The following is a 62,329-nucleotide window of genomic DNA, read 5'->3' as shown; positions in this document are numbered from 1 at the left end:
CTTATCCACACATCTTACTGTGGTGCGTGATACTTATATTGACATAAGTAGTAGTGGAAAACAAACAAATGTCAGACATAAAGAAGGCGCAACAACAGAGGAGACCGTGGAAACCTTTTGCAGTGGCGGACATAGTGCAGTGTAGAGAACGGAAAAGTAACGTAGCAGGGGGATCAATGTCGGGAAAGCTGATCCCAAAATGGGAAGGACCGTACGTCCTCACGGAAAGACGTGGCTCGGTCTACGAGATCCGGAGAGAAGACAAGCAGAAGCGCGTAAATGCCAGTCAACTACAGAGATGGTTTCAAGACCATTATGAGTGTGAGTCACAAACAGCACCGAAGAAGACATCTGTACGGCGATCAGAAAGACTACGAAGACACCTTATTAAAGTTGTGGACGAGTGTGGTGTGTCTACTTATATTGACCTAAGTAGTATATAACGCGAGTCAGAAATGTAATTTCTAGCAGCAGAAGATCGGAAAGATCAAGAAAGGAAGAACGGGAATAGAAAGCAACTAGTCTGGAAATGCAAGAACAGTGAAGTCTGAGACAATTATTGAACATTTTGCAAATTGAGTATTATAGTATGGTTTTTCTATTTTGCCAAGTAACTCTGTAATGTGCGAAATATAATTCGGTTGTCGCCACTTGTGTTTTCCTTCACTACGATACTATTGTCATTATTATTATTACTATTATTATAATTACACTTGCTAATCTTTTTGAGAAATTTATTCAGCATCCAACCCTATCTGCTATATCTGACCTGAATAATATTACGTAATTTCTGATATGTAATTACATTATCCTCTCTCTCACCCCTATGTTGACCATATTTATACTGATCATGTATCTCACAATTTCATTTCACGTAGAAACTAATTCAAGTTAACACTTCATATTAGTCATCCCAAAACTAACGATTTTATTTTATTTTATATCACAAACAGTCTTTAATTCATATGTTACAATTTTATATGATGTACTCTGCCTTAAATCTGGCCAATTTTATGGATTATTAATTTGGATTTATAATTATAGAACCTGATGGGAAATTATTGAAAAGAATATTCTTTGTTCATATAATTATGTTTTAACTGAATTGCAATCAAAAAATGTTATTCTGGTTACCTGACATATTTAGGTATTAGTTCGAAGTTAATGTTAATTAACAGTTTTGTTTCAGGTTAAACCAATTATATTAATAATTTTCACTTTTACATGAGGAAAATCGACCTATATTATGTCTTATTTATTTGAGTTCAGTTATCATTTTCTATCTCAACCTTGTTTCCCTCATTTTTTAGACCACCTTGTCCTCCGGAGAAATGTGAACCACGCCCCCCATTGTCGCTGTCCTGGGTCATGTGGATCACGGAAAAACAACTTTGTTAGATGCTTTACGCTCTAGTAGAGTTGTTGACGAAGAAGTTGGAGGTATAACTCAACATCTTGGCGCATTTACAGTATCTTTGTCATCTGTTGAACGCAATGCTGGATTTACAGATCCCAATCCCGTGTCATTTTCCAGAAGCATCACTTTTCTAGATACACCAGGCCATGCAGCATTTTCTGGCATTCGCTTTCGAAGTGCAAAAGCAACTGATATTATGCTTTTGGTAGTCGCTGCTGATGATGGGGTTAAACCTCAAACTGTTGAGGCAATTCGTTACGCAAAAGAAACAAACAGTGAGTTTTCCCATAAGTTTGTTTTATTTTATGGATGGCTCTTCTTAAACACATTGAGTAATGATAACGTAGTTTAAACTCTCTGAATGGGTGTATTCCGTTTACTAGTACAAACGTAATCTGTTTGTTTTGTGTTTAGAAAGAACAGATCGTTTTGCTAGTCCTTGTCGATGAACATGCATTTTAGAAGTAATCTGGAAGAAAGGAATGTTGGAGTGATCCATTATTTGAAATATACTATGTCGTAATTATTTTATATCTCATTTTTTAATGAAAGTTGAAACATTAGGTCAATGTTCAAGTGTCAAACTTATAAAATGACTCGTTGATTTCTGAAACGGTATTGGTAGGCGGTACCACGACATTCTGACGGAGCTCGATATTCTGTAGAACTAGTCTCAAACAGTCGCCAAATGTCTGGAGACCCTGAATCCAGTTAGGGAAATGGCGAAGTCATCGAGTTAGTATACTTCTTTTCTTGTAAAGTATGATATTTCAATCAAGCAGTCAGTCATCCATAAGCGACGTAGAACGTGGCACATTTATGCAACAGTGCAAGTTGTAACACCACATCAGCGCAGCAAAATGAAATTATTAGAAAAAATGCCAAGTTAATAGAAGTAATAACAATATTAGTGATGTTAGAAAAGATAACTCATACACACTATAATTTAAGAAGAAAAACTGAATTTGCACAATTAGAAGTAAACGACAATCCTAAAACTCAGGATCTAAGAGAAGACAAAGAGTGAGTGTATTTCCGCCATTGTGCTCGGTTTTGAGCCGTGTTGCCCATTGTTAGCAGGCTTACCCCAACCAGATAGACTATAATTACCAACATGGTTCATTTTGGCAATCAGTGAATTCATGGACTGATGCCAAGCTTTCCAACCTACCCCACACTAACCAACATTACTTATCAAGGTAGGCGCTGGTTAAGCATGCAAATCATCGGTCCTAACCACTTTATTCAGAAACTCGCCCCCTTAACTGCTGATTTGTCATCTTTACCTAGAACCCTGCGTCTAACCCCAACATTCCTGACTCAGTGGTCCCAACGTGCACTGTCAATGCTTCAAAGAAATCTATAATTAGGCACTAGCAATTTAGAAATGCCGCCTATTTTTAAAGACCACTTTTCACAGCCACGAAGTAAAACAGAACAAACTGCCACTCATTACATTCATTCTTTGATTGGCAGACGTATACCTCTCCTAAGTCACCAGTGACACAAGTAGTGCTAAGCTAGGCGAACATTCTGAATCCCTGTCGACATTTCGTCAGATACCAACCAAGGTTGATAGAACTTTCCAAAAAAGTGAAATGGTCAATGGTCTCAACTACCTCCCTACCATTAGTTTAGACGTTGACGTCGACTACCTCTAGGGCAACATTTTGTGTTTAGGGAGAGAAACGCATCCTGAACACCATTTTATTGTTGCTTAAGTCGATCATCAGACTTCATTTATGCAGCGTTTTCGCTAAATCCAACTGTCTCATGTGCATATTCTGAGTTAACAAGTGAATTTCCTAGTAGTAGGTTAGTCCCCAAGAACCACATACTGAAACCTTTATCTCCCGAAGAATGTCTATGAGAAAGTTAAATAGAAACGGAGCAAAGTGAGCAGCCCCGATAAACACCACTTGATGTCATCAATTGTGAGGGCATTCCGGACGTATGGTATATGGATATGAATGACATTTTTGTTAATACTCAACACAACTGGAGAAAGTGTTCTTCAATTAAACTAAACGTCCTTCAAGCTAAACTATGTAACTAAGGGTAAAAATATGTATTGTTGGGGACGTGTTGCGCATGAAATGTATTGTACACTTATTTCGTACCTTGAAGGAAATTAGTCTAATTATGGCCGAATTAACCGGGTAAAATTACTTCTAATTTTATTCTCTTGTATCTTTCATTATTTCTCACTTATTGAATTTAGAATAACTTACTTAATACTGTTACTCCTCATGGACTATAGGCTCTAGACCAGAAGTCTTTAACTGTCCTGAGCTCTCCTTTCCACTTGTTGCTGTTCATGGCCTTGATGTCTGCTTCCCATTCCCAACGCTATGTGTTATTTGGTCTGTCTCTTTTTCTTCTGACTTGGGTATTTTAAATTAGGGCTTACTGTGTGATGTAGTTTGATAATTTTCTCAAATTCCATTTTATTCACTTTCGGCGTCTGTTCCTAATTTGCACATCAGTCGAAAGTTGGATTGTTCTCTGCGAAAGTAAGCTATTACCGATAAACTCTGACTAATTGATCTAGAGTATCTTGCACAGACAGCTGTTTCAACTTTGAACAACAGAACTTTTAATGTTTGTATTGAAAATCCTGACTTCGGTGTTAGGTGTTAGTTCTTTGTAGTTCTGGATGTCCTTCAATCGTAGGAATGCCACCCTCGTTCTGTCAATACTGACCTCCACATCATCGTCTGATCATCCTTGTTTATCAATGATCCTACCCAGGTATTTAAGGGCTTCTATCTTTTCCAGAGCTTCATCAACAGGTGTGGTTTCGTTGGTGCTTGCGGTATTGTATTTCAATATCTTGATTCTCCCTTGTGAATGTTGAGGCCTACTTCTGTGCAAGCCACTGCTACACGGGCTATCTTATTTCGCATGTGTTGCTATGTATGGGATAGAAGTGCTAAGTCATCTGAAAGATCCAATCGTCCAAGTTGCACAATTGTATTCCAGGCTTATTCAAAGATGTGGAGGTTTTCATAATCCAGTTAACAACCAGGAGAAAAAGATAATCCGAAAGTAATCGGCCTTTTTCACTTGGAATTTTTCTGATGGCTAACATCTATGGGAATTTTGAAATTCAGTCCCTCTTAAAGCTTTCGTATGCCAGTAACAGTCTTTCGAGGCACTCCATAGTGTCAAAAAAATTCCATAAGGTTTTCTTATTGTCGTTGTCGAATGTTTGCTCATAATCAAGGAACTTGGCGTATAGCGATGAGTTCCATTCGATTGGTTGATCAAGAATGATCCGCAGTGTCTCGGTTTGGTCTTGACGTTAGGCGTCTCTCTACTGAATCTTTCATTCGGTTCAGCAACACTTGGAAACTTTGCCTGACACTGACAGTATTGTGATTATTTCGTAGTACTTACACTTACTAGGATCTCTTTTTTTCAATAGCTTGACGACGCATCCCTCCTTTTAGTCTGTTGGTTCCTGCTCGTCCTCTCGAATTTCTATCAAAGAACACGGTGCATCTTTGCAGTTACCCCTAAATCTCACTTCCATATCTCGGCTAGTATGCTATGTCGTCCTGTTGCTTTGTCACTTGATTAATCTAATTTATTCGATTATTGTTGTTGTAACATCTATATGAAGGTCGTTGTGTACGGTATCGATGTTCAGTGGGCCCGGTAAGGCTGGTCTACTCAAGAGCCCTCCAAAGTGTTCTATCCACCTGTTCCGCTGATGTTGAACTTCAGGGATTGAGTTAGCTTCCCCGTTCTTGACTGGTTACTCTGGTTTACCATATCTCCACGATAGCTTCTTATCTGTATCATATAATTTTCTCATATTTCCTTCAATTGCAGCTTCTGCTGTCATTACTAGGTCTTCCACATACTTCCTCTTGTCACATCTAATACTCTTGACTCGTTTGTTTGCTTCTGTATATTCTTCCTGTTCTTTGGGTTTCCATGCTTTTATTTCGTTAGTGTTGTTGGCTACTCTTATTGTTCTTCCTTTCCTGAATTTTGTTCACACTATCATCAGAGGTCCACCCTGTTTTATGATACTGTTGCCGTGGTATGAATACCATAACCGCACGGTCTTTGACACTGAACATATTATTGCTGAAAAGATTTACAAGAAAATCGAAATGTTTATTTTTATGCACAATTAATAAATAATCAACTATCATTCACTCGTTTATTATTGCGACAGAAAACGTTTTAAAAAACTCTGACAAACGAGTAATTGTGGAAAATTGTGATTAATTATATACACATGTGAAAAGAAGAGAAAAGTAGTAGATTTTATTGGGAAATTGAGTGAAGTTAGCAGTGTAATGTATCAATAATTGTTTGTTTTAATTTTTTTATTCAGCAAAATGTACATAACGTCTGGGTTTGTTTACAGTCCTTACTGAACGTGTTAAGCAAGTAGGCTTGATGCTCGGTTTTTCATCCTCCTCTGTTCTTGTAGTGATTAGTGGGAGTGGGCTGATTAACTGCGGTGCTATCATCTTGATCTTGTTGCACTTCATAGAAAGCTGGCTTTATTCTATCAATAGCAGTAGTCTCGTTCTTTACCCACTTGTTGATTATGAAGTGTTTATTTGTCCGTTTAATTACTTGATATGGTCCGTCGTAAGGTTGTTTCAGTGCCTTTTTAACAGAGTCAACTCAAACGAAGACAAATTTACAAGTTTCTAGGCTTTTGTCAAGTTGTATTTGATTATTATGTTCCCGCGGCGGTATTGCTTTGATTCTTTGCATTGTTTGTAGAAGTCGACTAACGAAACGACTTGGATCAGTTGGTACTGATGTGTCTTGATATACTAATTGGCCTAATAATGTGAGAGTTGTACCGTAAATTAGCTCAGTGGCTGTGCAACCTATATCCTTCTGTATGGTTGAACGGATTCCTAGGAGTACGAGTGGTAATGTGTCACTCCACTTTGATGTATCACCCGGTTCCATCAGCGAGCTTTTTAATTGGTGGTGGAACCTTTCGACCAGACCATTAGCTGCCGTTTGATAGGCTGTTGTTTTGATGTGGTTCACACCCAGAAGTTTTGTGAATTCCTGAAATAGGATAGACTGGAACTGGAGACCACGGTCTGTAGTAACTATGGATGGTACTTCATAATTTGATATCCAACTGTCAAGGAATGTGGTTGCTACCGTCTCTGCAGATGTGTCGGTGATAGGTCATGCTATTACCCAACTTGCGCACCTGTCCACCGCGGTGAGGATATGGTGAGTAAATCTGATGGTGGCGGGGGACCGACTATGTCTAAATGAATGTGTTGGAAGCATTTATCTGGTAGTGGGAACCTCTCAACAGGACTAATTGTGTGTTTTTGAATTTCGCTGCGTTGACATCTTCGGGTCCATCGCTTTATATCAGTGTTAATCTTTGGCCAAACGAGACGTTCAGTAATCAATTTTGTGGTAGCTTTAATTGCAGTATGTGAAAGTTCGTGTGGTTATTGAAGAACCTGGTGTCGGTTTGAGGTACGAAGGGGCGGTTACTGCCCGTTGAAACGTCACAGATGATAGATGAGTTTGAGAAAGGAATGAGTGCAGGTTTGAGAATCAAATTGTACTTTTCTTTGCAGCTTTTTAGGTCTGCGTCGTCTACTTGTAATTTTGCAGTTGTTTCAAGTTCAACGTCTTGTTTACTTACCAGAGTATTTATATCCTTTCGTAATGGTGCATCGGCTGCGACGTTAGTATGTCCTTTGATAAATTGGATATCTGTCGTCAGTTGAGAGATGTAATCCAATTGTCGTGCTTCTCGAGGTGAATGTCGATCATAGGAGGTGTTGAATGAATAACACAGAGGTTTGTGATCAGTGATGATGGTGAAAGTACGCCCTTGTAATAAGAAATTAAAGTGTTTGACAGCTAAATAAATGGCGAGTAACTCCCGTTCGAAATTACTATAACGTTCTTGAGTTGGTGACAGTCGCTTGGAGAAGAACGCTATGGGAGTAGCCGTGTTGCTTACTTGCCGTTGTAAAACTGCCCCTGTGGCTTCTTGTGACGCGTCCGTACACAGAATCAGGTGGGTCGTGGGGTCAGTATTTAGATGTAACATAGTGGCGTTAGCAATCATGGACTTCGCTTTTTCGAATGCCGTTTTAGAGTCAGAAGGTAGCTTGAATATTTCGTTCTTTTCTCTCTTCGTACCTTTTTTATCACTTTTCAGCAAGTCTGTAAACGGTTGTAACACGTCTGCACAATTTGGTAGAAATCGTCGGTAAAAATTACACGTTCCGAGGAAACGACGTAATGATTTTACTGAAGTTGGTTCAGGGTAGTTGATGATAGCTTCGACGTTCTTTCGAAGTGGTTTAATGCTTTGAGAGTCGATGTAATGTCCCAGAAACTAAGTCTGAGACACTGAATATACATTTAGAAGGGTTGATTACGACGCCATGCTTTTTAAAACGGTCGAAGAGGATCTGAAGATGCTGGACATGCTCTTCGATTGATTAGCTGGCAATCAAAACATCGTCGATATAGATAAATACAAAATCTAAATCTATGGTAACCACGTCCTTAAATCGTTGGAACGTCTGAGAGGCAGTTTTCAGTCCGAATGGCATACTTTAAAACTCAAACAAACGAAAAGGTGTAATGACGGCTGTTTTTGCGATGTCTTCTGGTGCCATCGGAATTTGATGGTATGTCCGCACAAATTCAAGTCTCGAGAAAATACGTTTTCCATGTAAATTTAATGAAAAATTGTGTATGTGTGGAATTGGGTACCTGTCAGGGACGGCTTGGTTACTTAAACGTCGGTAATCACCACTAGAACACCAGTGTTGATATTTTTTAAGAACCATATGCAGTGGCGAGGCTCAAGGACTGTTAGATTGTCTAATAATTCCAAGTTGCTTCATGTGTTCGAATTCCCTCTTAGCCGTCTGCAACTTGTCTGGTGGTAATCTCGGCGCCCTGGCGCAAATGGGTGGACCGGTAGTGCTAATGTGGTGTTGCACATGATGTACAGTGTATTCTTTTTGGTAATCCGCCTTAGTGATGCACTCGTATTTAATCCGGATGTCAGTGAAAAGGTTGTTCATAGGTTTCATTATTCGTACACCATATATTTCATAGTCGGTGGTAAGTGTACCGTCCACCTGCAAACCTGTATTCTTGTCAGTCAGCTTCTTTTTGTTCATGTCTACTAATAGACTATAGGGGCTACGAAAGTCCACCCAGAGAATGTGTTGTTTTTGACTATAAAAACCAATGTGAATCTTCTCCGGAGTCCGAGGTCTAAAATGAGTGATTGCTCTCCATAAGTTTTGATAACCGTATCGTTAGCCGCGATGAGTGACAACTTGGTACTTGTCGTTTGTCGTCGCCGCGAGAGGTGGAATGGGCGATGCTGATTTCTGCTCCTGTATCGACTGAGAAGTCTGAGCCGGAAATACGATCCCTGATGTGGAAGAGGCGGCTAGCGTGTCGGCCAGTAACAGATGCCGCTATTACTATCTGGCCGGCCCGTTTCCCTGGTTCTCACGATTGTTTGTTGTGAAGTTGCACGGTTATGTACAACGCCGTGCTTTTCCTTCCTACTTCAAATGGTACCAACAAATTCCAGCTGCTCGTTTAGGTGATCTGGGCGCTGTTTGGAAACTGATCTTTTTCTAGTCGTGGATCTAGCTGGTCGATAATGGATAGTCACGATAGTAGCTTGTAATGATGCTAACTGCGTTAACTGTTGCTGGATGTTAAATGTGGTGTTCGTATGTTCTTTACCGGAGGTCTGTATCGCATTAACATAATGACTATCAGTGTAGATCTCCATCATCTTGTCCGCCATATCTGCTAGGTCTTCCAGATTGATGGAATTTCTCGGCACACTAAGAATCTGTCTCGCGTTATATGGTAATCATTGGAACTACATTTGTTTAAGTAATGCTTCATCTAATTTAAATGAACCCGCTAGCTGTTTCATGTGTCGTAGCGACTGTGACAGTCTCTTGTCCCCTAGTTCACATGATGTTAGCAGTTGCTGTAGTCTTTTTTCATTAGAGAGTGATGTACGTTGTATTATGGTTGCCTTAATTTTGTCGTAAGGATCAGTCTCTGGTACATGGTCGATCAAATCTCCGACTTCCGTAGCGATTTCGATGGGAAGTGCGCCGACAACATAGGCATATATGGTCACCTGGGAGCGTATGCCTCTCGCTAAGTATAAGGTTTCTGTTTGCGCGAACCAGATCCTGGGGTTGTTGGCACCGTATGCCAGTAGTCTGAACTCGGAAATGGCATTAACTGAGCTTAAAATACTATCATATGAATGCGATGAGTTGACGGTGTTCACTGGGGGACAATCCATGTCGATAAGATTATTTGGAGAGTACATGATGTGAAAAATAAACTAGTGTGTCAAGTAAATATGTAGGCAATATAACGACTATAACACACTCGAGGCTCACCAGATAATAGTGGTGGACCAAATAACATACGAACTCAAAAATGATAACAGAGTTATCAAGCACAAATAGTGTTATTAATATATATCAGTTATATGTTAGAAACACAACAGAAATGAGGGACGTTACTTAATTCAGCAGGTTTGTGCATGTTCCAATTGATTCTAGTACCAAAATCCACAATTATAGATTACTGAATATTCCAGTGAAATTGATGTCTTCCCAGCTGTATAACCAAACGTAGAATATGATATATTTCGATTATAATCTATGAATGTAGACGGTATTTGATTTAGAGTTCAGTTAACACAATCATGAGCGAGTGGAGAACAAGAGGTACGTGTGTAACAGTGTATTTGTTAGTGAGTGACAGCGTGTTTCATGATATGAATGTAACACGACGGAAGAAAGTATGTTCAAGGTCACACACTTAATCAACACATACAATCATGTAATAATAAATGTACATGCAGTGAAAATTTGACAGACTAAATACAAATAACATCATAAAGATGGCACAGGTATTCAGTGTTTGACAACTCTTTAACCAGTAACACCTAATATAACTCGTACCCACCAAGCGAAATCAAAAGACAGAATCGAGAAGATTGGAAGATATATTTGATGTGATATCAATATATCGAGAATCGTCTGATCTAATCTGGCTAGCGACTGCAGTAGATGTTGAGCATGGCGTTCCCACTCGTGATCTGAAGCGGATGCATGACCGAGCGCCTTCAGCCAGGTGAGTTCAATAAAACATGTAGTCAGCATCCAATGTCGAAAGCTTACAGAGCTATTTATTTTAGGGATTTATTTACCACAATCAAAAACTATTTACAAAATAACCATTTTGTCAGGTTAATCAGCAGTCACAAAGCGAATTATTATTTTATTTCCGATAAAACTGATACATTTTGGAAATATTCAATATGTTACGACATGCCGTGATTTTCATTGCAAATTTTTAGAATTTTACTATGTAAGACATGATAATCAGTTATCTAGAAGCTATTTTTATCATTTTCTTACTTATTTATTACTAATGTAATGTACGTATTTTATACGAGCGGGTTTACTGGTTTTAGCGTTACTTAGTTTTTTGCTACGTTTGTACTATCTCAGTTGTGGGATTTTCTGTTTGGATCGGTAAAGAACCAGTGTTTTTGTGATAAACAGACCAAAGTACCTACCTTTTTTTCAAGCTGTTTTTAATCGCCTCTAGTGATCCGTACATTTCTTATTGCAAGCATATGCTTAAATATTATTTTTGAGGTTTAATTGTTTCCGTCTTAGTTGCTTATCGATATATAACTATTTTGTATACTGTCGTCGTCAACTACCAATATGATAGGCAAACTCTTGGGTTAGAAAGAAATTTAAGCAACTTTTGTGCCATTGTCGTCTAGCCCCTATAGGGAAGATATATCTTCCGATTTTGGTGAGTTTTGAGTAAAGTTTGGGGTTCTTAAAATTAATGAGAGTCCATAGTTTTGCCAAAGTTTGGGGAAATATTGGGGAAAGTCCAAAATCCTTCCAGCAGTTATTGAGATTTTCCCGGAGTTTGAGATGTTTTGTGTTATTGTGTGGCATTTCTTCAAAATGGACGAAATTTTCTCCAAAATACGAAGATTAGGATCTGATGAAGCCTTAGTCTTGCGGTTCGTACAATAAATAGGCTATGGTCGGTCTGCTAGAAAGCGTAGTCAGTAATTTTTGAGACTAATAATGTCGATATATTTTGAACGCATTCGATTTGGTTACTTATTAAAGTGAGTATAGAAATCTGTAAATGTTTGTTCAAACAGTTAATATCTGAACCAAACTTAATAAAAATAAGGGGTTTAAAGTTAATGTTGGGGTGAAAATGAATACTTGAAGTTGATTACGATGAGTAGTTGCCGTTTCGGCCTACACAATTTGATGAGTTTTGTTCCAGAAATGGACACTTAAGGACACTTCGTTAGACGATTAAAAACACTATTGCTTATTTAAAATTGCAGGTTTAATTTCACTTCTCAAAATTTCCTAAACATGGTTCACAGCCGATCATTTATCTATAAAATTCATTTCATTATTGACAGTTTAAGTGAATTTAGCTGTGCTTTATATTCTAATTCTAATTTACTAAGGAATCGATTGTATTTTGTTTTGTCGTGATAAAAAGCTGGTTGTGTTTTTTGGTATGATGAAAATTTAGATGTGTACGTTTAGTATTTAAACAGTATATGGTTTTATGCGATTGCGTAAATCTAGTATAATTAATGATCTTTTACACTCTGTTTCAGTTTGTTAACAGATTATGAATAATTTCTAAATAATGGGAGAATTCGAGACAAATGTATCTAATCCGGATAAATTTGAAACCCTCTCCTTAAATGATCCACCTGATTCAAATGAAATCCGTAAAACCTCTGTTCGCATAAAAGAAGGATTTTGCGATGATCAAGGAGATTTAGGTCAGAAAAAGTAATGGCGCATTTTCATTTTTGTATTAGCGTTTTAGGATTGAAATTAAATCGGCTCTAGTGCAGCAAACTAAAGATCTATATGAACAATATGCTCGGGAACAGTTTCCTAAAGATTTAGAAAAAGTAAATGCATCCTATTTTCAGTCTCATTATTATTTTTAGCAAAAGGCATTGGTAACCGAAATGCAGGACCAATATTTTGAACACTACCTCTCCGAAGTGTATAGGTTCCAACTTGTTCATCAACAGCAGCAACTTGAACAAGTTAGTTTTTAATTAGTTTATATTTTGTTGACTTGTTTGGAAATGTAACACTGCGATTACTGACTAAAGTACAAGAGAATGATCAGACAAACGTTAACGCTATCAATTGATTTTTGAACTGCCGAATATAGAATTAAACCAAGAGAGTTTTAAAAAGTATTGAAGCATAACGGCTACTGTCCTTGAGTGATTCATTGCAATACGATTTCTGACTAATTACTTCAAATATAATTCATCTGTTAATGTCAATTAACCTAGAGTCTTTTTTATCTACTTGACAGTTGTCATCCATAAAACTAAGAATTAATCCCTTGTGGGTTACATACGTACCGTCTTGTATGTAGATATAAAGGTTAAAAACTACTTTTTGTAACTGGAAATGGAAGGGGTTTTGCTTCTTGACTTACGTTGAGTTACTGTCAACATTTGCTTTTGAAAATGTGAAATCACCTGGAAAGGTAAATTTTTATATCACATTAGTTTCTTGTACCTGGATCTTATTATTTCCATAGAATTGTAATGGATCATTAAATTACAAGTTACTTCTAGCAAAAACAAACATTTCAAATGGAAAAAGACTTGATAACGCATACTCGGTCACTTAATTTACGACATTTTTATGAGTCATAGTTTTGAAAATCTTGGTCAGCTATGACTAAAAGCTTCGCTGCTACAGCCAACTAGTTATTTCAACCGCAGTATATAGGTTAACGATACGTCAGGAACTATAGTAAATTCTGCAAGTAGTGCACATTTACATGTGCAAATATCGATGTTGTCAAGCGTCAAATGATTTCCGAACTGGATTATGTCAAACTACTGAAGTTGGATTAAACGGAAAGTTTATTAACCTTACTAACCTAAAATCCTGTAGGTTTATCTCTGAGATGCATCCCATTTTACCTGTACAGTTTTTCAATATCATTAGAAAATTTGTTTATCCCATTTATGTATGAGGCTTCTAAAGTGGCATACTTAGTTATTTAATGCGTTACCAAAAATTGGTTCAAAGCAACCATTAAGTCGTTTGAAATGTTAGAGAAATACTGAACATCTTTATACTTGTATAGTATTAGAAGTAGCAACATAGACTATATGAGAACAAAACAAATCAATGATTAGGATAGGACTTTTTTGGTACTTCAATAAACATGACCAAGTATCTCAAACATTTCGTACCATTTTGTTGTCTACTGTTAAATCTTTTATAGGGGTAAAATATTGTACAAATGAAAATATATGTGCTAGATCGCGATATATTCACTTTCGGTTAAAGGTTTTAGTACTGTTATATTTATATTTATAACCGGTGGAAACTATGCTAATGGCCACTTTTTGCATTCGCTGTACTTATAATCTAATCTAGTTTGTCTTTTATGGTGTTCCGATGTTTAGTGTTTAGTCTATTTGGCTGTAGTTACTCCATATTATGTTTTACTATCATTTCCTTGAGTCATGTAAATTAATTTCCATAAAATATGCGTAGAAGTTTGTTCTCAGTTGTAAACTTCGCTTGATCATATAGAAAGTAAACTACTTGTTATTATTGTTATCTGATAACACGTTATTATTCAAATAATGGGATTTTATGACTGTATGGATTATTTAACTACGTCTTAATGCTTAAATTTATACTTAAACCAGTCATATCTGACTTTTAGTTACGAGCGGTAAGATCGGCCGTGAAAGATTCTAACGATGGGAATTCTGAATCTGAGAGAGGTTAGTTTCTTGCTGTGAAATTTCCACACAACTTAATGGTTTTCTGCCTGATTGCAAAATGCTTTTAATATTTGGGCTTACATAAACTTTAAATTTTATTTACAAAGTTATTTTTGCAAATAGTGTTTAGATAAAAAAAATGTTGAATTGTTTTCTTTCACATATTTTCCTACTTCGTTAATGTAATGAGGGGTTTATTATTACTAAGTTGTATTAATAGTTAGGCTGATGACTATATATATACAACTAACAGATACTTAGTTACGTCTGTTACCCCCAATGGAGCATAGGCCACCGACCAGCACCATCCAACTCACTCTGTCCTGTACCTTCCTTTCTAGTTCCATCCAATTCTTGTTCATTTTTCTCATGTCTATTTCCATTTCCCGGCGTAATGTGTCCTTTGGTCTTCCTCTTTTCCTTTGGCCTTGAGGATCCCATGTGAGGGCGTCTTGTGACGCAGTTGGGTGCTTTCCTCAATGTGTGTCCTATCCACTTCCAGCGCTTCTTCATGATTTCTTCCTCCTCTGGGATCTGGTTTGTTCTCTCCCACAGTACGTTGTTGCTAATAGTGTCTGGCCAATGGATCTGAAGTATTTTGCGTAGACAATTGTTAATAAACACCTGTATTTTCTGGATGATGGCTTTTGTAGTTCTCCAGGTTTCTGCCCCATACAGTAGAACTGTCTTGACATTTGTATTGAAAATCCTGACCTTGGTGTTGGTTGACAGTTGCTTTGAGTTCCAGATGTTCCTCAGTTGTAAATATGCTGCTCTTGCTTTGCCGATCCGCGCCTTCACATCTGCATCAGATCCACCCTGTTCATCAATGATGCTGCCCAAATATGTAAAGGTTTTTACATCTTCCAAAGCTTCTCCGTCAAGTGTGATTCGATTGTTGCATGCTGTGTTGTATCGGAGAATCTTGCTTTTCCCTTTGTGTATGTTGAGACCTACTGCTGTTGCACTGGTCGTGTCCTCCTGTTTTTTTTGTTGAGTGTGCGATATAAGAGCCAGACCATCTTCGAAGTCTAAACAGTCCAGCTGTATCCTAGTTGTTCACTATATCCCATGCTTCCCCTACATGTTGACGTCTTCATAATCCAGTCGATCACCAGGAGAAAGAGGAAGGGTGAGAGTAAGCAACCTTGCCTGACTCAACGATGATCAGTAGTGTCACGATTTGGTCTGTGCACGATCGATCCGTACGAAATCCAGCCTGTCGATCTCGAAGTTGGGTGTCTACTGAGTCTTTCATTTGGTTTAGCAACACCCTGTTAGAAACCTTTCCTGGTACTGACAGTAGTGTGATGCCTCTGTAGTTTTCACACTTGTACAGATTTCCTTCCGTTGGCATCTTGATAAGGTGCCCTTCTTTCCAGTCCATCGACACTTGTTCTTCCTCCCAAATCTTGTTGAACAGAACGTGAAGCATACTTGCAGTTACTGCCACGTCTGTCTGGTACCGCTACTTTTCCGTTCTCGATTTGTCTGATCGTCATGTTGGTTTCAATTGTTGGTGGGGCAACATTGATTGGGGAGTCCGTAGGTGTTGCATCGATGTTGGGCGGGTTCAGTGGGGCTGGTCGACTCAAGTGTTCCTTAAAGTGCTCTACTCACGTGTTTCACTGTTCTTCAATGTTGGTGATTATATTACCTTCCCTGCTTTTCACTGGTCGTTCTGGTTTACGATAATTTCCAGCGAGTTTCATTGTTGTGTCATACAATCGTCTCATGTTTCCTTCTCTTGCACCCTTTTCCGCCGTCATTGCTAAATCCTCCATATATTTACGTTTGTCGGCTCTGATGCTTCTCTTTACTTGCTTGTTTCCTTTTGTGTATTCAGCTTGTGACTTGGCTTTCTCTGCTCTTGTTCGGCTGATATTGATTGCTGCTTTCTTGTTCCTCCTTTCTTGAATCTTATCCAGTGTATTAACTGTGATCCATTACCTGTGATGGTGCTTCTTGTGGCCCAGAACCTCATGACATTTTGAAGTGGCTGCCTCCTTGACCCCCTTCCAGCTGTTCGCTATGGTAGTTCCCTCTCCATTAATTAGACCGTGAAAGGCTTGGAACCTATTGCTGAGGGACATCTTGGATTTGTTGAGTCTGTCGGTATCCCGAAGAAACGTCGTATTAAACTTTTGTAGTGTTGTCCACTCCGCTGTCCAGTGCTTCTTGAGTTTCGGTTTCATCTTGGCGGCCAGCAAATGATGGTCTGGTGATATATCAGCTCCTTTCTTGGTTCTCACGTCCTTCGTCGTCCTTCTTAACTTTTTATTGGTGCAGATATGGTCGATTTGGTTCTGTGTAGTGTGACCCGGTGAAATCCGTGTGGCTTTGTGCATGCGTTTTTGCGAGAACCTTGTGCCACCAATGACCAATTTGTTGAATGCACATAGGTTTGCAAATCTCTCACCATTCTCGTTTCTCTCTCTCAGTCCATGTCGTCCCATGATATTTCCGTACCTGGTGTTGTCCATTCCAACTTTGGCGTTTAGGCCTTCCGTCAGTATGGTCAGGTCCTTTTCTGAGCCCTTCACTATGATCGATTGAAGCCTCTCGTAGAACTGATCTTTATCGTCGTCATTGTTATCATTGGCGGGTGTATAACATTTGATAACATTCATCGTGATTCTTTCGTTCTTTGTTTTGAAGAAGGTTTTGAGGATCCTGGGTCCATGAGATTCCCATCCTATAAGTGCATTCTGTGTTTGTTTGGATAGCATCAATGCAACTCCTTGTGTATATGAAGCAAAAAGGCTAACTAGAAAAATAGTTTAAACCATTAACAGATGCACTGCATTTATCGTATTTTGATTAGTGCTCGTTAAGTTATCAATAACCTTATTTTTAGTAGTTTTAACAATACATAATCGTTTCCTAGTAAAGGTGTATTATTTATAGTCACTATTGTCCGTTTCAACAGTATAACAAATGACCCATTCAACTGCTTTTACATCTTTTACCTTCAATTTTCCTATTTCTATATTATTGTTTTTTATTGATACTTTTTGTATGAACATTAATAAAGTGTCCACATACCGTTTTTCGAAAAATTGATATCGATGTTTTAGACTTCAAACTTTTAAAAAGAATCCACATAATGAACAAATTCCTACTATTTCATTTATACTGTTCTTGTTTTATTGGAAAAAAATGAAAGGTATGAAATTTGTTGACATTTTAGCTGTAAGTAAAGTTGGTGTTTTGAATATCCATCCCATGAATCCCATCTGCCCCAATATTAAAGAAGGGGTCAAAATCATCCTGTGGTAATCATAGAGGGATTAGTTTGACTAAAATAGCACCTAAAATACTAGCCTCAACAATCATCGAGAACAACGAGGCTGACCCAGATGCCGCTTGGAAAGATTTACAAACAGCTGTGGAAACAACAGTGACATCTATCAGTGGTTTAAACCACAGGGTTACAAAGAACCAATGGATTTCCTCAAGGTCTATTGCACTGATGGATTCTCGTAAACTCATCCCATCAGGCTCTGAACACGATGAAGAGCAACAACAAATTAGATCTAGGTTAACCAAAAGTCTAAGGAACGACCGTGAGCAGTGGTGGGCAACGAAAGCAAAAGAGATGGAAAAGGCGGCGACTATAGGGAACACAAGACAGCTCTACAGACTAATAAAAGAAACTGGAATTAATAAGTCAAGTGTAAGTCAGACTATTTCGGAAAAAGACGATACTCATCTGCTCCCAGTCCAGACGTTTAGAACGATGGGCGGAACATTTCAGAGAACAGTTCAACTGGCCTTCAGCTACTCTACAACTACCCTCCATTCCCAGACAGTGTGAATGGAGCATTGAAGTAGGTTCCCCAACTCTAGCAGAAGTTCAAAAGGCTATAGTTAATCTGAAACGAGGAAGGGCAGATGGATTGTCTCCAGAGGTCTTTAAAGATGGTGGTCCAAGTTTAGCGACTAGGTTGACGAATATTTTAACTAAGATCTGGGAGTTAGACGTTATCCCATCTGACTGGTCACAATCACTTATCGTCCCAATATATAAGAGAGGGTCAAAATCATCCTGTGACAACCATAGAGGGATTAGTTTAACTAATATAGTATCTAAAATACTAGCCTCGATAATTATCAGACGCTTAACTAGGACTCGTGAACTGCAAACACGAGAGAATCAAGCTGGCTTCAGACCTGGTCGTGGCTGCATCGACCACATATTCACCATTCGTCAGGTTCTAGAACACAGACATACTTATCGGCGTCCGACAATGGTGGTCTTTCTTGATTTAAAAGCAGCATTTGACTCGGTAGACCGCGAGATTCTGTGGCAGTGTCTGTCATCGAAAAGTGCACCACAGAAGTACATAAACCTTGTGAAGGCTCTTTACTCGAACACTACTAGTCGAGTCAGAGCTTATGGCGAACTTTCATCTGCTTTTGCAACCTCAAGTGGTGTCCGTCAAGGCTGTCCACTTTCTCCATTTTGTTTAACTTCATCATAGACTTATTGATGGAAATAACATTCTCGTCTACTGAATTCTCGGGTGTTGATCTTCTTCCAGGAGGTCCACTTATCGACTTAGAATACGCGGATGACATAGTCCTGTTTGGTGAAGACGCTGATAAAATGCTGAGTCTTTCGGTAGCACTGAGCAACAATGCCAGAATGTTTGGAATGCACTTCTCTCACTCTAAATGCAAGTTGTTGCTTCAGGACTGGTCTGAGTCAACACCCGAACTAAGGATAGGGAGTGAAGTAGTCGAACGCGTTGACAACTTTACTTAACTTGGAAGTCTGATCAGCCCTAATGGGTTGGTATCGGACGAAATCTCAGCACGGATTCGAAAAGCTCGATTGGCTTTTGCCAACTTACGTCACCTTTGGCGAAGGCGAGATATCAGTCTATCAATAAAAGGACGAGTATACTGCGCGGCAGTCCGTTCTATTCTACTTTACGGCTGGCAAACATGGCCACTAAGAGCAGAAGATATTCGTAAGCTACAGGTATTTGATTACAGATGCCTTAGAAATATTACTTGGGTCTGTTGGGATCACTGGGTAAGTAATAGTCAGATTAGACGCAGGGTATTAGGGAATGATGGTAAATCAGTTGATGAGGTTATGAATCTTCATCGACTGAGATGGTTGGGTGACGTATTGCACATGTCCAACCACCAATTACCACGGCGCACAATGCTGACTAATGTTGGAGACGGCTAGAAGAAAGTTAGGGGCAGCCAAACCAAAACGTGGCATCAGAGCTTGAAGTCACCAACTCCTCGTCTTAGCCATGTTGGTAGATGCAGACTACTTGGTTGGGGTCCGCGTGACTATCGTAACGAATGTTTGGAGACTCTGGGTGACATGGTTCAGGATCGATCACAATGGCGTAGGTGTATACACTCTGTCTTCCCTTAAACCATAAGATTAAAGTTGCTTCATACCTTTCTTTGTACCAATTAATTCTTTCATCCTGTACCATATCTTTACATGCAATTTTTTATATTTGTCACTACCATTGAAGCAACTACTTCTATGAATTCGGCGTACATTTTGTTGTGCTAATGAGGTATGGCAACTTGGACTGATGCATATGTGTGCCTGGTCCTACGTTGTAGCTGACTGATATCCACTAAAATTTATGGATTTATGTATGAACAACCGGAATCGTAATAATATCTATTCACTACTGACTTTTATTTTAAGATGTCATTCTTTCAAGACTACCTTTATACATAACGCTTCACAATCCAGTTCGATAAAAAAATGCTTTCGTGATCGTATTTCTATGAAGATTATTTGTCGACATTAACATCATGTGTCCTTAGTTATTTTTATTAGAATTATTTTACATTCAGTGAATAATAAAATGATTTTTGAAAACATGCAATTTTTCATTAATGCTTAATTACTAAGGGAGTTAACTAGAAACGAAAAAATGTAAACAAACATTTTCTCAGCTGGTACGTGATTGGTTGTTCAGTTTAACTGTTTTTCCATCTACTTATTCCTGTTTTCACTTATTGTCTGAATTTACACTAATTCATCAAGTATTTAGCAATCAACGATAATATTGAATTAAGTTGATTATTTTTGATTGAATTTTTTTCACTTCGTTATGGATATTCAGTCAATCATCTTGTCGGGTAGTTTTATCAGCAATAATAACTCACTGTTTTCTCGTGGTAGAGGTGTTGTTTACGAAATTGAGAGGACGAAAAGCGAATGTCCGGCGCTTTAACCGGATCCCAAACCAAACCAATGGTGCACATGGGCTCCAGTATCCTGCAGGAACAAACGGCGTATGAAACAATTGTTGGTCACCGGCTACCATGGGAATGCATGTCCTTACGATGTTCCACTGCCTTGTGGGTTAGACCTTTAGGTCAAAGGCTCGGGGTGTGCCCCCCTAAGAAAACCACCTGCTTCGGTCTGGGCACCCGGGCAGTATCACAGCCCACACACAATTGATGAACTGTCTATACTTATGGAAACTACTTTTCTGTCTTCAACTAATAATTAAATGATTTAAATTATTATTATTATTATTATTACTATTATTGTTATTACTATTGCTATTATTATTATTATTATTATTATTATTATTATTATTATTATTATTATTATTATTATTATTATTATTATTATTATTATTATTATTTACTACATCATTATCCACCCTCTTTTCTTCCTACTCTGTCTATACTTATTTTTTCGACTTATAGAGCAACTCGTCTATGGTGGAAATTCGACTCTATATAAACGTTCTTGAGTCACTTTACGGTTGAAAATTGTATGTTCCCACCGAATATAAGTACTAAAGCAGTTTTTCTGAAACCACGTGCACCATTCAAACTGGCTGCCTTCAACGTTCGCACACTTATGCAGGTTGGACAACGGATAGGGCTGGCTATGTCTTTAGAAAGTCTTAATATCGATGTTTGCTGTCTAGCCGAGACCCGTATTCAAGATTCTGGTGAAGTACCACAAATTCGCTCTCCATCTGTCGCTTCGAAAAGCTTGTTTTACGTGCGATTATCCGGGGACACAGTGGCATCTTCGTCTGGTCTTGCTGGCGTTGGTGTCGCACTAAGCGCCAGAGCTGAGGCAGCACTAATCGATTGGATCCCCATTAACAGTCGGTTATGTGCTGTTAGATTAGAAAGTTCCATCAAAGTGAGAAGAAATCGGCGTGAGAAACGATGTCTTTTCGTCATCTCCGCCTATGCGCCGACAGATTGCAGCCCGGATGCAATCAAGGATGAGTTTTACCACCAGTTATCTGTTATTCTCCAGAAAGTGCGTTTGACAGATGTTGTAGTACTAGACGGAGACTTGAATGCCCAGGTCGGGCGTCTAGGCACAGAAGATAGTCGTCTAGGTGGCCGGTGGGGACTCGTTGGTCGCAGGTCAGATAATGGGGACCGTCTACTGCAACTGTGCACAGACCACAACCTGTTTCTGGCTAGCACTAACTTTCGGCACAGTCATCGCCGATGTGCCACCTGGCGTCCTCCCTCTGCATCCCAAGTCTGGACTTAGATTGATCACATCGCGGTCAGCTACCGCTGGCGTGGTTGTGCACAAGACTGCCGCTCCTTTTGGAGTACCTATCTGGACTCTGACCATGCCTTGGTCTGTGCCAATCTTACCTTACTTTTCAGTGGCCAACGAAGTGACCGCCACGAACGGATTGATGTTAGCAAGCTGGTTGCAACTTCTGTTGCAATTAAGTATCGAACCCAGATGGCTTCTAGGCTAGCTAGCTACCATTCGACCAAAAAGTATAGATGAGCATTGGTTGCAACTTCATGACGCCATGAAAATGGCGAGTAAAGCCGCCTGCGGCTTCGCGAAACGTCCCGCTTATAAACACCGAGTTTCTCCAAGCTCCTTACAACTCATCGAAGCCCGTCGGTCTACTGTGGGTGACCGTGAGATTGACCACAAGCTACGACTGTTACGTAAGGAAATGGGGCAAAGCTTGCGTAAGGACCGAGAAGCCTAGTGGTCGAAGCGTGCTAATGAGCTGGAAGCGGCAGCTGAATCTGGTAATTACCAGAAGCTCTTCCAACTCATCCGAGCCAGTGGCAGCGAGAAGTCTGATGTGAGCGAAACAATCTGCGAGGATGACGGGATGTCAATCACTAACATCCGTCGACGTCTTGGACGATGGTCAGAATTTTTCGAAGGGCAGTTCAACTGGCCTGGTGCTCCGGCAACATCGGTCAGACTGTCCTGTCCTCCATGGCCGATGATGACTGATCCACCAAATGAGGCGGAAGTCCGCAAGGAACTCCAACTCTTGAAGAGTTACAAATCACCTGGCCCAGATGACTTACCTCCGGCTCTTTTTATATATGGTGGTGACTTTCTGGCTAAGGAACTGACGACGTTGTTTACAAAGTTCTGGGAGCTAGAGAGTGTACCAACGTGATGGAATGAGTCGATAGTTGTCCCTATCTTTAGAAAGGGTTCACGTTGTTCCTGTAACAACTATCGGGGGATAAGTCTACTTCCGATTGCGTCCAAGCTATTGGCTTCCGTCATACTTCGTAGGTTGTTCAAAACCTGAGAAACATTGACTCGCGAGGAGCAGGCTGGGTTTCGTTCTGGTCGGGGATGTATTGATCATATATTCACCCTTAGCCAAATGTTAGAACACCGTCATACTTATCAAAGGCCAACAATCGTAGTGTTTCTTGACATCAGGGCTGCCTTCGATTCGTTGGATAGGACTGTTCTCTGGGATTGTCTATTGAAGAAGGGTGTGCCTGAGAAGTTTATTAACATCCTAAAAGCCCTATATACAAACACCTTAGGCAGAGTGAGGGCATACAACCACCTCTCTCCATTGTTCTATTCGAACAGTGGGGTTAGGCAGGGTTGCCCAATCTCACCATTCCTCTTCAACTTTGCCATCGATGACATTCTGGAAACAGCTCTGATGGATGTAAGTAACGGCGATGTGGATCTGTTGCCTGGAGAAAGACTTCTCGACCTTGAGTATGCGGACGATATTGTCTTACTGTGCGATAATGCCCAAGGCATGCAATCCGCACTTAATCAGTTGGCAACCAGTGTCCGTAGGTATGGTATGTGCTTTGCACCTTCGAAGTGCAAAGTACTTCTACAGGACTGGCAGGATTCCAATCCTGTACTCACCCTGGATGGTGAGCAGATAGACGTAGTTGAGAAGTTCGTGTATCTGGGTAGCTGCATAAGTGCTGGTGGGGGTGTGAGTGATGAGAACAACGCACGTATAATGAAAGCCAGAGCGGCTTATGCCAATCTGGGCCATCTTTGGCGCCTTCGTGATGTCAGTCTGGCTGTAAAATGTCGGATTTACAACGCGTCGGTGAGAGCAGTTCTGCTCTATGCTTGTGAAACCTGGCCTCTCCGAGTTGAGGACGTTAGACGACCCTCTGTGTTCGATCATCGTTGTTTCTGAAGGATTGCTGACATCCAGTGGCAACACCATATTAGTAATGCAGAGGTTCGGCATCGTGTGTTCGGGCTCAGAGATGATAATGCAATTGGTGTCACCATCTTGAAACACCGACTTCGCTGGCTTGGACATGTTCTACGAATGTCGTCCCAGAGAATTCCACGTCGTGCATTATTTGCCGACTCTGGGACTGGTTGGAAAAAGCGGAGAGGTGGTCAGTGTATGACATGGTGTCGTGGTATGAAAGAAAGCCGCAAAGGACTGGCTTGTGTCGGTCCTTCACGGCTCCCCGGCTGGAGTCCGAGAGATGGTGCGACACAGTGGCTAGAGACGTTATCAGATATGGCTCAGAATAGAAGCCAGTGGCGATCCTGATGTAACCTTTTACTTTATTCGTAAAAGGCGGTTGTATCTTCCTTAACTGAAAGATTTCTTCTGATTGTACCTTTCCGTTCCCCCATTATTACTATTATTATTATTACACTACCTTACACCAATCTCTTCGTTATTGTTCTCTTTTTTTACGCTCCTTAATTTTTTCCTTTTTTCTTCTCTTTAAGTTCTCATTGTTTTCTGTGGCGCATATATATTGGCGCTCTCTTGTACCAATATTTATGTGTTCAAATATATAAATAAATAACATAGGATCTAAAGTACTAGCCTCAATAATTATCGAGTGCCCAACAAAGACTTGTGAACTACAAACACGGGAAAATCAGTCTGACTTCAGGCCTGGTCGTGGTTACATTGACCAAATATTTACCATTCGTTTGATTTCAGAACACAGTGCGTGCTTTTATGTACCTGGTCCTACGTTGTATACGACTGATGATCATATTCAGTTTTGTTCACTCATTAATTAAGTATATTACTCGTTCGTTAAAATTGAAAAGTTCACTGTTCTTTTTTCAACACTTTTCAAATGTAGTTTACAATATTTTCTGTATAAATCTACTCTCCCATTTTTAGTTATGACTTTCACCTAAGCTGTCCTACTTATTGCTTTGCTGGTTTTCCCGTGTAACGATGATCATGGTGTTATGACGGGGAACATTGAATGACCACTTTTATTTTAATAATTAGGTTGTTGACTGACAAGTAACTCAGTTCTACTACTTTATTTAGATGTTTAGTGTATAAATAAAAACTCTCATTTCCTATTGTAAATGTTTGCACTCACCCGGTTAAGTCATATAAACGGATTATCAGTTTGAAAATTCATTTTATGTAATTCTATTATTATCAGAAGTGTCTTTTGTGAAGATTTTAGTAATTTAATAGCTGAGTTCATGATTTAATTAATGCTAGACCACCATGGAAAACCTGGAAGCACTGGACGACCGTTTCATCCTAGTAAGGGACTCCTCAGCAGTGCGCATCCACGATCTCGCCCGCGCGATTCCAACCCAGGAACTATCGATATCGCACCCTGTTAAAAACCTTTCCTGGTACTGACAGTAGTGTGATGCCTCTGTAGTTCTCACCGTTGCACCGATTCATGCATTGCGTTTAATCTTTCGCAGTAGATGCATATAACATTTCGTGTATGAAGGCGACTATACTGATGACAATTTATTTCGTTAATGCAGATAAGTTAACTACAAGATTATTGGGTGCGATATTTTTGATTCATATCTGGGTTTATGATACTTTCAATTTGTGCACTGCTATTCTCACACATTCCAATAACCTAGTTATTAACTTGCGTTTATTATATGTTAATATACCTCAAAGTCCCATACTAGGATGAAGCGGTCGTCCAGTGCTTCCAGATTTTCCATGGTGGTCTAGCTTTAGTTGATTCATGAATTCAACTATTAAATAATTCTATTGGTTCACTAGGCCACCATAACTTATGTACCAACGTTATTTTAAGTGATACTGAATAGCACCGACTACTGGGGACTATTTCATCACATTTCTTGACATTGAAACATTTCTACTTATAAATATTTATATGATTTCTTATTTTGGAGGCGTCGAGCGGAAACTTCTGAGTCAACTTTCTAAATTAGTTTATTACCATCATATCTGAGTCATCATCTAGTGTTATCTTGAAGCTTTCATTGATGTTTGTAGGGAAAACCAACATAAAACTGGAACGAAGCCGATTCTCAATCCTAATCAACTTTCAACAACTTCTTTACTTAATGTAAATAGTATATCCAGGATAATTTCATTTTCAAATTTATTCGTTGGATTGATGTTTTTGTAATCCATCATTTCTTAATTGCACTAGATTAATTTAACGTAACAGAAGACTATAAGAGCGGTATGGCAACCTGGACCGATGCATATATGTGCCTGGTCCTACGTTGTATCTGACTGACTGACTGACTAACTGAAGACTATAAGAACTTTCGTCTAAATTTGATCGAATTGTTTCACAGTATTTGGGTGCCGAGTTGGTGTGAGACAGTAAAGAACACTATTGCTTCGTAAAATGGTTATATTTTAGTTTGTTATTGATCTTACTTTACTTACTTACTTACGCCTGCTACTCGCAATGGAGCATAGGCCGCTGACCAGCATTCTCCAACCCACTCTATCCTGGGCCTTCTTTTCTAGTTCCTTCCAATTCTTGTTCATTTTTCTCATGTCTATTTCCATTTCCCGGCGTAATGTGTTCTTTGGTCTTCCTCTTTTCCTTTGGCCTTGAGGATTCCATGTGAGGGCTTGTCTTGTGACGCAGTTGGGTGCTTTCCTCAATGTGTGTCCTATCCACTTCCAGCGCTTCTTCATGATTTCTTCCTCCTCTGGGATCTGGTTTGTTCTCTCCCACAGTACGTTGTTGCTAATAGTGTCTGGCCAATGGATCTGAAGTATTTTGCGTAGACAATTGTTAATAAACACCTGTATTTTCTGGATGATGGCTTTTGTAGTTCTCCAGGTTTCTGCCCCATACAGTAGAACTGTCTTGACATTTGTATTGAAAATCCTGACCTTGGTGTTGGTTGACAGTTGCTTTGAGTTCCAGATGTTCCTCAGTTGTAAATATGCTGCTCTTGCTTTGCCGATCCGCGCCTTCACATCTGCATCAGATCCACCCTGTTCATCAATGATGCTGCCCAAATATGTAAAGGTTTTTACATCTTCCAAATCTTCTCCGTCAATTGTGATTGGATTGGTGCATTCTGTGTTGTATCGGAGAATGCTGCTTTTCCCTTTGTGTATATTGAGACCTATTGCTGCTGAGGCTGCTGCCACACTGTTTGTCTTCTCCTGCATCTGTTGTTGCGTTTGGGATAGAAGGGCCAGATCATCTGCGAAGTCTAGATCATCCAACTGCATCTTAGATGTCCATTGTATCCCGCGCTTTCCTTCAGACGTTGACGTCTTCATGATCCAGTCGATCACCAGGAGAAAGAGAAAGGGTGAGAGTAAGCAACCTTGCCTAACACCGGTCTTCACTTTGAACGACTTTGTCAACTGTCCTCCATGCACGATTTTGCAGTGTAATCCATCATATGAGTTCTGTATGATATTGACTATCTTCTGAGGCACGCCGTAGTGTCGAAGAAGTTTCCATAGTGTTGTTCTGTCCACGCTATCAAATGCCTTTTCGTAGTCAATGAAGTTGATGTAGAGTGATGAATTCCATTCAATTGATTGTTCCACAATGATCCGTAGAGTTGCGATTTGGTCTGTACACGATCTATCCTTACGGAATCCTGCCTGTTGGTCACGAAGTTGGACGTCTACGCAGTCCTTCATCCTGTTTAACAATACTCTGTTGAAGACTTTTCCCGGTATTGAGAGAAGAGTGATGCCCCTGTAGTTATCACAGTTGCTGAGATCGCCTTTCTTCGGTATTTTGATCAGGAGTCCTTCTTTCCAGTCTGTTGGTACTTGTTCCCCATCCCAAATCTTATTGAAGAGAATGTGGAGTATCCTTGCAGTTGCCGCTACGTCTGCTTTTAGTGCCTCTGCTGGGATGTTGTCCGGTCCTGCTGCTTTGACACTCTTGATTTGTCTGATGGCCATGCTGATTTCTTCAATTGTTGGTGGGCCAACATTGATTGGGAGGTCCGTGGGTGCTGCTTCGATGTTGGGTGGGTTCAGTGGAGCTGGTCGATTCAACAGTTCTTTGAAGTGTTCTACCCACCTGTTTTGTTGCTCTTCAATGTTGATGATTACCTCGCCTTCCTTGCTTTTCACTGATCGTTCTGGTTTGCGGCGATTTCCAGAGAGTTTCTTTGTCGTGTCATACAATTGTCTCATGTTTCCTTCGCTTGCAGCCTTTTCCGCCGTCGTTGATAAATCTTCCACATATTTACCTTTGTCGGTTCTGATGCTCCTCTTCACTTGTTTGTTTATTTCCGTGTATTCAGCTTGTGCCTTGGCTTTTTCTGCTCTTGTTCGACTGGTATTGATCGCTGCCTTCTTATTCCTCCTTTCTAGAATCTTATCCAGTGTATTAACTGTGATCCATTCCTTGTGATGGTGCTTCTTGTGACCCAGGACCTCATGACATGTTGAAGTGATTGCCTCTTTGATCCTCTTCCAGTTGCTCTCCGCAGTAGTTCCTTCTCCATTGAGTAGATCATGAAAGGCCTGGAACTTATTGCTGAGGACTATCTTGAATTCGTTGAGTTTGTTAGTATCCTGAAGAAAGGCCGTATTGAACTTTTGTGATACTGTCTGCCCCGTTGTCCAGTGCTTCTTGAGTTTCAATTTCATCTTGGCGACCAGTAAGTGATGATCTGATGCTATATCAGCTCCTCTCTTGGTTCTCACGTCCTCTATAGTCCTCCTGAACGTTTTGTTGATGCAAATATGGTCGATTTGGTTTTGTGTAGAGTGATCCGGTGAAGTCCATGTGGTTTTGTGTATGCGTTTATGTGGGAATATGGTGCCGCCTATGACCAGCTTATTGAAGGCACATAGATTTGCAAATCTCTCACCATTTTCGTTTCTTTCTCCCAGTCCGTGTCGTCCCATGATGTCTTCATATCCAGTGTTGTCCGTTCCAACCTTGGCGTTGAAATCTCCCATCAGAATGGTCAGGTCCTTTGTTGGGCACTTCTCGACTATTGACTGCAGCCTATTGTAGAATTGATCTTTAGCGTCTTCATTGTAGTCGTTGGTAGGCGCATAGCATTGGATGATGTTCATTGAAATGCCCTCTTTCTTTGTTTTAAACGAGGCTTTGATGATCCTTGGTCCATGAGATTCCCATCCTATAAGTGCATTTTGCGCTTGTTTGGACAGCATCAATGCAACTCCTTGTGTATGTGGTGCATTTTCTTCTTCATGGCCGGAGTATAACAGGAACTCTCCTGTAATTAGTCGTTGTTGTCCAACTTGCGTCCAATGTGTTTCACTGATCCCAAGTACCTCTAGGTTGTATCTTCTCATTTCTGCAGCAATCTGGAAGGCTCTTCCGGTGTCCCACATTGTACGAACATTCCATGTACCTAAACAAATGGTCGCTCTGGTTGTCAGAAGGGGCATCGGCCTCGTAACTTCCGAAGGGATTCGGCTTTCATCATGAGGCGTCATAATTCTTCTAAATGAAGATCTTCTGACTCCCAGGGCAGAGTTTAAAAGGTTTGAATAATTTTTTCTGGTTAGCGTTTTTTTAGCGAGTTAGTTTTCTACGGGATGGGGACGCTAACCTCATGCCCAACCCTCCTCCTTTATCCGGGCTTGGGACCGGCAGTAGCCCCCGGAGGGACTCCAGGCGGAGTTTTGTTATTGATCACTAGTCATATATTTCCGAATTAGATGGTGACAAAGCAATTCCTCAACTCATAACCGAGTGAACATTGAAAAGGCCTATTCCTTGACCGAATAAAGCAAAACACTGATATTTCTTTACAAAAAAAGTAAACTACTAACATGATTGTGAGTAATTCAATGAGTAATGATTAAATAGTTAAGTATAAAGGCAAAGACTAATAATAATAAATCTAGATCACTGATTATCGCCCTGCAACTTTCAGTCTATGGAAATAATTATCGATCCAGACTTTAAACCTGTTTGCTATACTGCTTAATTTCTTCTCATTCTACGATAAGGGTTCACATAGACTTTTTGGATAGGTGTATGGTAGCTAAAAGTTTGTTGTTCAAAATGACGAATTAATATCGGTAAACACAAAAGTAAATCAGTGCATCAGGGTGACTAAACGCCAGTTTTTGTAAAAAAAATCCTTTTGTTTATATATCTGAAGATTTTCTAGAACCATTGCCTCTCATTCCTGCAACAATATGGACTCGTAAAGATATTGCAGAGTTCAAACGAGAAATTCTCGATGTACAGAAGGAATGTTGTATAAAGATAAATTCTTTAGCAACTGCAACAGTAAGTCTCACAGTATATTTTCTTATTGATTTCATTACTTAGCTGGTCATTCTATGATGATTTGAGCTCGATACTTTGTGATACGTAAATGTTATACTTAATAATTTGTTAGAGAAATAAACTTGATTGTTTAATATATAAATTCTATGAATAAACTAGGCGCTAATCTTCTAGTCGAATTTTTCGTATAGCTATTACGGATTTCACTCGATTTTTAAAACTGAACCACTTCACTTTATGACCTGAATGAATATTTTAAAACATCAAGGCATCTATCCACCCTTTATACCAACAGTTATCGTTGGGTAAATTGAAAAAAGGAGACTTTAACTTGGACTTTTAAACTCAGAAATGAAGAAAAAAGATTATCTTAGTTTAAGCTCTATATGTTTACCATACCGGACATCCATATGTTTGTATGTGTTGTCATCAGTGACTTGAGGCTTCTGAAATTATGAAAAAGTAACTATATTAACAGTGATATGAATAATGCATATTGACAACTCCGCCAAATTCTAGGATCTCATATAAATATGGAGAATAGTCTTAGGTATTCCATTAGCGGTTTTAGGACATGCTGTTAAAATGGAATTAACGAATATAGAATATATCTTGGTTGATTTTTTCACTATTGATTTTTGGTACACCGGTTTTCTTTAATTTATCTCACAATATGAGCCAAAAGTATTCAGCCCGGATACAGATTGATGTTACATGACTATCTTTTCAGAGCGTATTTTCGTTAACGAGATTCTATCATATTACATCCAAAGACAACAAATTTATCTTCAAGATTGATATTCTACACCTGGAATGTCTTAACTACTAGTATTTATATGGTGGTCCTAATGGCAACAAAATGACATTTATCTTGAGTATAACTAAGTAGTAATTGTATCAAATAATCTATGGCGGTCATGTTCACTTTTGCACAAAGGCACTTGAATGTTGGATCGTTTTCTTAAATTGTTAATAAAGTAGTATAGACGAATTACGTTACGATTAAACCACATTGATCTAAATGTATGCAATACGCATTATATTTCTGAGGTCACCTGTGGTCACATCAATGAATTAATGAACCAATATTTCAGCGGTTTAAGAATCCCAATAGAATATTCAAAAATGAAGAATATTTGAGCGAACAAGTATTTTCAATAACTTCACCATCAGGCTCTACAGTTATAAGTCCACAATTATCGTGATATTTTAGAAACGTCAAAATAAGACATGTATTAATGAATTTGACATTATATACTAAAAATAGTGAACGTTTGCATCTGTTACGACATATACACCTCAAAATTGTGTTATTTATAAATTAGAAGGGTCATTTAATAAAAGGCAAATGATTCATAATAGTGTCAAGTCCCAATCAGTATAACAGTAATATAGCAAAAATGAAACGAAAATCGTGTAAATAAAATGCCTAGTAAGAGAATTTCATCTTGTTAATTGAGGTAATGATAAGAATATCAATCGTAGTGATAATAATATCGTAAACATGTACCAGCATGATTACTTACTTACTTACGCCTGTTACTCCTCGTGAAGGAGAATAAGCCGCTCACCAACACTCTCCATCCAACCCTGTCCTGGGCAATCCTTTCCAGCTCCTTCCAGTTCCTATTGATCCTTTTCATATCTGCTTCTATTTCTCGACCTAATGTGTTTTTTGGCCTTCCTCTTTTCCGTTTCCCTTCAGGATTCCAAGCTAGGGCTTGCCTCGTGATGCAGTTTGACAATTCGCGTAATGTATATCCTATCCATTTCCATCGTCTTTTCCTAATTTGCTCTTCAGCTGGAAGCTGGTTTGTTCTCTCCCACAAAAGGCTGTTACTGGTATCCGGCCAATGGATGTTGAGTATCGTGCGTAGACAGCTAGTTATAAATACCTGAACCTTCTTGGTAACAATTGTGGTAGTTCTCGAAGTTTCAGCTCCGTACATTAGAACTTTATTGATGTTCGTATTGAAGATTTTGATATTGGTTGACAGTTGTTTTGGGTTCCATATGTTCTTCAATTGTAGGAATGCGGCCCTTGCTTTGCCAATCCTTGCCTTTACGTCTGCATCTGAACCTCCTTGTTCATCGATGATGCTTCCCAGTTATGTGAAGGATTCTACATCTTCCAGAGTTTCGCCATCAAGAGTGATTGGATTGCTGTTCTTTGTTTTGAATTTGAAGACCTTGGTTTTCCCCTTGTGTATATTGAATCCTACTGATGCAGAGACTGCTGCTTCACTACTTGTCTTCATCTGCATTTGTTATTGTGTATGGGATAAAAAAGCCAGATCATCTGCGAAGTAAACATTTTCTCATTGATTCCAATCTGTCCATTGTATCCCATGTTCCCTCTCAGGTGTCGTGGTCTTCATAATCCAGTCGACCACCAGAAGAAAGAGAAAGGGAGAGAGTAGACAGTCTTATCTGACTCCGGTCCTTACTTGGAATGCATCTGTCAGCTGTCTTCCATGGACTAATTTGCACTGTAGTCCGTCGTATGAGTTCCGGATCATGCTGACAATCTCATAAACTCCGTAGTGTCGAAGAAGTTTCCATAACGTCCTATCTACACTGTCAAATGTCTTTTTATAATCAATGAAGTTGATGTACAGTGACGAGTTCCACTCAACTGATTGTTCGACGGTGATCCGTAGTGTCGTGATTTGGCCTGTGCACAATCGATCCTTAAGGAATCCAGCTTGTTGATCTCGAAGTTGGGTGTCTACTGAGTCTTTCATTTGGTTTAGCAACACCCTGTTAGAAACCTTTCCTGGTACTGACAGCAGTGTGATGCCTCTGTAGTTTTCACATTTGCTTAGATCTCTTTTCTTTGCAATCTTGATGAGGTATCCTTCTTTCCAGTCCGTCGGCATTTGTTCTTCCTCCCAAATCTTTTCGAATAGAATGTGAAGCATGTTTGTAGTTACTTCGATGTCTGACTTCAGTGCTTCAGCTGGTATATTGTCTGGTCCTGTTGCTTTCCCGCTCTTGATTTGTCTGATGGCCATTCTGATTTTCCCCGTCATTGGTGGAGAGAAATCTATAGGAAGATCTAAGTGTGCTGCTTCAATGTCCAGTGGATTCAATGAGGAAGGTTTATTCAAGAGTTCCTCGATGTATTCTACCCGTCTGTTCCTTTGTTCTTAAGTCTCGGTGAATGTCTTGCCTTCTTTGTCCTTGACTGGTCCCTCTGGTTTACAATATTTCCCTGCTGGTTTCTTCGGTGTATCACACATTTTTCTCATATTTCCTTCTCTTGAAGCTTTTTCCGCCGTCGTTGCTAGTTCTTCCACGTATTTCTGCTTGTCGGCTCTAACGCTCCTCTTCACTCGCTTGATTGCTTCAGTGTATTCAACTCGTGCTTTGAATTTCTGTGCTCTTGTTCGACTGTTGTTAATTGATGTCTTCTTGTTCTACCTGTCTTGAATCCTGTCCAGTGTTCCTATAGAGGTCCATTCCTTATAATGATGCTTCTTGAGGCTAAGAACCTCTTGACACGTTGACGTTAGTGCTTCTTTGATACCTTTCCAGTTGTCCTCCATAGTAGTTTCTTCTTCCTTCAGTAGATCCTGTAAGGCTTGGAACCTGTTGTTGAGAGCTATCTTGAATTCATTGAGTTTGTCAGTATCTCGAAGGAAGGCCGTATTGAACCTTTGTAGTGCTGTTTGTCCAGTTTTTCTTTAGCTTCAGTTTTAAATTAGCCACAACTAGGTGGTGATCTGAAGCTATGTCAGCTCCTCTACTGCTTCTCACATCTTCCATTGTCCTTCGGAACTTTTTATTGATGCAAATATGATCTTTCTGGTTCTCTGTGGTGTGGTCTGGTGAGATCCATGTAGCTTTGTGTATACGTTTGTGTGGAAATATTGTGCCTCCTATGACCAATTTGCTGAATGCACACAGATTTGCAAATCTGTTCCCATTTTCGTTTCTCTCTCACAGTCAACCCATGTCGTCCCATGATATCTTCATATCCGGTGTTGTCTACTCCGACTTTGGCATTTAGATCTCCCATCAGAATGGTGAGATCCTTTCTTGGGCACTTCTCTATGGTTGACTGCAGCCGCTCGTAGGATTGATCTTTAATGTCGTCGTTGCTATCATTGGTGGGTGCATAACATTGGATAATATTTATTGTGATCCCCTCCTTCTTTGTTTTGAATGATGCTTTGATGATTCTGGATCCGTGAGATTCCCATCCTACAAGTGAATTTCGTGCTACTTTGGACAGCATTAGAGCAACTCTCTGAGTGTGTGGAGCATTTACCTCTTCGTGGCAGGAGTATAACAGAATCTCTCCCATATTTAGCCTTTGATTTTCAGCTTGGGTCCAATGGGTTTCGCTGATTCCCAGTACTGCCAAGTTGTATCTCCTCATTTCAGTTGCTATTTGACTGGTCTTCCCGATCTTCCACATTGTTCGGACGTTCCATGTACCTATAAAAATTGTTGCTCTGGTTGTTAGAAGGGGCATCGGCCTCGTGGCTTCCGAAGGAACTCGCTTTCACCATGAGGCGTCATAGTTCTTCTAAATGAAGACCTAACTCCCAGAGCAGAGTTGAAATGGTTTGGATTATTTTTTCTGGTTAGCGTTTTTTTAGCGAGTTAGTTTTCTACGGATGGGTTCGCTAACCCTATGCCCAACCCTCCTCCTTTACCCGTGCTTGGGACCGGCAGTAACTCTAGAAGAGCTACAGGCGGAGTCACCAGTATGATTGGAGTTACTAAATCGATCAACATTTAACATCTTATTGTCACTATATGGATAATACTTTCATAGTATAGAAAAAAGAGCATGAAAAGGAGAATTTATTTAATATATTTAATAACATTCATTCATCAATTAATTTTACACTGGAGAAAGAAAAGAACAATAGCATGTCGTTTCTAGATTTCCAACTAACTAGACAAACAGATGGAACATTAAGAAGAGGGTTACACAGAAAGTCTACAGCTGGACAATACACACATTTCTATAGTGCAGTACCAATCTAATACAAAAAAAATTGATAAAGTTCCTGACTCATCGTGCTAGAATGATTTGCTCGGATGACATTCTTGTAGATGAATTGGTTAATATTCGTAACTTGCTTAGTAGGAATGGGTACCCAACGAAATTTATTTACCGTTTCGAAGAAAGTATTGTTCTTAAAATTACAATTCTCAAATGATACTACTGAAGAAATCGTGACTCATAGGTTACGAAATGCAGTACAAAAAAATTTAATGCAGCCAGACTGAGCGTCGTCTTCTACAACCTTTATTAAATGACCTTTCTAATTTATAAATAACACAATTTTGAGGTGTATATGTCGTAACAGATGCAAACGTTCACTATTTTTAATATATAATGTCAAATTCATTAATACATGTCTTATTTTGACGTTTCTAAAATATCACGATAATTGTGGACTTATAACTGTAGAGCCTGATGGTGAAGTTATTGAAAATACTTGTTCGCTCAAATATTCTTCATTTTTGAACTAATATTTCTTCTGTATTACGAATCCTTACTAACTGTAACTATCCAAGTTTTTGTATATGTTATAGTTCACATTGATAGCGGTTCGATAATGTTGTATTATAATTATTTATATTCTCGTTTCTAGGTACGTGTTCCAACTCATCCTAATGGGAAAGCAATATGTTGGGAATTTGCTACAGACAATTATGACTTAGGTTTTGGATTGTATTTTGAATGGGATTTGGAACCGCCTGAAAATATTTCTGTTAATATTTCGGAGTCAAGTGATGAAGAAGGCGGTGAAGATGAGGATGAAGAAGGACTTAGTAATGGGAATTCTATGGAACAAACGTCGCCTGAAAACGAAAATAAGGGTAGGAAATTAGCTTTGATTGTGAGAATACCAGCGTCCATATTTAGATTATGTTTCTATGCATAACGTTGAATTCCGTAATTGGATTATCATACATGTTTATATTGATTTTTTCAGTGTATAATTAATCGGTATTTATTAAGCGAATAAGTCGTTTTGTTAATTTTTCTTCAGGTAACGGCCCATATTTAGTCATATAGCAAATGTAATATCGTTTGATTGTGCAAATAATAAACAGCACGAGGTTGTTAAAAGATATGTTGTGTACTTACTGTAACTTATGAACCGTTTCATTTGCTTCTTATCAACTATGATTCATCATATACTAATAAAATGTAAGCTGCTTTACAAATACAATCCATTTGTAATTCAAATACTATCATTCAAGATGGAATGGACAACACCAGCTACGGAGATATCAATGAAAGCTTCAAGATAACACTAAATGATGACTCAGATATGATGGTAATAAACTAATTTAGAAAGTTGACTCAGAAGTTTCCGCTCGACGCCTCCAAAATAAGAAATCATATAAATATTTATAAGTAGAAATGTTTCAATGTCAAGAAATGTGATGAAATAGTCCCCAGTAGTCGGTGCTATTCAGTATCACTTAAAATAACGTTGGTACATAAGTTATGGTGGCCTAGTGAACCAATAGAATTATTTAATAGTTGAATTCATGAATCAACTAAAGCTAGACCACCATGGAAAATCTGGAAGCACTGGACGACCGCTTCATCCTAGTATGGGACTTTGAGGTATATTAACATATAATAAACGCAAGTTAATAACTAGGTTATTGGAATGTGTGAGAATAGCAGTGCACAAATTGAAAGTATCATAAACCCAGATATGAATCAAAAATATCGCACCCAATAATCTTGTAGTTAACTTATCTGCATTAACGAAATAAATTGTCATCAGTATAGTCGCCTTCATACACGAAATGTTATATGCATCTACTGCGAAAGATTAAACGCAATGCATGAATCGGTGCAACGGTGAGAACTACAGAGACATCACACTACTGTTAGTACCAGGAAAGGTTTCTAACAGGGTGTTGCTGAACCAAATGAAAGACTCAGTAGACACCCAACTTCGAGATCGACAGGCTGGATTCCGTACGGATCAGTCGTGCAGAAACCGAATCGCAACACTACTGATCATCGTTGAACAATCAATCGAATGGAATCCGTCACTTTACGTCAACTTCATTGATTATAAGAAGGCGTTTGACAGGGTGGACAGGAGAACATAATGGAAACGTTTTCGACACTATGGAGTTCATGAGAAGATTGTCAACATGATCCGGAATTCATACGACGGACTATAGTGCAAATTAGTCCATGGAAGACAGCTGACAGATACATTCCAAGTGAAGACCAGAGTCAGACAAGACTGCTTACTCCCTCCCTTTCTGTTTCTTCTGGTGGTTGGCTGGATTATGAAGACCTTGTCGTCTGAGAGGGAACACGGAATACAATGGACAGATCGGAATCAATTAGAAGATTTGGATTTCGCAGATAATCTGGCCCTTCTATTCCATACACAATAACAAACGCAGATGAAGACAAGTAGTGTGGCAGCAGTTTCTGCATCAGTGTACACAAAGGAAAAAGCAAGATTCTCAAATACAACACAGAGAACACCAACCCAATCACACTTGATTGGAAGATGTGGCATCTTTCACGTACACCGGAAGCACCATCGATAAACGTGGAGTATCTGATGCAGATGTAAAGGCAAGGATTGGCAAAGTAAGGACAGTATTCCTACAGTGGAAGAACATATGGAACCCAAAACAACTGTCAACCAATATCAAAATCTTCAATACGAACATCAAGAAAGTTCTAATGTACAGAGCTGAAACTTCGAGAACTCCCACAATTGTTACCAAGAAGGTGTAAGTGTTTACAAACAGTTGTCTACGCAAGAGACTCAATGTCCGTTGGCCGGATACCAGCAGCAGCAGCCTACTGTGGGAGAGGACAAACCAAGTTCCTGATGAAGAGGAAATCAGGAGAAGTTTTAAGTGGATAGGACATACATTACGCGAATTGTCAAACTGCATCACGAGGCAAGCCCTAACTCGGAATACTGGAGGGAAACGGAAAAGAGGAAGACCAAAGAACACTCTAATTCCGGAATTGTAGACAGACATCGAAAAGATGAATAGCAACTGATAATGTTTGCTCAGGATGGAGTTAAATAGAGAATGCTTGTGGGTGGCCTATGCTCCTCCACGCGAGTAATTCGACGCCGTTCCTCTTCTGTATCTAAAAATCATTGGTACTACATGCCATGTCACTAATATTTCAGTAGTAATATGTGAATTATGACAAGTGCGTGAACATACTTTTTTCGGATGCATATCTCGTTCGTCGTTTTTGAGCGACCAGTAATCAGACGAAGCCACTATTTTAAAGCGTAGTTTTGACCACTTAGAATATGAAGTGATAGCTGAACAAAAAATTCGATAGTTTTTTTGATAGGTTTTGAAATAGTTAGATTTAATACTGCAGAGCTTCCATGTAAGTTACTAATCATTTCACTAATAACCTCTACTAATATTATAGGTATCCATACAAAGGTTTGACTTGTTCATTTCAAATAAATCGAGGATTGGATAGGAGGTTAATCATAATGATATATTTGTGACGTAGAAATTTGGATTTCTGACCTTTCGTGAATTAATGTAGGCCACTTCTTCAGAGTACGTAGATGAATAATCGATTTAACATAAGTTTATATATTATAAAGGAACAAGGCAGAGTATTTAGTCTAATCAAAATTAGATTAGGTTTGATTATTTCAGTGTCATGTGAACTTTCTGGTCAATGTGATTCTGTATGAGACATCATTGTGTGTTTGATGATGGGTATGAGAAACGTATGATTTGTTGTATGAAGAAGCGTAGTTAGAATTTGAGCGTATGTATGAGGAACGAATAGAGGTAAATGTGGTTGTTTGGATAAACAGTCCAAGTTGGATATATAGTTCGGCTTTTTTAGCTTTACATGAAACGCTTTAGCTAATCGCTTTTCTTTATAGTTGGAAAAACCGTTGAATTATTTTGATATTTTTAATATCGACTTGGTTACTGAACATAACATGTGCTACTATTTCCGATTTAATTTGTAAACTTTCCAGCTCTACAGGATTATTAGGTGTTTTTGTGTTCCTTGGTTTGTGTCGAAATTTGACAATGAGACTCTAAAGTACAGAACACATTGGAGGTTAGGTAAAACAGCAGTGCCAGTCAAAGTACTCCAATTAAAATTGTTATTCATAGGTGAATAGTTCCGTCTTAGTATTCTCTTCTGAACAGATGCGGGGCCAGAAAATGTTTTGCACTGAATGAATGTGCAGAGTTGAAATCGATGTACTACCACTATTTGTTCGGAAAATATAGTTCGTAGTGTAATTCTTAATTTCTGTAATTAGTGTAGTCTACAAATCTCAGTAAGTCTGATGTATAATCTAAAAGATGATACTACTCTGGGACCTGACTTAAGTCGATGAAGTCCAGAATAAGTGTGCAAGGTATATGTTAAACGTAAATGAGAAAAAACATTCTTACACATTTTTCACTGCCTGTAATAATTTACTTTTTACTTGTATTCAGAATCTCATGATTTGGAATTAGGCAAAAAGTCATTACAACAGCGTTTACCTACTGACGAACTTATACCAATCTATAGAAGGGATTGTCATACAGAAGTTTATTGTGGTAGCCATCAGTATCCAGGTGTTGGTGTGTATGTATTCAAATTCGACAATTCATTTTCTCTCTGGCGTTCTAAGTGGCTGTATTACCGTATTTTCTATACTCACTGAGTAGCTTCACACAGCCACCGTTCGAAACATTGAAATTATGTTGTTCACATTCTCTACGTTACTTCCGATTCAAATTTACTGTGAACCAATTTGGTTCTCCTTCCCATTGTTTTATTTTGACATGTTGCAAATTGCTTCTGATCTCAGCAAATATATATATATATATATATATATATATATATATATATATATATATAGCATTTATCGCATTTCATAATCATGCATCAAAATCCTGCATAATTGATTCTCTTCTCTTTAAAGTATCCTTCATATTTTGGTTTGTTCTGTTTTTCAACCCTAAAGTATTTTGTGTTGGAATGAATTAATTTGCTTCATTTTTTCAACATTTATTTCAATTATAGTATTTTCTAATAGTGATTTCTTTTCTGCGCAACACTTCATGAAAAGTAAATGTCTGTATTTGAAATATTGTGTTGAGTCCATGATTGACAAAGTGATAAGCAACTGTACTCAGAGTTTGTTGTAATTTTAAAGTCTGTGTATTGTTTATATATCACTTTTACTTGATAAGTAGTATAGCATTAAAAATTTGGATAATTAAATTAACCGGTACCAGAATTTATGTTGATTATTGCGTTAATGCTTTATAACCTCGGTGGAATTCGACTCACCAATTAACGTTTTAATCATATTAGTGATAAACGATCAGATTAAAAGTTCAGTTTGTGACCACATAATTTATGTTCTAACCGAATTTCATCATAGATCTACTAATTTCATCATAGACTTATTAATGGAAATAACATTCTCGTCTACTGAATTATCGGGTATTGATCTCCTACCAGGAGGTCCACTTATCGACTTAGAATACGCAGATGACATAGTCCTGTTTGGTGAAGACGCTGACAAAATGCTGAGTCTTCTGGTAGCACTGAGCAACAATGCCAGGATGTTTGGAATGCGCTTCTCTCCCTCGAAATGCAAGTTGTTGCTTCAGGACTGGTCTGCGTTAACACCTGAACTAAGGATAGGGAGTGAAGTAGTCGAACGCGTTGACAACTTTACTTATCTTGGAAGTCTGATCAGCCCTAATGGGTTGGTATCGGACGAAATCTCAGCACGGATTCGAAAAGCTCGATTGGCTTTTGCCAACTTACGTCACCTTTGGCGAAGGCGAGATATCCGTCTATCAATAAAAGGACGAGTATACTGCGCGGCAGTTCGTTCTATTCTACTTTACGGCTGCAAAACATGGTCACTAAGAGCAGAAGATATTCGTAAGCTACAGGTATTTGATTACAGATGCCTTAGAAATATTACTTGGGTCTGTTGGGATCACTGGGTAAGTAATAGTCAGATTAGACGCAGGGTATTAGGGAATGATGGTAAATCAGTTGATGAGGTTATGAATCTTCATCGACTGAGATGGTTGGGTGACGTATTGCACATGTCCAACCACCAATTACCACGGCGCACAATGCTGACTAATGTTGGAGACGGCTAGAAGAAAGTTAGGGGCAGCCAAACCAAAACGTGGCATCAGAGCTTGAAGTCACCAACTCCTCGTCTTAGCCATGTTGGTAGATGCAGACTACTTGGTTGGAGTCCGCGTGACTATCGTAACGAATGTTTGGAGACTCTGGGTGACATGGTTCAGAATCGATCACAATCGCGTCGGTGTATACACTCCCTGTCTTCCCTTAAACTAAGAGATTAAAATCGCTTCATACCTTTCTTTCTACGAACCAATTTTTTCTTGTACTATATCTCTATATGCAATCTTTCTTTTATACATTACCACCTTTGACCTAACCACTGCTATGAATCCGGTGTTCATCTTTTTGTGCTGATGCGGTATGGCAACCTGGACCGATGCATATATGTGCCTGGTCCTACGTTGTAGTTGACTGATGTTCTAACCGGTAGTCATATACTTACAAAACAAAAGCGATAAACTTAACCATATATGAATAATTAGTTATTTTCTACTGGTACGATTAATGCATCTGGCTAAGGAATAGATACGTATCCATATTACAATCGGGTCGCTGATTACGTGTGAGCATTAATAATTACAAATCTTTTGTGCTCGACCGTAGCTGCTACCTTGACGCGGTGGTCGGGCTTGCCTATCGTGATGACGCAAACGAGCTATATTGGCTGGAATATATCTTCCTGTAGGTTCTACCATGCCAGGCAGGTCGATTGGAGAATGGTAAGACTAAAAGCAGCAACTCATGGTCTGAGGGCGAAGTCGTACTGCTGACTGTAGAGGGGTGTGACAACCGTAAGGTGTTTCCCTCGGACAACCAGCATGACAGCGATGCTGCCTTCCCACAAGGAGGGGTGGGGTTAGAAAAGGTCGACCCTAAAAATGCACACCTCACCTTACCTCACGGATTTCTGTCTCCGGCGGTAAAGCCCTTTCAAGAATGGAGCTAACATATTGAAAACCTCCCACGAAAAGGCCGTGCGCGACCGGTCTCAAGCAGTTGTCCCTTAGGCACTGCGGTCACGCCCTCAGGTCGTTACGACCAACACTAATCCAATTTCCTTTTCAGGTTCCTCAAGAAATACCCTTCCACGGTATGGGCAGCCGGGAAGTGATATCAGCCCTCATACCCGTAACAGCGCACGAGACCAAGTCGGTCACATTCAAATCCTTCCTACACCTCCTAATACCTCTCTTATCTCCATGACTAACCCTTCTCACGTCTCTTTATCATCTCGCACCGCTAGGGAAAACGATTCGAGTACGCGGAACGCTATTCCTGATCTCCTGAAACCACGCTCTTAATTACACGTAGGAGCTTTTAACGTCCGAACACTGTGCCAAATAGGACAGTAGGCTTCCTTGGCTAGGACTTTACAATCCCGCGCCATCGATGTGTGCTGCGTCTCCGAAACGCGCATACAGGATCCGAGTAGCGTCATTCACTTGACCTCACCATACCAAAATAAAGAACCGACTCGATTCACACTTCGTGTATCTGGAAGCCCAGATTCTGCTTCCCGTGGCCTCGCCGGCGTAGGTATAGCATTGAGTTCTAGGGCAGAACTAGTTCTCTTAGACTGGATCCCAGTAGGCAGTCGTTTGTGCGCTATCCGACTGAACGGAACAGTAAGGATCCGAAAAGATAGGGATACTCGTCGTTGCCTCTTCGTCGTCTCTGCCTATTCTCCCACTGACTGCAGCTCAGATGATGTAAAAGGTGAGTTTTACAGAAAACTTTCCGACCTTCAGGAAAAGCTAGGCGCTCTGATGTAGTAATAGTGGCCGGTGACTTTAATGCTCAAGTAGGCAAACTAAACGAAACGGAAAGACACCGAGGTGGATCTTATGGTGTCGTGGCTCAAAGAACAGATAATGGCGACCGTCTGTTGCAGCTATGCTCAGATAACCGCCTCTTTCTTGCAAATACTAACTTTAAGCATAAGGAAAAACATCTTTTAACATGGAGACCCCCTAATTCGTCCCAACGTTGGACCCAAATAGATCACGTCGCTATCAGCCACCGATGGAGGGGCTCGATAGAAGACTGTCGCTCATTCTGGAGCACATGCTTAGATTCAGATCATGCTCTAGTACGAGCGCGTATCTGTCTGCGTCTTACTGGACGTAGGAAAGACGCTGCAAGTAAACCTCTTAGGGCCCTACTTAATGATAGTCAAGCTAAGAGTATATTTCAGGAACAACTAGGAAAACAGTTAGGCAGCCATGTATGTGATGCCCACCCCGATGCAGCATGGAATGATATCCGAAAAGCTGTGGAAACAGCAGTGATATTTGCTAGTAAGGTAAACCAGAAGGTTAGGGAGCAACACTGGATCTCAGCAGCATCTATCGCACTGATAGATGCTCGGAAACTCATTCCACCTGGCTCTGAACATAATGAAGAGCGGAGTCAGCTTAAGCGCAAGCTGACAAGAAGTCTACGCAATGATCGTGAACAGTGGTGGGTAGCGAAAGCAAGAGAGATGGAAAAGGCAGCGGCAATAGGTAATAGCAGACAATTGTTCAGACTTGTTAAGGAAACCGGTATTAGGAAACCGACTGTTAGCGAAACAATTGCAGAGAAAGATGGACATATTATTCATTCTCAATCCAGGAGATTGGATCAATGGGCAGAACACTTTAGGGATCAGTTCAACTGTCCTTCAGCCACACTTCGGTTTCTCACGATCTCCAGTCAACCTGAATGGCAAGTTAATGTAGGCCCTCCGACTCTTTACAAAGTTGAAAAAGCAATAGGAAATCTGAAGCGACGGAGAGCGGCAGGCCCTGACAGGTTTACTCCTGAGATTTTTAAGGATGGTGGTCCAGTATTAGCAGCGAGATTAACTGAGGTCTTAGGTAGAATTTGGGAACTGGACTTAGTCCTATATGACTGGTCCCAATCACTGATTGTGCCAGTCTATAAGGAAGGACAAAAGTCCTCTTGTGACAATCACAGAGGAATCAGTTTGACTAATATAGTGTCAAAAATATTAGCCACAATAATACTTCAACGCCTAACTTAAGCTCGTGAATAGCAGACTAGAGGAAACCAGTCTGGTATTCGACCTGGAAGTGGTTGTATAGACCAGATATTCACACTACGTCAGGTCCTAGAACATAGACACACATTCAGACGCCCCACAATCTTTGTATTTTTCGACCTTAAGGCGGCATTCGACTCTGTTGATCGTAAGGTTCTATGGCCGTGTTTGTCACTGAAAGGAATACCAAAGAAGTACATTAACCTTGTAAAGGCTCTCTACTCCAACACAACTGGTAGAGTGAGAGCCTATGGCGAACTGTCATCAGAATTGATTACCTCAAGTGGTGTTCGTCAGGGCTGTCCACTCTCTCTATTCTTGTTCAACTTTGTCGTCGATGTACTTTTAGAGATAACACTTTCCTCATCTAAATTTACAGGGGTTGAACTTCTACCGGGAGGTTCACTTGTTGACTTAGAATATGCTGATGACATAGTTTTATGTGGTGAAGACGCTGACAAAATGCAGTCTTCTGACCACTCTAAGCAACAGTGCTAGCATATTCGGGATGCGATTCTCCCCCTCGAAATGCAAAATGTTGCTTCAGGATTGGGTTGCATTGACACCCGAACTAATGATAGGGAGTGACGTAATTGAGCGTGTCGATCACTTCACTTATCTTGGAAGTCTCACCAGCCCTTGTCGTCTGGTGTGTGACGAAATGTCAGCACGGATACAGAAGGCTCGACTAGCTTTTACCAACTTGCGTCATTTGTGGCGTAGGCGAGATATCCGTCTATCAACCAAAGGACGGATTTACTGCGCAGCAGTTCGTTCCGTCCTACTTTATGGCAGTGAAACATGGCCGGTAAGAGTAGATGATATCCGTAGGTTACTAGTATTTGATCATAGGTGTCTTCGAAATATTGCTGGTATATCCTGGGACTATCGAGTAAGTAACGCAGTTGTTAGGAAACGGGTACTAGGTAAGGATGGCAAATCAATTGATCGTCAGTTGAGATGGCTGGGACACGTGTTACGTATGCCCGACGACCGACTGCCTCGACGTGCGATGTTCCCCGACCGTTGTTGCTACCTTGACCTGGTGGTCAGGCTTGCCTATCGTGATGAAGCAACCGAGCTATACTGGCTGGAACAACCGTTCCTCAAGGTCCTGCCATGTCAGACAGGTCGGTTGAAGAGCGGTAAGACTAAAAGCAACAAACCCAAGGTCCGAAGGCGAAGTCGTACTGCTGACTGTACAGAGGTGTGACAGCAGTAAGGTGTTTCCTTCAGACAACCAGCATGACAGCGATGCTGCCTTCCCACAAGGAGGGGTGGGGTTAGAAAAGGTCGACCCTAAAAATGCACACCTCACCTTACCTCACGGATTTCTGTCTCCGGCGGTAAAGCCCTTTCAAGAATGGAGCTAACATATTGAAAACCTCCCACGAAAAGGCCGTGCGCGACCGGTCTCAAGCAGTTGTCCCTTAGGCACTGCGGTCACGCCCTCAGGTCGTTACGACCAACACTAATCCAATTTCCTTTTCAGGTTCCTCAAGAAATACCCTTCCACGGTATGGGCAGCCGGGAAGTGATAACCGCCCTCATACCTCTAACAGCACCCAAGACCACTGTATTCATAATCAACCTTCTTCTTCAATTCTTATTATTCCTCCTACATCGACTTTCAACACTAAACTTCCTCCTTCGGCTTCCTCCTCAAGTGTCACCATAGCCAACGATTCTAGTGCTCAAAACACTGTCCCAGGTCTACTAAAACCTCGCTCCAAACTACACATTGGAGCTTTCAACGTACGCACTCTATGTCAAATCGGTCAGCAGGCTTCCTTGGCTAAAACCCTAGAGTCTCTTTCCATTGATGTATGCTGTGTCTCTGAAACACGTATACAGGATTCCAGTGTGGTCATCCAATTGACCTCACCTCGGCAAAACGGAGAGCCAACGAGATACACCCTCCGTGTATCTCGTGACCCGACGGCCAGCTCTCGTGGACTGGCAGGAGTAGGCATAGCACTAAGCATGAGGGCGGAACAAGCACTGCTAGAGTGGATCCCCGTTAACAGTCGTTTATGTGCTGTTCGGCTAAACGGCTCCGTAAGAACTCGGAAGGATAGGGACACACGTCGTTGCCTTTTCGTCGTTTCTGCCTACGCTCCCACTGACTGCAGCTCAGATGATGTAAAAGATGCATTTTACAGAAAGCTGTCCGAACTTCAGAAAGCTAAACGCTCAGACATAGTCCTCGTAGGGGGTGACTTTAATGCTCAGATAGGTAGCTTAAACCAAAGAGAAAGGCATTTAGGTGGATATTTTAGCATTCCGGCACAGCGAACAGATAATGGTGATCGTCTGCTGCAACTGTGCTCAGACAATCGTTTATTTTTAGCAAACACAAATTTTAAGCATAAGGAGAGACATCGTCTAACGTGGCGACCGCCTGCACCAAGCCAACGATGTACTCAAATAGACCATATTGCCATCAGTCATCGTTGGAGAGGGTCGGTACAAGATTGTCGCTCATTCTGGAGTACCTGCTTGGACTCCGATCACGCCCTAATACGGGCACGCATCTGCTTGCGCCTCACTGGACGCAAAAAAGCCACAGTAAAAAGACCCATTAGAACCGAACTGAGTAGCGAGGAAACCAAAAGTAGGTTCCAGGAACAACTGAGGTCACGATTAGGTAGTTCTGAAGACGAGACTGACCCAGATGTTGCTTGGAAAGATATACAAGCAGCTGTGGAAGCAGCAGTTACATCTATTAGCGGCTTAAACAACAGAGTTTCAAAGAACCAGTGGATTTCTTCAAAGTCTATCACACTGATGGATTCTCGCAAACTCGTCCCATCAGGTTCCGAACATGAGGAAGAGCGACAACAAATCAGATCTAGGTTAAGAAAAAGTCTAAGAAACGACCGTGAGCAGTGGTGGGCATCGAAAGCAAAAGAGATGGAAAAGGCGGCGACTATAGGGAACACAAGACAGCTCTACAGACTAATAAAAGAAACTGGAATTAATAAGTCAAGTGTAAGTGAGATTATATCGGAAAAAGACGATACACATCTGCTCCCAATCCAGGCGTTTAGAACGATGGGCGGAACATTTCAGAGAACAGTTCAGCTGGCCTTCAGCTACTCTACAACTACCCTCCATTCCCAGACAGTGTGAATGGAGCATTGAAGTAGGTTCCCCAACTCTAGCAGAAGTTCAAAAGGCTATAGTTAATCTGAAACGAGGAAGGGCAGATGGATTGTCTCCAGAGGTCTTTAAGGATGGTGGTCCAAGTTTAGCGACTAGGTTGACGAATATTTTAACTAAGATCTGGGAGTTAGACGTTATCCCATCTGACTGGTCACAATCACTTATCGTCCCAATATATAAGAGAGGGTCAAAATCATCCTGTGACAACCATAGAGGGATTAGTTTAACTAATATAGTATCTAAAATACTAGCCTCGATAATTATCAGACGCCTAGCTAAGACTAGTGAACTGCAAACACGAGAGACTCAAGCTGGCTTTAGACCTGGTCGTGGCTGCATCGACCACATATTCACCATTCGTCAGATTCTAGAACACAGACATACTTATCGGCGTCCGACAATGGTGGTCTTTCTCGACTTAAAAGCAGCATTTGACTCGGTAGACCGCGAGATTCTGTGGCAGTGTCTGTCATTGAAAAGTGCACCACAGAAGTACATAAACCTTGTGAAGGCTCTTTGCTCGAACACTACTAGTCGAGTCAGAGCTTATGGCGAACTTTCATCTGCTTTTGCAACCTCAAGTGGTGTCCGTCAAGGCTGTCCACTTTCTCCATTTTTGTTTAACTTCATCATAGACTTATTGATGGAAATAACATTCTCGTCTACTGAATTCTCGGGTGTTGATCTTCTTCCAGGAGGTCCACTTATCGACTTAGAATACGCGGATGACATAGTCCTGTTTGGTGAAGACGCTGATAAAATGCTGAGTCTTTCGGTAGCACTGAGCAACAATGCCAGAATGTTTGGAATGCACTTCTCTCACTCTAAATGCAAGTTGTTGCTTCAGGACTGGTCTGCGTTAACACCTGAACTAAGGATAGGGAGTGAAGTAGTCGAACGCGTTGACAACTTTACTTATCTTGGAAGTCTGATCAGCCCTAATGGGTTGGTATCGGACGAAATCTCAGCACGGATTCGAAAAGCTCGATTGGCTTTTGCCAACTTACGTCACCTTTGGCGAAGGCGAGATATCCGTCTATCAATAAAAGGACGAGTATACTGCGCGGCAGTTCGTTCTATTCTACTTTACGGCTGCAAAACATGGTCACTAAGAGCAGAAGATATTCGTAAGCTACAGGTATTTGATTACAGATGCCTTAGAAATATTACTTGGGTCTGTTGGGATCACTGGGTAAGTAATAGTCAGATTAGACGCAGGGTATTAGGGAATGATGGTAAATCAGTTGATGAGGTTATGAATCTTCATCGACTGAGATGGTTGGGTGACGTATTGCACATGTCCAACCACCAATTACCACGGCGCACAATGCTGACTAATGTTGGAGACGGCTAGAAGAAAGTTAGGGGCAGCCAAACCAAAACGTGGCATCAGAGCTTGAAGTCACCAACTCCTCGTCTTAGCCATGTTGGTAGATGCAGACTACTTGGTTGGAGTCCGCGTGACTATCGTAACGAATGTTTGGAGACTCTGGGTGACATGGTTCAGAATCGATCACAATCGCGTCGGTGTATACACTCCCTGTCTTCCCTTAAACTAAGAGATTAAAATCGCTTCATACCTTTCTTTCTACGAACCAATTTTTTCTTGTACTATATCTCTATATGCAATCTTTCTTTTATACATTACCACCTTTGACCTAACCACTGCTATGAATCCGGTGTTCATCTTTTTGTGCTGATGCGGTATGGCAACCTGGACCGATGCATATATGTGCCTGGTCCTACGTTGTAGCTGACTCACTGACGTGCGATGTTCAGTGATATAGGAGTAGGTTGGAAGACAGCTAGGGGCGGCCAGACCAAAACATGGCACAAGTTCATGAGTCACTGACAAGTGGACTGAGTCATGTTGGTAGGTGTAGACTACCTGGTTGGGGACCGCGAGATGATACCAACCGATGGTTAGAGACCCTGTATGACATGGCTGAAAATCGTTTGCGATGGCGCAGGTGCATCCACTCTTTGTGTTCTCCCAAATTCTAATCTTCTGAATTCTTCATGTCCCTTTCTTTCTTCTCTTTCCAAATTTATTTCACTGTATTATACTCCGTGAATAACATCTTCAAGCTCTAATGTTTCAGATTACTGCTTATACTATTACTACCTCTACCATGACGGAATTTGAGTCGACAACTGCATCTCTGTGCTAATGTGGTGTGGCGACTCGAACTGATGTACGTACGTACGAAGTTTTACGTTGTTACTGACTAACTGACTGATTGTATTCCGTGTTCCCTCTCAGACGACAAGGTCTTCATAATCCAGCCAACCACCAGAAGAAACAGAAAGGGAGGGAGTAAGCAGTCTTGTCTGACTCTGGTCTTCACTTGGAATGTATCTGTCAGCTGTCTTCCATGGACTAATTTGCACTATAGTCCGTCGTATGAATTCCGGATCATGTTGACAATCTTCTCATGAACTCCATAGTGTCGAAAACGTTTCCATTATGTTCTCCTGTCCACCCTGTCAAACGCCTTCTTATAATCAATGAAGTTGACGTAAAGTGACGGATTCCATTCGATTGATTGTTCAACGATGATCAGTAGTGTTGCGATTCGGTTTCTGCACGACTGATCCGTACGGAATCCAGCCTGTCGATCTCGAAGTTGGGTGTCTACTGAGTCTTTCATTTGGTTGAGCAACACCTTGTACAGCATTAGAACAAATCTGTGTCAGCACTTTCCTCTTCGTGACCGGAGTACGAAGCATCTCTCTCGCACCTAGTTTTTTGCTGTCCAGCTTCGGTCCCATAGGTTTCACTGATTCCGAGAATCGCCAGGTTGTATGTCCTTATTTTCACAACTATTATATTGCTTCTCCCGGTCTCCCACATTATCCTGAAAGTCCATCTACCTACTGACATTCCAAAACATTTGAGATTTACTACACATATAAAGTCTGCCACATTACTTCACCTTCGGAAATTCAACATGTAACTCATTTACCATACAGAGGTTAACGTATCAAATTATATATGTGGCAAATTTAGAATCCATGACTTATTAGTTAGGAGCCAGGTGTTTTAAACAAAGCTTCATAGTTAACACCCGGAAAACACTCAGGAAAGGCTCTCAAACACGTAACTGCTTTGAAACCTAAAAAAGCATATTTTTGTTTGAAGCTCAGTAACGATAACGTAATCAGTGTGTCAATCTAGGTTCACTTGTTTTGTATATTGGGCATGTTTTATGGATGCGGTCCTAGATGCTTTTACGTCGCGCATTATTTGCTAGCCCTGGACTAAGTGGAAAACGTAGAGAGTTGACAATTTTATGACAGCTATAGATGACTGGATTGTAGCTGGTCATCAAGACCCAGTGATTCAGAATCTTACAGAATATAGGAGTTAGCAAATTAATACACCTTCAGACGTGGAGTAAAATAAAAGCTAATATCGGTCTCTTTGTAGCTTTTGTGGAACGTCGCGTAAAAGATGGAATCGCAGTTTTTAAACATAACAATTGTTTTTCATATTTATTTATTTGTTATACGACGATTTGCTTTTTCACTTCACAACAATTTACATTCTGTTCAGGGTATTTTTATGAACCTGTGCTGTACCAAAATATTTTTCTTAGAAATAAAGGAAAATGACACTGACAGTCGCGAGGGAGAAAAACTGCAACTACTTAAAGAAAGTATACTGTGGGCAGATCACCAAAGAAAATAATTAAACTATGAACTAACTTATTTAACGAATATAAGTTTGTGAATCTAGTTTTCTTCATATGTACCAGTTTTACGTACATTTAATATTCATAACAAACCTATGTTAAAACATAAGTGAAGCTGTGAATCAACAACTCAAAGTATAATAGAATATATGCAATAATTAATTGTCTGTACATAATATCTTAGGTAAAATGGATTAATCGTGTTGGTCTTCATCCTCTCCAGGGCATTGTTCTAAAAGTTCAGATTGATTTTGGTACTGCAGGCTACACCAAAAGCAATAATTATGTCGACTTCGTAAATAATTCAAAAGTTGTATGAAATTTCTTTGGACCTATAAAATCAAAATAATAGTTAATTTTGAATGATGCAGAGTGCGATAGTATAACTGTTCTGACTTGTGACTAATATCTGCTCTGCATTATTATTCAAGGAAATTTTTTTCTTACAGCAATAAACTTGAGTTTCCACGCAAGAAAAATGCACTTCAGTTATCCTTTGATTCAGTATTCAGTGAATGAGTTGTACAACACAAATGTACAGTATGGTTATCATGGGTAAATAAAATAGAGAAAGAAACTACATATACTTACAGAAGTGTAGTCACAATTCGCATGTTTCGAGTCCAGTTTGGCTAAATCATTATCTGCAAAATCTTCGTTCACATAATCTTCCTGAGGCAATACATTACTTACAGGAATTCTGTCTTTAACAGACTTAAAACCATTCGAAGTGACTGATCCATATTTACCATTATCAGCGACCTCAGTTGGAACAAGATCAATAGGTGGCCAGAATGATTCGTGAACTGGAGTTTCAATAAGTTCTTTTAAATCCAGATCTTGACATATCCGACGGGCAACATCCAGTTGTCGGTTCAAACGGTTCTGTCGAAATCTCACGGCCATAGTGCTTCGGAATTCATCTTTGTAAGCTATTTGTATTTTTTGTTTGAGGTTTTCCCTAAATATCATACGTTCGTTTTTTTCAGACGCGAAACCGAGGCCTTCACGACCCTGAGGGATTTCAATAGAAACAGGATCAGCTATCCCAGTAGCTAAAATTTACAAAAATGTATAGGAACAGAGAGTGAAAAAGATGTTTCTACTTGTAGACGTAAAGCACCATTTACTTTCCCATTAGCTTAGTTCCTGCATTGTTGAATACAGTAACAAGATATTCAAAAATTAATCTTTAATGGTCAAAAAAACTAAATGTGTAAGCGAATAAGGCTTAATGAATTTGTATAATCCCGTGAACTAGTTTTATTTGCACGTAGCATTGTACATCCTTCAAACTCAAAGATATAGATTTGTGCTATCACGTTTCTACATTTCTACCCGTTTATTTAAAATTACCTTTTAATTTACACTGATACGTACATAAAGAATATAAAAAATAAGATTCGATATTTATTAATTCCCTATGACAAAAGTATTGTTTTGGATGAAAGTGGAGGAAGCGATTTAGAGGGTATAATGAAATGTAATTAGTATTCCATAAAAATAAAATGAACCACTTTTATGATTATGAATCGCTCTTGTTTACGGCTGACTACGTAGTTTTGAAGATATTTATCAGAAACAAAGTAGATACTTTTGAATTTGTTATTTTTTGACAAAAACTTTACTGCCAAAAGCCAATTCATCGCACATGGGTGCTTGTGGTCTGGTCTACCAAAATCCTATATTCCATACTCTGTAAGACAAAGTATCTTTAGCAAAACTTTCATAAGTTAATTTTATCAGGACATTACCACTCGTTGTTACTTGCTTACGACTGATTGACTAGAAATTTTCAGTAATATCTCACGTTATAACTTAGCGCAAAATGTGTTACTGCGATGATCCAAGTAATTTCAAGTTATGAAAACAAGGGAGTGTGAAACTGTTGTATGTTACATACCATTTTTTCCCAAACCTTTACCCGGAACGTATCCCATTTTTGAAAGTAGACTGAAACCTTTATTTTCAGGCCCAACCTTTTTCTTTAAACCTTCCTTGAGGTGATGGATTTCCCTTTCCGACTTGGAAAGACATTTGTTTTTCCGTCGATTCGCCTCCACTGTACGCTGTCGTTGGACATCTCGTGATATAAATAATCCCGGTTTTACATCTTCTCTAAAAATTTATGAAGTGAGAGTAAAACCTTACATTTCATTCAAAATGGCATCAGACATGTAGTCAACTTCATCATCCATCTCGACACTTCCAAATTATATTTATATTTGACAAACCGAAGTCATCACCATCTAGAATTGAGGCCGAAAATAAAATTCTATCATGGACAAGAAAAAAAAGTGATTATATATAGATACTTGAAAGTCACAATTAGTGGAAATCATATCTTGAAGGAATTTATTAAAAATGTGACATTTATACAGTATAAAAAGTTCCAAGGCCTTTACCGTATGCTTCACTTAGGTGGTTTTTATTAGAGCTGCGTGAACTAATCGCTTAGTAAGTTCTTATAACAATATTCGAATATTAATTGGTCCTTATCAATGGTGTACAAAAATGATCAGGGAATGAAAGAATTTAAATTTATTACAAATCTCCATCGAATACCCACATTTAAGCCATTAGTGAACACGCTTATAAAACCGCAGTACCATGGATGTTGAGAAAATACTTTGTCGTGTTTTTCGACAACAATCCAACATATCAAAACGAAAAATGCATCGTAGTTGTTACATTCAATAATAGCATAGAGAAGAGATGAAATGATGGTGTACAGTAGAAAGTGGCCAATATTTATGTAAGTTATATAGTTGACCTCTCCGAGTTGAGGATGTTAAGCGACTCTGTGTTTGATCACTGCTGTCCCAAAACGATTGCTGACGCTGAATGGCAACGCCGCTAGTAATGGGTAGGTTTGACGTGTGTTCAGGCACAATTACAAGGATTCGAGTGGTTTCACGATCGTGACACACTCCACATCGTTATTATTTGCCGACACAAACTGATTGAAAAAGCGCAAAAGTGATCAACGTATGACATGATGTTGTGGCATGAAAGCTGCGCAAAACTGGCATCCATCGTGCCTTGACAACTACGTAATGGCTTAAGATGTTATTAGACGCGACTTATAATAGAAGCCGATGGAATCCATGATACAGTTTTTTGACTATCTTCGTATAAATGGGGACTCAAACTCGAAGAATCCCTCCGGATATTTTTGTGTGAACTGGTTCTCCTATCTTTTCTTACTCACACTCCCAAGTTTTTATATATTTTTGTGCTGTTTTTATTGTATGGCGTATATATATACTAGTGCTCCATTACAAAAACATTCCTTCAAACAAGTAAATGACGTGGTTGGTGCCGCATTTTCGTAACTCATATTGTTACAAATCAAATACAATGCCTTGGTGATCATGCGTTACATTATTCATCACAGTTTCGCCAAGGCAAATTAAGAACAATTGACTCCGAATACATAAACCTAGGGTAAGTAACTACTACAGTATGAATTTCCTTATATAATTTACTAAATTTGGTCCATACTGGTTACAGTTGTAGCTCTATAGAAATGTTCGAACATTGATTGGAGGTATCGGGACTTAGAGTATAGACATCGGGGATGTCACCCTATCCGAAAGCTTAACCATTGAGTAGGGGTCAAACTGTAACACGAAGCAGCGCCTTTTATTTTAATCAATTTATCGACTCTGCTTTTCAAAGTGAAACCTTGTTCCCACTCTCTCAGGTTTAACTACTGCTCAAATGGTTGTGGACGAAATAGAAGCTTATGCTTAACTGACTTGCGTATCTAGCAGTAGTGGATCACCATCGAACTGGAGTACATTTAAATGTCAGAAAAGATTTGCAGATTATAACGAAACATCAATAAGTCATTAGAAATATATCAAACTCTTCTCTCGAAAGACTCATGGAATGTTGTTTCGACCACAACAGATGGCACACAAGACAGCATGTAACTAAATCTCAGTTAGCTGTGTTGTGTCAAACCTCTAAAAGGCGCTACTAAAGTTCGTATTAAGATTGCGAAAGAGCAAGCCCACGAAGTTCTCGAAAACCAGTGGAGAATTCCAGGATTAGCGACAAAAGTCGAAAACTTTGATATGCTTCGTGGAGATCATTTCTACTTTTAAAAAATATAAACCACAAGACAACTAGATATCGCTAGCAATACCAAACGTTAATGGTTTTGTCCCTGAGTTTCAACTTATTGTAATCAGACATAGAAACGTGAAAACCCTAGATTTTATTAAGACCCAAGCAACCAAGGAGTAATAAAGAGGAAGTGGACGAAAGCATAGAGGTAAGGAAAAGTCTATTTTTCTTCTTTCAACAGTTATTTAGGTGAAGGCCGATATCCTCCCCTGACGTCATGTATTTTAAGGAAATTCGCAGACAAATACATGCAACGCACTGCACTTGAATATGCCGCTTCCCGTACTTAAATTTTCATTGAACTATACAAAATAACGTGCTGTTTAATAAAACACCAAACCAACTATCATTAAGACATGTACGAAAATGCGGACACAGGGATTTTTCTTAGATGCATATATCCGATCTTTGTTGTTTGATTATCTAAATTGTTATGACATGCTTGGATGTCATCACATATAGTTTACGAGATGCGGGTGACTGGCATGCCCTCTGTTTTTATGTTCATCATCATCTATTATCCAGTTTGTCCAGTAAGATGAATTCATTTGAAGTCAGCGAGAGAGCTCGTAGATGTAAGGCAGCTGTGGACCTGTCAAGCGTCCTTGGTTGTTATGCCTCTACTTATAACAAACTTTAGAATGAAATAAGAACAGCTTTCGTGGAAAGAAAATGGTGAGGCTCTAGTTTTTGAGCAACTTCAAAGTGACCTCGAGTGTGTCCACTTAATAACCAGGACCAAATGAGTGTTATGAACGTGTGTGAGGATTTAGAATTATAATTTACATTTGATGACTAATCTTAGGAATTAGGTTTCAATTTTTCATCACGAACTGACATCAGCTGCAATGCTAAGACTCTCTGTCACAAAAGGGATGAATGAGTTTTGCGTCAAAGTCAAAGACCTGTTGTCTAAGATCTGATTGGTTCGTCCATAAATTATAGTCTCACCCTTCTAGATGATTATGGTGCCTGTAAGAAGTGAATTCGTTTATACATTTCTTTCAGAATAACATGACGTTAATTTGTGCCCTTGGAAGTTTGTAAAACTTAAAGAGCAGATCAAGAAGATATTTATGAATTTAATGACAAAAACCTGTCTGAGCATCAGATATGCTGATTGGGTTCTGAATGATTTCCGAATTTCTGTTCCGGACTTACCGAGTACCATCATAAGTGTTCTGTAGATGTACACTAGTGTCCAACTGAATTTCATAAGCCGTGGTGTTTTCTACTATCTTGGATCTAAAACCAATCTGCTAAGATATGTTAAACTTTGGTAATGTACTTGTAATCTTTATGCCTTCGATTTGTATATTAGTGTGGATGAACTTTCTATTTAAAGCATTTCGAGTCATTTTTTATGGCCTGTATTTGGTAGCATCGTCGCCCCAATATTTAGTGACCTGTTCACGATAGGTATTTATGGAGTAATACTACACCGGTAGAATTCAACAAAATATCCTATAGTATTCTAATTATAGTATGAATTAGGAATTCCAGGATTAACGCAATTGAATTAAGAAGACACAGGCACCAATGAATGTATTGTATTTAGAATTCGAAATCAAACATTCAACCAGTACAAAGGTATCATTAGTCCATTCAAACACCACATCCGCCACAGCTTAAATAGAAGTATAAGTGTTTGTAATCGGTTGTACGTCTTCTTGTTAAGTTCATCCTGAGTCTGTCCGACATTGTATAAGATAAAAACTTTGTAGTATCTAGAATTGTATGCAATTAGCATATCGGTTTTGTACTGAAATCATTAATATCTAGAATTTGAACCATAGATTTTTCAACCCTATCCTCCCCCACGAAATAATGTTGGATCTTTATATCCCCAAGTTATGAATAATGTGGCTTCATGTAAAACATATTTCTCACATTGTTTAGAGTAAACATTAGAACTGTTTTTGTGATAAGGGTAAACAGCTGTTGATATGAAATAATCCAGAATGTAATCAAACTCGAGGTCATTTAGTACTCGTGCTTTGCATTGAGCAGGCTTTTCACAAGGATCAAATGCATTATGAGGATAGGTAACATATGATATGACATCAGGATTTGATTCTTCTGAAATATTCTCATGAAATTCATTAGGACTGTCATTGCAGAGCGTAGGATCGTTAGAAAAATCAGCATCTATCCAAACCACATCAGGTTTTCGATCATGATTAGGTTCATTTAACATATTTTCCTCAGAATTGCAAGTAATTTCATTAGAAATATGTGAATCATTAGGAAAAGTCATACCTGGTACAATAGCATGAGAATTCTGATAAATCGGTTGATTAGGAACTGTTGTCTCACAAGAATTCTGGATTTCATCTAACTCTGAACTGTCATATGACTCTGCACTGTCTTTTGAAATCGTTGATAAAGATAAATGATCATTAGAAACATCCGAATTATTTAAATTTAAATTACAAGATTTAGTGCAGCTTGAAGCAAAATGGACAATAGCTTTGCATACTGACTGAATGTGTCCTACCTTACCACATTTAAAACATTTATCATTACGAAATACACATGGATTGCGAGCATGAAACTTTCCACATGATAAACATTTACCAAACTTCATCTCACCTTTGTGATTTGCTTTGTAATTCCTCGTTGAAACACCTTTCATATTTACACGAGAATAGGAATCACTGTTAAATGAACGCAAGTTTGATTGACCGTGAGATTGTAGTTCATCATGACGACTAAGCAAAGTATCAGAAATCTTCATCGACTGGATATCAAGTTCATTGACTGCTTCGTAGTTAATACACGCAGTTCTAGCATCTTGAAAGGAACAGTTTGGCATTTTTAACAGCTCTCTTTCCAAACTCGGTATGTTAATTCCTGCAATTAATCGATCTCTCAGTTGCACATGAAGTTGATCACCGAAATTACACTTGGCAGCTTGTTTCTGTAATTCAAGGATGAATTCCCGAGCCTTTTGGTCATTTTGACGAACCATCTTATGAAACTTCGCCCTTTCACTGCATTCCAAACTGGTGCATTTTACATGACTTAACAATAGCTCTTTAAGAGTTGCATAAGGGAGTGAGGTAGGTTTTTCTGGATATGCCAAAGTTTTTAATAAGCTGTACGCTTCTCTCCCAATGAATGTCAGAAAATGTGCCACAATTTTATCACCTTTAACATCTTTCTTGGTCATGCTCCAGATTTCGAACCTTTCCAAATAATCCTCAAAAGCTTCAGGAGTTGAATGAATATCTAACTTTTCCATTGCAGGCTCCATCGCGACGCCAATATAGTATTCTAATTATAGTATAAATTAGGAATTCCAGGATTAACGCAATTGAATTAAGAAGACACAGGCACCAACGAATGTATTGTATTTAGAATTCGAAATCAAACATTCAACCAGTACAAAGGTATCATTAGTCCATTCAAACACCACATATCCACAGACACCCTTTCTGAAATAAAAGGAATGTCCGACTTGGTTCTGCTTAGTGTTAAGTTCAATAAATACATAGCTACTACATTGGCCGCTGTAGCATGTGACGCACCTACCCGTTCCGATGTTAGATGCACAATAGAAAGACAGGTTGCTACAGATGTATTATAATCGGTGGACGGCTTAACAGAAAGATGATTTTTCTAAATGGTGAATATACGTCGCAAACTGATAACAGCTTTCATCATCAAATTCAATCAATTCAACATCAAGACTATTTCATTTTAGAAGTGCGTTCAACCAATCTGATTTTAACTATTACATTTCACTCGAGTGAAGTAGTATGTGGAACAGTTGGGCTGTATTTATGGGAAAATATTCAAACCTATCCATAGAAATCACGGTACATGCTAACCTTTGCACATGCTTTTGTTGATGATTGCTTGATTGCACATCCTGACAGAGAATCTCATCTCCAGCATCTGGACCTTGTCTTCGAACGACTACAAAAGAACGGCATTATTGTAAACGTTAAAAATGTCAAACTGGAACCGACTTCCTGGATTTCCTCGGACACACCATTGTTGCTCAAGGCATCCGACCACTGATAAGCAAAGTAGCGGCAATTCTGAATTACCCCAGACCGACCACAATCAAGCAAATACACACGTTTAACGGAGATGTAAGTTTCCATAGATGGTTCATGAATGCTCTATCCGAATAACTTCGTGGAGAAGCAATATCTATCAATTCGGACGACATCGCGAGAAAAGCGTTCTACACGATTAAGGAACTTATCTCTAAAGCAGCCATGCTTGCATACTAGGACGCCGAAGCAACCATTAGTATTTCAGTAGACGCATCCGACTTGGCAGTTAGAGGAGTTATACAACAACGGGTTAACCCCATCTGGCAAGCTTCGGCGTTGTTCTCGAGACACTTGCTACACATCGGGTCTATGTATAGCACTTCCGGTGGGGAATTCTTAGTTGTGTTGTGCTGCATGGCACTTTAAACACTCTGTTAAAGGTTGACAATTCAGTCTTTTCACTGATCGCAAAGCTCTTAACTTCTCTTTATGCTAATCTTCAAACAAAATATCCTTTCGATAGTCCCAACAACTGGGTCATAGTTCGCAGTTTAATTCAGACATACAACACATTTCTGGAGCAAACAATATAGTTGCAGACGCTTTGTCTCGCATGAATATTTTGAACACGTCCCAAGGAATCGACTTTCTGAAACTCATGCAGCTTCATAAAGAAGACAATAACCTTCAGCACGAGTTATCTTCAACAACCTTAAAACTGCGCATCAAAGAGATGGGGACAAGTAAGAAAACCTTATTATACGACACGTTCACAGGTAGGGATCGTCAATTTCTGCCGAAACATTGTCCACGCAACGTCTTCAATGAGTTGCGCAAACTTCCTCATACAGGTGTTCGTGCAGCCATCAAGCTTATAGCAGAACGGTTTTGCTGGCCTAGTATGAATAAAGATATGAGGGAATGGGCACGCTACTGTGTAAGCTGCCAACAATTTAAGGTTATTAGATACAACAAATGTCCCTCAGACTCTTTCCAAACTCCAGAGGCTCGTTTCGACCATGTTCATCTGGATTTGGTAGGAGCTTTACCAGATTCAAATGGATATTCTTATCTTTTTAACCTGCGTAGACCGTTTCACTCAATGGACAGAAGCAGTACTTATCAAGGACGTTACTGCTGAAACAGTGGCTCGCGCCTTCGTCGAAAGATGAGTAGCAAACGTCCGCCACCCTTCAACCATCACTACAGATCGTGGACGTTAGTTCGAATCCGAACTTTTCCGTTGTCTGACCGCACTTTCAGGACTCACCCACTTCCGAGCGACTGCCTACCACCCACAAGCACATGCGTTAGTTGACCGCTGTCACCAACAACTGAAAGCTTCACTATCAGCTGCAAACGTTTCCTAGTGGACTGACGCTATTCCACTCGTCTCACTAGGTATTCACAATGCAGTGAAAGCTGACATTGGGTACACAGCGATTCAAGTCGTTCATGGAACGATTTTCAAGCTCAATAACAATTAGATTAGTGTGATGATTAACACAATTATGGTCATTAAGTTAAACTCGCAAACATGCGGATCAATATTGCGTGTCTTATCGAAATGAATAAAAAGTCTGAGTCACACTAATGCAACGGGATAATAATATTCTTCAGTCGGCAAATCATATTCAACAGCGATAGTCTACAGACACATCAGTTCACATTGACGTGGTGGGAGCTTAAACAACGATTTGATTGGTTAGTTTTGGACATCACTAACACATATCGCTATCATGCCCTCTGAGTAATGGTTCATGTTATCTGGAATGCATTTATTTACTATTACAGTAGTATTAACTTAACAGTGGGATTAGGTCTCTTTTTAATTGGAACAATCACCAACACTGGTTTTAAAATATAAATTACACTGGAAATCGATCTAGCTCTGAATTCGGTGAACCAAAGTTTGGTTGCATGAAATGTATCCAAACCGTCTCCAATGTATATAATCTATCATTTATACATTAGTACAATCACGGAATATGACTAACCAAAAGATTGGCAGTCGCCGAAAAAGGGAAATACTAGAGGGTTTAATGTTATTGAATTATTCTGAAAGTGAGCTCGATTTTACCAGTAGAATTTATGTAATATATTCGAAAGTCACATATTCAGCCATATACCGTGTTGCAAAACGAGTTTACTACAGTGCGGATATAGCCTATCCATATATCACGGCATACTACCTTATCCTCGCAATCATCACGAAGCATCTAAACTTCGAACAGAACAGTAAGTTGTTGCTTGACCTCCTAACGCGAACGACCATACCAATAACATAGCAAGGAGACAACACATATATAAAGAACGTAATAATATTGGAGTTCACATATATTTAGATTTATAATCAATGACAACTTCTTCCTAAATTACGTCATCTTCTGAATGCCAGCCATTGAAAAACAGACTGGTTGAAATATGCGAAAATGCACTAAAAAAAGCTGGACGTAACTAAAGATTGATTATGAGTAAGAACCGCGTACATAGATACCTCATTCTATGATATAACGAAGGTGGAAATCACGATGAATGTTATCAAATGTTATACACCCGCCAATGATAACAATGACGACGATAAAGATCAGTTCTACGAGAGGCTTCAATCGATCATAGTGAAGGGCTCAGAAAAGGACCTGACCATACTGACGGAAGGCCTAAACGCCAAAGTTGGAATGGACAACACCAGGTACGGAAATATCATGGGACGACATGGACTGAGAGAGAGAAACGAGAATGGTGAGAGATTTGCAAACCTATGTGCATTCAACAAATTGGTCATTGGTGGCACAAGGTTCTCGCAAAAACGCATGCACAAAGCCACACGGATTTCACCGGGTCACACTACACAGAACCAAATCGACCATATCTGCACCAATAAAAAGTTAAGAAGGACGACGAAGGACGTGAGAACCAAGAAAGGAGCTGATATATCATCAGACCATCATTTGCTGGCCGCCAAGATGAAACCGAAACTCAAGAAGCACTGGACAGCGGAGTGGACAACACTACAAAAGTTTAATACGACGTTTCTTCGGGATACCGACAGACTCAACAAATCCAAGATGTCCCTCAGCAATAGGTTCCAAGCCTTTCACGGTCTAATT

General features: G+C 39.6%; 3 protein-coding genes across 6 annotated transcripts; 2 read left to right on the top strand and 1 right to left on the bottom strand.

The window, feature by feature from the left end:
* Window positions 1-10,909: 10,909 nt before the first annotated feature.
* ACBD3_1 (Golgi resident protein GCP60) lies at window positions 10,910-40,467 on the top strand. Of its 3 annotated transcripts, XM_051208828.1 has the most exons (8): window positions 10,910-10,989; window positions 12,129-12,309; window positions 12,347-12,434; window positions 12,474-12,575; window positions 14,237-14,297; window positions 29,905-30,035; window positions 35,651-35,879; window positions 39,507-40,467. In XM_051208828.1, exons 2-8 carry the CDS (start codon window positions 12,161-12,163, stop codon window positions 39,716-39,718), a joined length of 972 nt encoding a protein of 323 aa, XP_051074231.1. In that variant the 5' UTR covers window positions 10,910-10,989; window positions 12,129-12,160; the 3' UTR covers window positions 39,719-40,467. The 3 variants fall into 3 exon arrangements, with proteins under 3 accessions (XP_051074231.1, XP_051074230.1, XP_051074232.1); XM_051208827.1 differs by having other exon boundaries at window positions 10,910-11,025; window positions 29,905-35,879; window positions 38,458-40,467; XM_051208829.1 differs by having other exon boundaries at window positions 12,129-12,434; window positions 39,507-40,289.
* On the top strand, window positions 26,114-29,325 carry MS3_00001388 (uncharacterized protein). The gene has a single exon (XM_051208830.1). The coding sequence runs from the start codon at window positions 26,595-26,597 to the stop codon at window positions 27,225-27,227; it is 633 nt and encodes a 210-aa protein (XP_051074233.1). The 5' UTR covers window positions 26,114-26,594; the 3' UTR covers window positions 27,228-29,325.
* An 8,550-nt stretch (window positions 40,468-49,017) lies between the features above and the next one.
* CCDC75_1 (G patch domain-containing protein 11) lies at window positions 49,018-55,630 on the bottom strand. 2 transcript variants are annotated; one of them, XM_012945441.3, is made up of 5 exons: window positions 55,472-55,630; window positions 53,230-53,353; window positions 52,982-53,196; window positions 51,670-52,133; window positions 49,018-51,410 (listed from the first exon to the last, which is right to left on the bottom strand). In XM_012945441.3, exons 2-5 carry the CDS (start codon window positions 53,274-53,276, stop codon window positions 51,273-51,275), a joined length of 864 nt encoding a protein of 287 aa, XP_012800895.1. In that variant the 5' UTR covers window positions 53,277-53,353; window positions 55,472-55,630; the 3' UTR covers window positions 49,018-51,272. The 2 variants fall into 2 exon arrangements, with proteins under 2 accessions (XP_012800895.1, XP_051074229.1); XM_051208826.1 differs by having other exon boundaries at window positions 51,670-53,196; window positions 53,230-55,630.
* Between the last annotated feature and the right edge of the window lie 6,699 nt (window positions 55,631-62,329).

The sequence above is a fragment of the Schistosoma haematobium genome, chromosome 1, assembly GCF_000699445.3.
Source record: "Schistosoma haematobium chromosome 1, whole genome shotgun sequence".
Lineage (NCBI taxonomy): Eukaryota > Metazoa > Platyhelminthes > Trematoda > Strigeidida > Schistosomatidae > Schistosoma > Schistosoma haematobium.
The sequence above is the reverse complement of the archived record's forward strand: the minus strand, read 5'-3'. Positions and strand labels throughout refer to the sequence as shown.

Coding starts and splice junctions, on each gene's coding strand:
- ACBD3_1 (XM_051208828.1), top strand. CDS start 12,161: ATGGGAGAATTCGAGACAAATGTATCTAATCCGGATAAATTTGAAACC. Junction 14,298..29,904: donor GAATTCTGAATCTGAGAGAG/GTTAGTTTCTTG, acceptor ATATATCTGAAG/ATTTTCTAGAACCATTGCCT. Junction 35,880..39,506: donor GCCTGAAAACGAAAATAAGG/GTAGGAAATTAG, acceptor ACTTGTATTCAG/AATCTCATGATTTGGAATTA.
- MS3_00001388 (XM_051208830.1), top strand. CDS start 26,595: ATGATGGCTTTTGTAGTTCTCCAGGTTTCTGCCCCATACAGTAGAACT.
- CCDC75_1 (XM_012945441.3), bottom strand. CDS start 53,276: ATGGATGATGAAGTTGACTACATGTCTGATGCCATTTTGAATGAAAT. Junction 52,134..52,981: donor TAAAGGTTTGGGAAAAAATG/GTATGTAACATA, acceptor TGTAAATTTTAG/CTACTGGGATAGCTGATCCT. Junction 51,411..51,669: donor CGAATTGTGACTACACTTCT/GTAAGTATATGT, acceptor TTGATTTTATAG/GTCCAAAGAAATTTCATACA.